The sequence below is a fragment of the Protopterus annectens genome, chromosome 8.part0 (genome assembly GCF_019279795.1).
Source record: "Protopterus annectens isolate FY-2018-M chromosome 8.part0, PAN1.0, whole genome shotgun sequence".
NCBI lineage: Eukaryota > Metazoa > Chordata > Ceratodontiformes > Protopteridae > Protopterus > Protopterus annectens.
Genome location: NC_056741.1, coordinates 1,095,223,990 through 1,095,296,078, shown reverse-complemented (window position 1 = coordinate 1,095,296,078; position 72,089 = coordinate 1,095,223,990). Strand labels below are relative to the sequence as shown.

Here is a 72,089-nt window from a genome sequence, read left to right as displayed (position 1 = left end):
TGTATGTGTTCCTTAGTCCATGACTTGGATGGTGTCTAGGATGTGCACACATCCCACATGCATGTACAGTGACATGTGGAACTGTACCTGAGGTATCTGGCCCATACTGTGAACACAACTTATCATCAGATGTGCCAGTCTTGCCCACGTGTGACAGGGAGTGGTACTGGTCAACAGATTTACCCTGCACTCACATTGATAGCATGCTAACAGCATTTCCTGATGTGAATGTCATCTGTCCATACAAGCCATGTTGTCAGGTATGGTATGTCCATTGTGAGTCACATCTGAAGGCACAGTGGGGTTGCTAACTGTGATTGGTAGGCCTTGATATCACATGTATGGGTATGGCTTTGCACCCCAACCGTTCAGCCATTTACATCTGTTATCCCTGTATGATTGACATTGTGATATATATATATATATATATATATATATATATATATATATATATATATATATATATATATATATATATATATATAGTAGGGCCACCATGAATGAAATTAGCAAAACCCCTCCATATTGCCCACTGGTGTCACAAACTCACAATCACCTCTACACAGGACACCAGTTACAAACACACACACACACACAGACACACACACACACACACACACACACACACACACACACACACACACACACACACACACACACACACACACACATACCTGTCATGTCTGGGAGTAGAACCCCTACCTAGTTTGCTACAGTATAGCACTATGCAGTTATATTATGTGCCACGGGCATTACTGAAGTTCATCTTCCCCAAAGGTGGTATGTCACAATTAATGACATCAGCAGGACTACCAAAGTAGGGCATTTTAATGTACTGCGAGTGAGTAGCCTATAAGCATTGCTCCATACACAGACACTGAGACACACATCACATCCGGAACTGACATGGATGCAGATGGAACACTACCACAGTTCTAAATCACACTACAGCAGTCCACAGTTACTGAATGCACTACGGCAATTACTGGGCTATCAATTTCCCAGAGGTGTACTTCTAGATGAGTGACATTGGCAGCCTTGGCAAAGTAGTGTATTTGTATTGTATGGAGTGTGGGTATCCTAAAAAGCATTGCTCTCTACCCAGTCAGACACACACACACCCCCACTGACAGTTGCCAGAGCTGGGGTTTGAAAACCTCCCTGACTAGTTTATCACACTACAGCAATACGCAGTTACAAGACACACCACAGCGATTACTTGGCTATCATGTTCCCAGAGGTGTACTTCTAGATGAGTGACATCAGCAGCCTTGGCAAAGTAGTGTATTTGTATTGTATGAAGTGTGGGTAGCCTAAAAAGCATTGCTTTCTACCCAGTCAGACACACAGTTGCCAGGGCTGGGGTTCAAACACCTACCTAACTAGTTTATCACACTACAGCAATATGCAGATACAGGATGCACCACAGCAATTACTGGGCTAGCATGTTCCCAGAGGTGTACTTCTAGATGAGTGACATCAGCAGCCTTGGCAAAGTAGTGTATTTGTATTGTATGGAGTGTGGGTAGCCTGAAAAGCATTGCTTTCTATCCAGTCAGACACACACAGAATTGCCAGGGCTGGGCGTTCGAACACCTACCTAACTAGTTTATCATACTACAGCAATACGCAGTTACAGGACATGCCACAGCGATTACAGGACTATCATGTTCCCAAAGGTGTACTTCTAGATGAGTGACATCAGCAGCCTTGGCAAAGTAGTGTATTTGTATTGTATGGAGTGTGGGTAGCCTAAAAAGCATAGCTCTCTGCCTAGTCAGACACACACATACACACACACACACACACACACACACACACACACACACACACACACACACACACACACACACACACACACACACACACACAGTTGCCATGGCTGGGGTAAACACCTATCTCACTAGTTTATCACACTACAGTAATACGCAGGTGCAGGACACGCCATGGCGATTACTGGGCTATCAGGTTCCCAGAGGTGTACTTCTAGATGAGTGACATCAGCAGCCTTGCCAAAGTTTAATATATGTATTGCATGGAGTGTGAGTAGCCTAACAAGCATTTCACTCTACACAGTCGGAGGCAGACAGGCACACACACAAACATACACTCACACAGTTGACAGATCTGGGGTTAGTACTACTACCTAACTACTCTGTCACTACAGCAGTACGCAGTTATGGAATGCGCCATGCATTTTACTGAGCTATAGCTATCCCAAAGGTGTAATTCACTTTGGATGACCTCAGCAGGCTTGTCATACTACTGCTATGGGGAGGGCAATGTGTGCATGGGACATACCCCATTCATGTAGGGGTTGACATGCCACAATCGGGCACACATGGGGGTCATATGTCACAGGTGCATGTATACAGCTACTAGATGGCTGTATCCTTGTACAGTCTTGTTGCACAGCTGGCACATACACCACATCGTCTGTCATGCTGACAGGTATTGGTGGCTAGTATCCGCAGTGGGTTACATCTGCACCTCATATGTTGGGGGCCCTTAGGCTGTGTGCCAGTTGGGACAGGCCCGCATGGCTCCTTGTCACAGTCACCCTCTTCCACACATCTATGCCTGTGTGCCTGTGGCTTATTATAGTATGTTGTCCTTACATATTTGTCTGCATTCCTATCCACTGTGTGTGTAAGGCAGGAGTGGTGCATACTGACATGTGGTCACACTGAGAACTGCAACTTCCAGATATGTCTGGTCCACTGGTATTTGCAGACATGTCCTTCATGTGTTTAAGTGTGTGAGCATGTCCAGTATGACTTCTCAGTATGTTGTTGACTTACATTGCCTTCATTCCTCTAAGTGTGCGAGCATGCCCAGTATGGCCATCTGTGTTGCATGTGTGGACCACGTCCAGGTTGTTTGTACTCTGGTGCTGACCTTTTGTTGTACACCAATGGGTAGCATGCTGTGTCTGCAGGGTATCCATCAGTCATTTGCCATTGACTGTTGCTACATTTCTGCATAGCGAGGGGGGGCACCTGACTGTTTCTACTGTTCTACACAGGAGTGGGGGGAGGCGCACCTGACTGTTACTCTATGTGTATGTTGGATGGGGGGGATGCACCTGACACTTGTACACATTTGCTAGGACTGTACGTCAGGTACTCTATTTCAGTCTGTAGTCTTACCTATCCTGCTGGCTAGGACTTACCAGTGTAGTACAGATCCTAGCTTTGTTTACCTACATATTAGTGTCTGACTTCCTAGCCTTCACAATTACATCTGACTGCCTAGCCTGCTGCTGTCTGTCTGTGTAGGCCTGTGGGAGGGGTAACCATAGGGCACATTTGAGGGCCATAGTACAGCATTTGTTTTTGTTTGTCTTCACCTGTCCTGCTGGCTGAGACTGTTGCTGGGTATGTGATCCCTCCAGACTGGTATGTGTGGCTCTTACAGACACCCCTGTTGCTCAGGCCCTTTCCTGCAGTGGGTTTTGTCACCCTGTGTAGTACTGGCTACTATGGTGACTCCAGTATGTGTTACAGATCTCATGCTGCCACTATGGGTGTCTACTCTCTGCTGCCTTGACATCCGGCCACCCAATTCCCTTGCATGTTCACATCCATACCATAGCTACAGGTAAAAGCACATTCTACTCCATTTGACAATTGGTAGGTTGATTGACTTACCTTGAGTGTGTGCTGGATTTGAGGATGGTGCTGGAGGGCTGCCTATGTCGGATGCACATAGTACACACCCTATACATGGTTAGGCACAGTTAGTGTCATGTTTGGCATCCCTTTTACTGTTTGTGCGAGTCAGATAGAGGTGTCATTCCCTGGGGCCCTACTGTGTCAGTGCATATGCTATGCATTGCCTCTTTGCCAAGGACAGGGCATACTGGGCATGCCCCCCTTCTGCCTACTGGAGCAGGCTCAGGTTGTTCCTCCTCCAAGTCACTCTGTACCTTCACAGGCATTGGCACTGGTGGGGGGCTGTGTGGCCCTGCCCCATGCTGTTCCTGCTGCAGCTGTTTCCGCAGGATCATATTGTGTAGCATAGCAAATACCATTACTATTTGGGTACATGTAGCTGGGGAATACTGCAGGGCTCCACCAGATGTGTCCAGACACTGGAACTGTGACCTGAGCATCCCAAACACACACTCTATTATATGTCTGGCCTGTGCATGTGCATCATTATGGCGTTGTTGTTCAGGTGTGTGTGCATTTCTGATGGGTGTCATCGGCCATGGCTCCAGTGGGTACCCAGCATCCCCCACTAGGTGACCGTAGGGGATGTCCACATCAGGAAATCTGTGGTACAGCTGCATCAGTTGTCATATGTGTGAATCGTCATAGCTTCCAGGGCAGCCAGCACACACATTCAGTATAATGCCCTGGGCATCACATACGACCTGGCAGTTGATGTAGGGGATGCCCCTGTGGTTGATGTAGACCTTACCCTGCTCACCGGGTGGTGCTTTGATGAGTAAGTGTGTGCAGTCTATATGACCCACTACTCCAGGGTAGTTAGCTATTTGGTGGAAGAGACACATATTGCGGGTCAACACCTCACGTGTGTTGAGGAAATATACGTGCTCATGGGCATGTGCTGACATGGCATCCAGGAATTGATGGAATACTCTGGATGCTGATGCCTGTGAGATGCCCATGTTATCCCCAGTTGTAGTTTGGGAGGTACCTGTGGCTAATATACATAGGCCTACACATACCTTGGTATCCAGTGAAATGGGTTCCCCTTGGCCAGTGTGGTGTGTTAGGTGTGGCCTGTACAACTCAACGATTTGTTGTAGGAGGTCTCTGTCCACCCTATAGCGCTCCACTATCTCCAGCTCATGTAGCCCCTAGTAGGTTACCCAGGTCTGTATACTCTTCTCTGTCTCCTCACTGTGGGTTGATCGGCAGCATTGACATCCTCACCACCCTCAGCCTCTTGCACATGTTGTTCTATGTTGCCTGCTGCAGCCCTTCTCATTTTGTAGGTTTGGTTTTAAAATTTCCCGCTTGTATACACCGGTGTTGTAGAGTGTGGAAAAACCAGGGGGCTAGGTGTTTGCTTGGTTTATAGTGGTGTTCTGGGCTGGGTTGGTTTGCTTCCTGTGTGATTAGCTGATTCTGATACATTTCACCTGGCAGCTCAACTAGATCTCATTGATTACCTTCCTACTGCTGTTTTCCCTTCGAATTGCCTACCTGTTTAGGCCCGTGTGCGCGCCGTGCAAATGGAGTGCTCAAGTGTGCATGGAGCTGCTTTTTCCTGGTTTAACTTCCTTTTTCTTCTTGTACAACCTGGTGTGTGGCGTGCACACCCGCTTACACTTTGTAAAGAGTGCTAGGCAGGTTTAGACACACCCCTAGCTTAGCTGTGCTATGCTAGGAGCAATCCCGAGCCACAGGTCTCCAATCCACTTACAGTATGCCTGACACACTCCCATATGATGTCACCTATATTCTAGTCTTGCACCCAGCTATTTATACTCTTATACTCTTGGGACCTGCCTGAAACCCTGGGAAAATCTGGGATTCACTAACCCTTCCCTCATTTGCATAGGATTGCTTACTAATGCATAGTTACATGTCCCACACTGAGCCTCCCCCCTTAGCAACCATTACGCACTGGCCAGGCTGTCTTCTGATTGCCATTGACTAGCATGGCAGAATATTGATTTTTGTTAGAATGCTTATTTTAGGTTTATTTTATTAATTTCCCCCCAATCCCATTTGCACGTCGCTGCCCTATGCTTAACCGGGCGAGATCGGCGATGATCAAATTAAACGTTGTTTAATTTTTTTTTTTTACATTTTGCAATGCCAATAGCCTTCTACTTGGACATTGCCATGCTTCCTCAATGATTTGCAGCCTTTATTTGGAGCTGTCATAGCTCCGTTTTGTAGATTGCTGAACTGTACTCGGTTATTAACCGAGTACATTTCTGCACACTGCACTTGTCCTGCATGGACGGCTGCCAGCTTCCTGGATCACATATTACCCTCATTTGCATGGTTTTCACTTGCAAATGTGGGTAATTTACATACAGGAGCTCGGTCCATGCAGGATTAGCCTAAGAGCTCATGTGCCTGTCCCGCGAGTTCGTTCCTGGATCGCACGTCGGCCATATTGCCGAAAATAGCTCTTAAACTAATCCTGCACGCTACAATGGGCTTCGTAAATCCGGGAGTATATGCTTGAGTTTTAACCACATTATTTTTTAACATATCTCAGATATGCAATTATGCCAGTCAGATATAAAGTTATTAGTATAAGTATGTTTTCTATAAATAATAGGTTTAAAACATTTAACTGATCTATCAAATGTTATGTCCACAGAAAAACATCAAAAATTGAATATCATGTACATCGATCTTACAATGAAACATAAATTGCCATTACTGGAATTTAATATATCTTCAGAATTATAAACAATTTCACTCAGTCCATCAACACTGAAAAAAAGATCATAAATAAAACATGCGTAAAATTTTACATGCTTAAAAAAATACTCCTGGGAATTCAGAAAAAGCCCCATTCCTAGCAGTTAAGATCTGAGGTAAAAACGGGGCAGTTTACTTGATGTGGAGATTTCTGATTCACAGACATGTTAGCCATGATAAGGAAAGACCTCATTATCAGTTAATTTGCATGTCTCTGAATTGTCCTTAATTGTGAGTGCAAATCCATTCTTTCCAGCAGTAATTAACACTGGTGGTGTATGTGTCATACTGGCATAGGTACCCCCTGTTCACTCTTCCTCACACATACGTGCATTCAAACACATTCATACCCACATACACACTCTGATATACATCTTTCCTGTCCTTGAGTTGACAAAATATCTCTAATGTCTCTTTATTTTTGTCCTTGCACATATAATTCACAGATCCTTACAGTCAGTTAATAATAGCAGACTTCAGAGTTTTATTTTTCGTAAAGCTGTTGCTTTATTAATTTTGTCAGTGAGTCAATGTACTAATTTAACATTCTTTCTGGCATTGTCTAGTGTTCTTCTTTATCCTGCAGATTCTCCCCACATAGATACAGAGTTTTATACTACTTATTATGTAGAAAAAAACACTGCTACACTAACTTATCAGTTAGTGCAGAGGTTTAATTCTGCTGCTTTTGATGTCAAGGGTGCAGAGTTTGAAACCTTTTCCCACTTTTAATTTACCTGTTTTATTAATTTTAGGACTTAGGCTAGGTTTTATTTTATTTTATTCCTGGTCCTGGTGTTAGTGGTGACACAGAGAAGTAATATCCTCTGTGTGAAATGTGTAAGTACACTGTTGAATCGTTTAATGCCTTCAGGGCATGCTGTGTCTAGTATCCCTCATGTCTAGTGTTCTCCCATATCTTTTGTACTGCAATATTTTTATTATTTTCTTAAATTCCTTTAAAGCAAGAATGAAAGCGTTACCCCTGGTATTTAATGTTTCCCCCAATCCACATCTTTTGAGCTGTACACTTTTTTATAAAATCTTTTTAAGTACTTTATGGCCTCATGTTTACTGGATTCAATTGCAACAGTAGTACTCAAAATTTCAGATCAACACAATGATGTTGTAAGAGTCTGCATTTAAGTTTAGACCTCGCTTCTTTGTTTATAAACCATGCAAAAAAACCTATCACAAGTGTAAATACTGCAGTAAATACATAACTAAGTAAATGCATGCATAGACATAAATCAATAAGTAAGGCAAGTTAATGAGAAACATAATAAGCATATGTGTTAGGTGAAGAAACGCATCACATAAACATACACAAGTATTAAAGATCTGCATTACAGCATTAAAGATCTGCATTACAGCATTAAAGATCTGCATTACAGCATTAAAGATCTGCATTACAGCATTAACAAGGTGCCTAATATCGCACACATGGTTTCAGGCATCATCGCCTGCAAGTAAAACACAATATTTGACTATTTTGTTCGGATGCAAGTATTTGGATCAAAATAAACATTGCTTTGGTTTGGTTTGAACACATGCTGAAAGGTATAGTACTGCATGGAATGCTGTTTTTACATGGATTTCTCAATTTCATAGGTTCATAGGTTCATAGGTAGGTACTAGGCTATCAGCTCAAGGGCCTATGTAAGACTAGCCAGCAGAGTACCATAGCTTACGTCACCCAAGAAAGTTATTTTCCTGTGCCTCTGTCCAGCAGAGACACAGAAGTGATCCCCGGGGTGTATTTCCTATTTCCCATCCACTCATCAAGATTTTTCTTGAAGAGTGCTAATGAAGAACTTTGCTTGACATAGATGGGTAGCTTGTTCCAGAGTATAGGAAGTCTCTGGGACAGGAATCTATCCCTCCAGCATGTCCTGTTTATTGTGGTGACAAGGTTTAGGTCCCTAGAGCATGTAGCTTGGAGGGATTGGGATTTCTTTAGGTGTAGCATGTCCAACAGCTCTGGGTTTGACATAGCTTTATATGTTAGGCAGAGATCACCTCAGAGTAGGCGATATGCTATGGAGTAAAACGGGAGTTTTTTGAGATGGTCAGTGTAGGGCATTTGTTTGAGGCCAGTAATCCTCTTTGTGAGGTACTTCTGTGGCCTTTCCAGCTGCTGCAGATGTCTTGTGAGGTACATTCCAAAAGGGGCATTGTACTCTATAATGGGCCTAATGAGGGACGAGTAGAGGGGAACAATGACCTCTTTTTTCCTGGATGAGAACCCTTTTATGATGAGGTGTGCCACATAGAAGGATGTCCTGACTACTGTGGCGATGTGACTATCAAAGGAGAGACTACTGTCCACCTGGGTCCCAAGGTCTCTTATCATGCATTTGGTGTTAAGTAGATTGCTGCCTATGTGGTCGTTCATGGGTACAGAGTTTTTACCAAAAGGGATGACACTGCACTTTTTGCATTGAGCTTGAGGCCATGGTTCTGACACCAGGCATCCATCTCAGTGAGGCCCTTCTGTAGGATGTCCACATCATTTGGGGACTTGACTATGGCTCCTAGTTTGCAGTCATCTGTGAACTTCATCAGCCAGAGGCCTTCTGTGTTAGCCTGTACTTCAGAGAAGTAGATACCAAACAGGAGAGGTCCCAGGACGGAACCCTGTGGCACTCCACTTGTCACTGCCTTGAGGTCAGACTTGAAGTCTGCAACCTTTACAGTGTGGGTTCTGTCAGTGAGCCAGTTGGCAACCCATCTTGTGACATAGGGATTTATATCTAGTTTAGTGAGTTTAGCTATAATTCCAGAATAGGGGATGGTGTCGAAAGCCTTGGCGAGGTCAAGATAGGCTGTGTGAACCACCTTACCCTCATCCATAGCTTTGGTGACCGCCTCAAAGAAGTCGATCAGGTTTAGGAGGCATGATCTTCCTTTCACAAACCCCAACTGGGTGGGATCCAGAGTTTGGAGGTTACCAGTGTCTTTGTTTATGAGTTCCATGATGATACGTTCCATGGCCTTGTAGACCAGGCTCATCAGGCTAATAGGTTGATAGTTCCTGGGATCAGTGGTGGCTCCCCCTTTGTGGAGTGGGATAACTGTTGCTGTGCACCATTCAGTGGGCACAAAGCCTAATGCGAGGCTATTATTGAACATGGTGCTTAATTGGGGATCCAGTTTGTTCTGAAGTTCGTGTAAAACGCAGCCTGGGATGTTGTCCGGTCCCATGGATGCTGTGTTTTTGGCATTAGAGAGTGCAGCTTTTACTTGCGTAGTTGTGATTGCAAGGGCTCTGCATTCTTCCTGTATAGATATGGGCTCTTTAGGGGGTGAGGGGGGGGGGTAAAGTTAGCACTGTACCGATCTGCCAGGATGTTGGCAATATCAGTTGGTTCTGTAATTTTCATGCCTATGTGCTGTAACTCAGAGCAGATCTGGGTGTTGCCATCTAGATTCTTGACATAGCTATAGAATGCTTTGTGGTTGTCCTTGTATTTAGTGGCGATTTTGTTTTTGTAGCTAGCTTTGGACGATCTTATAAGGGATCTCAACTTCTTACTGAGGCTGTCCAGGGAGCTCCTCCACTCATGGGATTTTACTCTCTTTTGCAACAGTTTCTTCCTTCTGTTGTACAGTTTGTTTATGGCAAGGGACCACCAGATTGTCTTCCTTTTTTTGGAGGATAGCATCTTGGTTCTGTTTGGGATAGCATGATTCATGCACTCGTGTAAGTGCTTATAAAGTGCATTTATGCAGGATTCAGCAGTTGTAACTGTATTGCCCATCTGCATGGGTGTCATGAAGCTCACCACTTCTGTCTTAAGAAGCATGAAGTCGGCTTTAGAGAAATTTTTTACTGTGGTTTCCTTAATGGGGGTGGGGGGTGGGGGCGGGATGTGTATATCAAGGGCGATAAGCTTTTGGTCGGATCGGACCAACGAGGAGTTGCCTTCAGGTGTGAAACACTGGTCACTCATGTTGGTAATGACTAGGTCTAGGATATTGTTGCCCCTGGTGGGGGTGTGGATAAGTTGATCTAGGGCATCGGAGTTTATGAATTCCAGAAAGCGTTGAGCTAAGGAGTTGGTACACAAGTAATTTTTCCAGTTAATGATGGGGTAGTTGAAGTCGCCCATTATTAGGGTGTTTGGTTGAACCCCAATATTTTCCAGTACATCAAGAAAAGAGGAGTAGGAATCCTGGGGCATGGTGGAGGATCTGTAGCAAGCTACAATTTAGATTGCAGTTTTGCCCAGAGTTAGTTGCACTTGGATAACCTCGGATGCATTATGCTGAACAACTAGCCTGGAGGTGTGGATATCCTTAATGAATATGGACACACCTCCACCTTTGGTGTTTCAGTCCAGGTTACATGTCCGAAAAGTGTGGTATGAGTTATAGCCTGGTAGTGCAGGGGTGCTCTCTGGAGCCTTGAACCAGGTCTCAGTCACTGCACAGATATCGATGTACATGATTGGCCTCTGGGTCAACTGATGTTCTCCATTTTAAGGAGTGCCTCGAGTTAGTGCATTTTGAGATTTATACTTTTAGCATTGAGTAGCATTACCTTCAGTTTTTGTTTGCCTGTTCCTGTTATGGTGGTGAATTTGTTATTTGAACCCTGCCTAAAAATGGCACTATAGGGGCAGCAAGAGCCTTAGCCAGTATCCAGAATCCCAGGGGTGATTTCTTTTCTTCTTGAGGTTGCGTGGGTTTTGTTTCTTTATTTTTTGTTTCTTTATTTTATAGTAAATGTGTAGATATTCTTGTCTTTTATGTTTGTAAATAAACATTGCTTTAGTTCAAGTTGGAATTCAGGGCTGTAAATGAGCAGATGCTCAATATTAATTAGATCACTTAATATTCATGCAGCTGCTGCCTACACCGGGCTGGTGGCGTGTTTCGGGTGGGATTTGCTACTGCGCATCCTGCGAGGTACTGCACTGATAGAATACCGTAAACAGTATAAGCTTGATTTTTTTTTTGCATATTTATATTTATATTCATATTTATATTTATATCACTAACTTTATATGTGTGTGAGTGTGTGTATGTGCATATACATATATAGGGATTAAAGGAGAACTCCTCCAAAAGCCAAGTTTTTCTTTTCAAAAAAATGATTTTCCTTCCCTGCAATCCAACACTAAACACTTCACTTATAGAAAAAACATCATATGTGAAGTTGTTCGGTCTCGACGTTCATTCTTACAGATGGGTTCGGAGCCAATCCTCGGCTCCGAGTCAGCCTACTACAAAGCTCGAGGTCTTCAGATAGCTCAAGGTCAAGTCCCTATCCCATGGTGCACCAGAGTTACCCCAGATCTAGTTTGCTGCTACAATAGCTCGGAGGTTCTCGCTAGCTCAGGCCAGTAAAAACCTTATTTTTCAAATATTTTTCATTATATTGATAATTCCTTCTGATTAGTAGTTTTAGATACTTATATAAGCTCTTACAGCTTTATTGTGTAATTCCCTTTCCCTTGGTGTGCTTTTTCTTAAATTCTATTTGGCCTCGTTTTTCCTAGGCCTAGTTAGATTATTAGTGTGTGTTTATACAGTGACTTTTCTGTCACAGCTATCTTTATTAATAGTTTAGATTTAGTGTGTGCTTAGTGACCTTTTGTCACAGTTTTGAAATAATTAGAGCTAAGGTTTAGTTTTTGGTGTGTGAAATAATAGCATATAGTATTGTTGTGTGCATTTAGACAGTGACTTTCTGTCACAACTTGATACTTTATCATTGTTTAGATAAATACATTTTGTGTGTGTTTGTGACTTTTAGCCCATATTTTTTTCAAAGGGCTTGTTGATTGTTGTTATTGATCAAAATAGTTTGGGTGTGTCCAGTTTTACAGTAACCTTTTTTTGATACTGTGGTTTGTATAATATGGTTGACCAAGAACCACGAATAATACCAAGACAAACACCCTAAATCAGGATTCAAAAAATGCCCTAAATGTGGCCAGAAAATGTCTGTCACTGACAGTCATGTTAACTGTGTTTATTGTTTGGGAGCATTACATCTACAAGATAGCTGCTTCATATGTCATTCTTTCTCTTCTAGGGTTCTCCAGGAGAGAAAGAGAAAATTGATTGATAGAGGTTTGCTGAAACCCTCTTTCCAAGAAGCTTTGAATGACCAAGATGGGTCCAGTAAATCCTCAAAGTCTTCCAAGACTTCTGAGAGTAAGAAATTGAAAAAGTCTTCATCGTCTGCTCCAGAGACCTCAGAGCCGACCGTCTTATTCTTTCAGAGCTGGTCCCTAGTTTTGGAACCGGTATCCGAAGTACCTAAGTCTCCACTGTTACAGTCGGTACCACCTTCTATCCACTCATCTCAGTCTTCGATTAGCCTTTCCAATTCGGATGTGGATTGTGTGGTGCAGAAGCTTTCACAGGCACCAGTCTTTGCTAAATTCTTATCGATTCTGACCCAAGCGGCTTTGGAACCGAAGACCCTCTTACTAGCTACTACTCTTCCTCTTCTGAGCCATACTGGTCCTTTGGAGCTGGAGGAGTCAGACCTGTTGATCCTGGAGCCTTTGGAGCTGATGTCTGCTCCAGTGTCTTCAGCTCCATTTACTCTGATGTCTTTGGTGTCGATCGTGGAATCTAGGACCCGACACTCTCTGGTCAGGTCTAGGGAGGATAGTCGGACCGACTTGTTGGTTCCAACTCTGCCTCTCAGGGCTTCAACTTGGATGAGCTTGGCTCCAACCTCTGGCTCAGAGCCCACTGTCCTGGTGACAGGGGTATCGATGCTTTCTTCAAATTCGTCGGTCCCTCCGAGAGTTCTGTCTCCTAAGACATCTGCGTCTTCAGGTCTGGCTACATCCTCCACTAAAGTGCCTGTGTCTGCTTCTGCTTCACAGATCCTTGCCAAGCGTAGAGATCCAGAGTCTTAGGAAGCTCCTTTGGGTGGCCCCTGCTCTTCTGAGACCTTACCAGAAGCCCCCACTGACGAGGTTCCCAGGAAGAGAATCTATAAGATGAAGCATCTAGACTCCCCTCAGGAGTCCCTGACATCCAATATCAACTTGGATGAATCAGAAGGGTCCCCACGGTCTCCCTCTGAGGATATCTCATTTGCTGAGATATTAGAAATCTTTAGGCAGATGGGTGACTGGCAATCCACCAACCCTACTGAAGATGAGTCGTTTCTCCTGAAGGCTTTTGGGTCTCAACCCTCCGCCTCTTGGGTGTCTCCGCCCTTCGATGAGCATATGCAGCTGGTCTGACAAAGGGCATGAGAGTCTCCGTACACCAAGGAGTCTGTCCCCAGGAGGCCTAATAAATTTATCTCTGTTCCCCAGGACAAATCCTTACTGACCAAAGGTGTGCCAGTTGATGCCATGGCAGTGGCAGCAGGCACCAAAAAGTTAATTTCAGAAACTTTCTCTTCTATCCATCCTCCTAACAGAGATTTCAGGATCATGGATAGATATTGGAAGCACAATTACAGTTCAGCGACTTTTGCACTGCATTCGCTCAACTATCTGACCCATTTCACTAGACTGCAAAGAGATCTTCTTAAAGAGCTTGGAGATACTTTACAGGGTACAGTAGCTGCAGGAGCTTCAGATAAAGTTGCCTTCCAGCTTGCTACCCTCAACTCCATTGTTAACTTGTCCATGCGCCTCATTTCGTATACAGCTGATGGAATGAGCAGGGCAGCAGGTACAGGAATTGCTCTTAGGGGACAGTCCTGGATGCACTGGTGTTCCTTTCTGGAGCCCTTCAAGTCATCCATTGTAAATACCCCTTTTGATGGCTTCTCTCTTTTTGGGTCCAAAGTTAAGGAAACTTTGACCAGATGTGAGCAAGAAGGAAAGATTGTCTGCTGTCAGAGTCTGTTTTTCCATCCGTACCAGACCCTACCCCAAGGGTCAAAGGGGAGGAAAAATTTGGTTCCGAAAAGCCCAAGGAGCCTTTCAGGACACATGTGGTTAACACCCCTCCAGGGGCAGAGGAGGGGGCAATAATGGAAGACATTGTCCTCATGGCAGAGGGGGTCCACAAAACCAGGGTGACAGAGATCACTTCTTTGGGAAGCCCTAAAAGCGCTCCTGAAAGGAGGCCCAACTGTCCTACTCTAGAGGCAGTCAGGGAGCCGCTTATCTTTGTATCTAGATGCCTGGCTCAAAATAACATACGACAACTAGGTACAAAGTATCATTTCCAGAGGATATTTCATTCCTTTCATCACACCCCCTCCACTGACAAGAAAAATCCCGGACATTCCACCCAGTTACAGGGAACAAGCAACAGTAGAGGTCCAAATGTTGCTAAGAAAAAGAGTCATCCAACCAGTCCCAGCAGACCAGACAGGATCCGGAACTTACTCAAGATTCTTTTTAGTTCCAAAAAAGACAGGGGACTGGAGACCTATTTTGGACCTCAGCAGACTAAACATATCTGTCAAGAAGGAGAAGTTCTGGATGGTCACGCTTCAGTCAATACTTCCCTTCTTAGGGAAAGACAATTGTATGTGCTCGATAGATCTCCAGGATGCGTACTACCACATAAAAATGTCCAGACCTTACATGCTGTAATGTTTTGTTTTACTTAGTATTTTTACTTTTACTTTGTATTTTTGGAAAACAATAAAATAAAAAGAATTTTCAAAAAAAAAAAAATGGCCAGACCATCCAGGGATCATCTGCGCTTCTGGCTGGGAGCCAATCATTCCCAGTTTAGAGCCCTGCCCTTTAGTCTCACTACAGCCCTCAGAGTGTTCAAATGTATGGCAGTGGTCATGGCTCACCTGAGACGTTTAGGATTCCAGATGTTTCCATACATAGATGATTGGCTCCTCACCACCACCACCAGGCATCAGCTCATTCAAGCCAGGAACACCACTCTTTCACGTTGCAGTCAGCTGGGCATTACAATAAACTCAGGAAAATCTGCCTTGTCACCATCGCAGCATACCGTTTTTATCGGTGCAGAATTGGACACCACCACCACTCTGAGACTTCCAGCAGAAAGAGTCTTACTACTCCGCCAGCAGGTCCACAATATCATAACCAAAAACAAGGCTCCAGCATCAGAAGTACTAAAATTGTTAGGCATGATGGCATCTGCAATATTAGCCATACCCTTGAGTCACATGCATATGCAGATTCTGCAATGGCTGTTATTCACTCAATGGTCTTACCAAAAGCTCCCAATGTCTCATCTTATAATGATCACGAACACATGCAAAAAGGATTTTTAGTGGTGGTTGACCTCTCTTCATGTCACGATAGGTCATCCTTTTGTTCTACCCCCACCAGCGCCACAGTGACCACTGACGCTTCCCTGATAGGGTGGGGGCACTTTCAGGTAAGAACAGCCCAAGGCACATGGACCGATCAAGAGACACATCTGCATATCTATGTCCTAGAGATGAGAGCGGTACTTTTAGTGTTGCAGTACTTCCAGGACTCTCTTCCTCTGGGTATGATTGCAATTCAGACAGACAACATGTCAGTGGTCTGGTACTTGAACAAACAAGGAGGAACCAGGTCCTGCTCCCTTTGTCGCAAGGCCCTAAGAGTATGGCAGTGGGCTATATCCACCCAGCACTTTCTGTTAGCAACGCACATCCCGGGGAAATCCAACGTGATAGCAGACAAGCTGAGCAGAGCAATTCTGTCGCCGCACAAGTGGTCCTTAAAGAAAGAAATAGTAGACAGAATATTCCACAGGTGGGGCCAGCCTTGCTGCAACCTTTTCGCCAGCCACATGAACATGAAATGCAGAAGCTACTTTGCCCTGATTCCCCCTCTGGGAGAAGCCCCAAGGGATGCACTTGTACACGATTGGCCTCCGGGTCTCCTCTATGCATTCCCCCCAATCCCGTTGATACCCAAGGTACTACAGAAAGCAAAAGCCCTGGGAAGGACCATCATTCTAATAGCCCCTCATTGGCCTCATCAGATTTAGTTCCCCTTCCTTCGACTTCATCTTTTGGTGGGCCCTTGGATTCTGGACCCAGTTCCAGATCTTCTGACGCATTAATCGGGGGAACTTCATCCCTCTCTTCAGTCCCTGAAACTGACAGCTTGGCTGCTCCAATTCCCATCATAGCCAGGTTCCATAACATTTCTCATGAAATGAAACAAATTCTCATATCCTCTCATAAATCCTCTACAAGGAAGCTATACCTTAGCAAATGGGAAAACATTTCTATATGAGCCTCTCAAAACAATATTGATCCAATTGATCAACTTACCAAGCCCCTATGGCCTCCATTTTAGAGTTCTTGACTATGATTTTCAACAAAGGAGCTGCAGCAGCAACAGTTCGTGTTCAACTTGCTGCCATTTCTAATTTTCATCTTGGATTTGAAGGATTGAACATTATGTCACACAAACTATCCAAAGCCTTTCTCAAAGGGACCTTTCATCTCAGACCACCTGTGAAATCTCCCTATTCCCCATAGAATCTAAATTTTATGCTTTCCCACATTATCCTTCCTCCATTTAAAACAGCTTCCTCATGTGACCTCAAATTTTTGTCATGGAAGACTATCTTTTTAGTAGCTATCACTTCTGCCCACAGAGTGTCAGAGCTTCAAGCCATGTCTATTAAGCCTCCTTATTTATTTTCCATGCTGACAGAGGCTCACTTCGAACAAACCCCTCCTTTTTGCCTAAAGTTTGCACTGAAGCTAATCTTAATCAAATTATTGATTTGCCAGTTTTCTTCCCCAATAACTCCAACAATTTAGAATATATCTGAACAGCTTTTTGTTTCCTTTTCAGACTCCAGGAAAGGTATACCAGTGGCTAAAACAACTCTGTCTAAGTGGATATCTGACTGTATCACATTTGCTTATTCAGCTGTCAACATGCCCTTACAAAACAAAATTAAGGCTCACTCCACCAGAGCAGTGTCTACATCCTGTGCCTTTTCTGCCAGACTTCCTATTGATAACAGTTGTGCAGCAGCCACTTGGTCAAGACCTCATACCTTTATCACTCATTACAAAGCTGACAGGGCCTCCTTTAGGTCTACTGTCCTGAAAAACATACTCTCGTAAGCCACCCAAGATAGATGGTGCTTGGGACGCTACCCATCTGTAAGAATGAACAACGAGATAGAACAACTTCACATAAAGAAGTTATGTACTTACCATAACATTCCATGTGAGTTGTTCATCTCGCCTTCATTCTTACTTCCCACCCTCCTACCCCCTCCAGGGTTTTTCGAAGACTGAGATGCTGGATTCTTCCTGGTTGCTCAACCTCCTCTTATGGAGTGATAGAATGACATATGGTATTATTATACGCAGCAAACAAGATCTGAGGTAACTCTAGGCACATCATGGGATAGGGACTTGGCCTCGAGCTGTCTGAAGACCTTGAGCTTTGTAGTAGGCCGACATGTTGCCGAGAACTGGTTCCCAAGACATCTCTAAAAATGAAGGCGAGATGAACAACTCACATGGAACATTATGGTAAGTATATAACTTCTTTTTAAGAATTATGTTTGCCATTCTTTCCTGCATTTGTCTCATCTGTTACATCACAAAGGCTACTAAGAGTGTAGAGTAATTAAGTTAGGTCACTTAGGTTCATAGGTTCATACTAGGCTATCTGCCCTAGGGCATTTATAAGCCTAGCCAGCATGCGTTTGGCTTTCACCACCCATTTTAAATTAATTTTGCTATGCCCTTTTTCGAGGTTAGTATACTGTGCCTCTGTCTAACAGTGACACAGAAGTGATACTCAGGGTAAACCTACGATCTCCCATCCACTCATCAAGATTCCTCTTGAAGAGAGTCAATGAGGGACTCTGCCTAACCTGGACTGGGATTTTATTCCAGAGTGAAGGGAGCCTTTGGGTTATGAATCTGTTCCTCCAGCATGTCCTATTTATTTCAGTGCTGAGGTTCAAGTCTCTCGAGCACGTAGCTTGATGGGATTTGGATTTTCTGAGGTGCAGCATGTCCATTAATTCCGGGTTGGTCATGGCTTTATACGTCAGGCACAGATTGCCTCTGAGCAGGCGGTATGCCACTGAGTAGAGTTAGAGTTTCTTTAACCGGGCAGCATATGGCATCTGTTTGAGCCCTTTGATCCTCTTGGCGAGGTACTTTTGGGGTCTTTCCAGTTGCTGCAGATGTCTGGTAAGGTATATCCCAAAAGGGGCATTATACTCAATTATGGTCCTGATGAGGAATGAGTAAAGAGGCACACTGACCTCCCCTGATCTAGATGTGAATCCCTTCATGATTAGGTGGGCTATATAAAATGTTTTTCTAACCACTTTGGCCACGTGGTTTTCAAATGAGAGATTGCTATCAACTTGGGTTCCCAGGTCCCTAATTACTTCTTCCGTACTTAATGCATTACCACCTATGTGGTAATTTGTGGGCACTTTGTTTTTGCCAAAGGGGATGACTGTACACTTTTTGGTGTTTAGCTTGAGACCATGGCTCTGACACCAGTTGTCTGTTTCTATGAGGCCCTTTTATAGGATGCTTGTATCGGCTGGAGAGTCGATTATGGCGCCTAGTTTGCAGTCATCTGTGACCTTGGTCAGCCACAGTCCTTCTGTGTTGGCCTGAACCTCCGAGAAATATATACCGAACAAGAGAGGTCCCAGGACTGAGCCTTGTGGGATGCCACTTGCAACTGGTTTGGAGTCTGACATGGCTCCAGCAATTCTAACCATGTGGGTTCTGTCCTTGAGCCAGTTTGCAACCCATCTAGTGACATAGGGGTTTATATTTAAGCTGGTGAGCTTATCTATAATGCCTGAGTGGGGTATTGTATCGAAGGCTTTTGCGAGGTTCGGGTAGGCTGTGTGGACCACCTACCCCTCGTCAATGGCCTTGGTGACTGTTTCAAAGAAATTGACCAGGTTTAAGAGGCAGGATCTTCCCTTAACAAAGCCGAACTGGGTAGGATCCAGTGTCTGTAAGTCCCCAATATCTTTATTTATGAGGTCCATGATGATCCTTTCCATAGCTTTGCAGACCAAGCTAGTCAGGCTTATGGAGCGATAGTTTCCAGGATCCGTTGAGGCACCACCTTTGTGGAGTGGGACCACTGTTGCTGTACGCCACTCTTTGGGTACATATTCTGTAGTAAGGCTGAGATTGAACAGTAGTTTTATGTTTGGGTTTAGCTCTTCTTGGAGTCCATGTAAGACGCCGCCCTGGACACCATCTGGTCCCATTGATGCTGTGTTTTTTGCTTTGGAGAGGGTGGCTCTTACCTGAGCATCTGAGATGTCAGGGGGGGCAGCACCCTGCTGGGATAGATATTTGCCCTTTTGGTGGGGAGGGGGGGGGGAGTTTGCGCTGAACCTGTCAGCTAGGATGCTGGCAATGTCTGTGGGTTCGGTGTATTTTTTGTCATTTTGGACTAATTCTGAGCATATCTGGGAATTCCCACCCGGGTTCCTAACATAACTAAAGAAAGCCTTGTGATTATCCTTAGTATCCTGTGCAATTTTTCTCTCGAAGCTGGCCTTAGATGATTTTATGAGTGTCCATAGTTTTTTGCTAATACTGATCAGAGATGCCTTCTCTTTTTGGGATTTTGCTCTATCATGTATTAGCTTCCTCCTTTTATTGTATAGTTTGTTTATGGCTAGGGTCCACCAGACAGGACACCTGCCTTTGGAGGATTGGGTCTTGGTTTTATTTGGGATTGCATTATCCATGCATTCCTGAAGGTGTTCATAGAATGCGTTTATAAAGGATTCTGTGGTCTGGGTCGTATTTTCCACAGGCCTGGGGGCTTTGAAGGATTCCACCTCAGTTTTGAGGAGTGTGAAATTGATTTAGAGAAGTTTTTCACTGTGGTTTTCTGGGCAGGGGGTGGGGTCGGGATGTGAATATCCAGTGAGATTAGTTTATGGTCTGATCTTACCAGTGAGGGATACACTTCTGGTCTGGAGCATAGAGCCCCATGTTGGTGATGATCAGGTCCAGTATGTTTTCCCCTCTTGTGGGAGTGGTAACAAGTTGTTCCATAGCATTTGAGTTTATAAATTCTATGAACCTTTGGGCTAGGGTGTTGGAGCTAGAGTAATGCTCCCAGTCTATGTTTGGGTAGTTGAAGTCACCCAATATAATGGTGTTTGGAGAGACCTTCATATTTTCCAGTGTTCTCAGGAAGGCCGAGTGGGGTTCCTGGGTTTGGGAGGGTGGTCTGTAGCAGGCTATAAACTGGAAGGCAGTTTTAGCCACTGTTAGTTGCACATGGATAGTCTCTGATGCTTTGTGCTGTGCCACCAACCTGGAGGTGTGGGTATCTTTGATGAATATTGATACTCCCCCTCCTTTTGTGGTTCGGTCCAAGTTTTGGGGCCGAAAAGCATGGTATGAGGTATAACCTGGTAGTGCTGGGGTACTCTCGGGAGCCTTGAACCAGGTTTCTGTTACTGCACAAATATTGATGTTCTCCATGCTAAGGAGAGTTTCAAGTGCGTGCATCTTGAGGTTTAGACTTCTAGCGTTGAGTAGCATTACTCTTAGTTTCTTATCCCAACTAAAAAGCCAGGAAGAAAACAATGTTTTTTAAACAATGACATTTAAATGTGCCTTATCACTTATAGATTGCCAGCATTACATTACACCTCAGATAAATAGTGTAACCTGGAGTCTTAATAAAGGCAGGGCTTTCAAACTTAGTTTTCAGATGCAAATGTCTTTCTCCTTTAATAAAACTCAATGCTACAAAGGAAGACAGCAAATATGTTCATTTAACTCTTCTTACTTTTTGATGGTATTTGATTTTGCATTTTTACTACACGGTAATTTCTGTAAAATGCATGTTTCTTCTGGTATTTTGTTACAGCAGTTTTGCATTGCATACAGTGTTTTGTTGAGACAAGTCAGTGAGTAGGGGAAAAAGACATTAATTGCAGGCACAACATTTAAAACTGTGAATGCAGCACAAACCATCTCAGGCCAAGTTAACACCTAGTTATCACAGGGGTCAGATTTCTCCCACTTAAACACTGAACTACAGTTGTTACTTTGAAAAGAACAATTAATTCAGCTACATTTTCAAGCCTGTGTCCGCGGTGGTGGTGCTGCTGTAGCGTCGCCTCACAGTAAGACTCTGTCCGGTTTGATTCTCAGCTAGAGTGTCTTCTGCGTGGAGACATGTGTGAATGGGCATACCTTCGTTGAAGGTTGTGTGTCAGGGCTGGTAACTCGGCATGTAAAAATCAAGTACCAATCATTAGCGGACCGAAGTTCTGCTGTAGTGACCCCTAACCGGGAAAAGCCGAAAGACACAAACAAACAAACATTTTCAAGCCTGTCATTCAAACATCCCTTAAAATGGTATAACAGAGAAAGACACTAATGAAAATCAAAGGAAGCAAAGTAATTACAAATGCAGATTGATGGTGACAGTGAAACGTAGGCAGTCACAGCAACCCTATCAGCTGATGAGAGAGAGAAACCGCAATAAATGATTTTATCATCATAAGGATTTTTTCTGTTCCTGTAACATGACATCAGGAAAGTGAAGCCATTGACTGTAAAATAAAATCCTGCTTGCCATGGCATCATCCTTCAGAACATTTTGGGATATAACAAATTAGAACATAGTAGTAACTATTTACTTTGAGACAGAGGCATTAGCAATGGAGAAAACTGCTGAAAAACATGTTGGTTTTTTTTTTTCATTTTTGGGTGCGGTTCTCCTGCAAATGTCAACTGATTTTGTACAGATCAAAGATTAAGTGAGTCCATAAATTCCTGTAGCTTCACCTGGTCAGTTATGTTGGTAACAATGCACCCAGTCTTGGTGTGGTCTGTATGCTTGCTGACCCAGATGATATTCTTTACAGGAAATGTGGATATAATGAAAACAGTACTGGTCCAAAGATTGAACCCCGAGGAACCTTGACATTAGCAGACCTGACATCAGAAAGAGAATCACCAATCTGTATCCTACAGCTTCTTCCATGTAAAATTAGCCATCCACCTTATAATATATCCATTAACAGTTAATATAAAGTTCTTATAATCACAGAATGATGAATCAAATCAGATGCCTTAGTTAAATCTGAACAGATCACATTAACCGAAAGACTAAGATCAATATAGTCTATACCCTTTATATTAATTGATCAGATTTGTCAAGCAAGACTGTCCTTTAGCAAAATGTTGATACATATCTAATCCTTGTTTAACTGGTCATGGTAGCAGTGAGCATACAATATTTTCAAAGCATTTAGCAATAATAGAGGTTGAAGTGATAGAACAATAATTATCAGCTGCAGTGTCACCTCCACTCTTTGGAATAGGTATCACTAAAGCCCAGACCTCAGTAACATATCCACTACAGATACCAGAAAAGGTAAAATGCACTGCCTTGGAATAATGACACCAAATGTCTAAAAATGATACAAAGTCTGAAATCACTATAACTACAAGTGTTCACTTTCCTCTTAGGTGCAGCAATACTGACTTTGTGTGAACACAAATACTGGGGGGAATGGGGTCTGCAACTTTCATATTGGATGTGTGGGGGGGGGGTTGCCCCCTGAAAAACAACTTTAAAGGACAACAAAGATTACCAACACTTATAGTCTTCTTGCAGTTTCACAGTTTTTTTTTCATATTTCTATATTTAAACGTATGGGTATGGGCCAAGGATCTACAGTAGGGAGCAATTACATTTCTGCCTGTCACAGAGGAAAAAGTCCTGAAAGTTTAAAAAGGGAAAAAAAGAGATATTGTTATCATGAAAAAAAAAACACAGAATTAAACTGAGTCAAGAAACAATCTATTATGTATACTTCATGAGGGCACATGATCCTACTGGGTTTGAATTAAGGAAGTAAATCAAAGACTATGAATTTGGTGAGTCGCATGATTCACTAGTTAAAATCTGAATTGTAGATTGTATCAGAAGTGATTGCAGTTGATTTGTTTATTTATTCTTTTAAAACCAAATAAAATAAAAAAAAGTGATTGCAAAAGGGGCAGCTCATAGACCGAACCAAATAAAATGTTAAGTACAGTGATTGGAATTACCTTGTCACAATTAAAAGAGCTCACAGAAGAATGTGATATTTCTAAAGTTACATGTAAGATGGATAAGATAAAAGTGAGGAAAAATGTAGTAAAATGACTCTTGAGACCTTTATGTATGATGAACATAAGAAAAATGTCATCGATAAATTCTGTGTGAGGGGTGGCTATAAGCTTGATAACTGGTAATGTTCAGTGATCAAATCTGTAGAAGCTGTGAAGATAATTTTGTTAAAATGAAACAAATTTTCAGTCAAAAAGAGTATCTCTGGGATAGAGAGAGAATCCCAGTGCTGGCACTAAAATCTGCAGCCAAACGGTGCTGTTCCAAGGACTGTAGAAAATACAGTTCAGGAACATATTAGCTACAATGAGGAAAGACCTAATTATTAGGTAAGTTGCATGTCTCTGAATCGCATGGTACTCCTGCAAGTGTTAATCCTTTCCTATGGTAATACACTACATTGACACAGGCAACTCCCTCATTTACTCTTCCCCACACATGTACACTTTCAAATGTATGTGCATGCACACACACACACACACACACACACACACACACACACACACACATACACACACAGCCATACCTGTTACCCTTCCATTGGTTTATATTACATCCCTGATGTAGAATCTTAGTTTCCTGCCCCTTGTATATCAAAGACGACCACAGTCAATCAATAATGCCAGACATTAAAGGGCCATTATTCTTATTGCTGCAAAACAGCATCTTGATGAACCTGGTTCTCTATTATTTTTCTAAGCCTAGTTAGGATAGTATTTAAAGAACATTCATAAAGAGCACAAAATTCTAAATGTGTTGATTAATATGGGGCAGGAGAATTGGAAGGTATTTTTTATATGCCACCAAACCAAAGTGAAGTATAGTTTGAAGCATTTGTGATTAATCTAAATAAATTCTTCAGCACTGTTTTTTATGTCGCGGTGGTGCAGTGGTTGCATTGTTGCCTCACAGCAAGAGGTTCTCCTGTTCAATTCTCGGCTGGAGTGCCTTCTGTGTGGAGTCTGCATGTCCTCCCTTTGGTCGAGTGGCATTCGAAAGACATGCGTGAATGGGCGTGCCTTCGCTGAAGGTTGGGCGTCGGGCTGGCAACTCGGCACCATAAAAATCTACTGTCAATCATTAGCGGACCGGAGTTCCGCTGTGGCGACCCCTAACCGGGAAAAGCCAAAAAGACAAACAAAAACTGTTTTTTATGTGATAGATCTTGATTATAATACTCCTGATGTTAACTGGGAGTTAGCAGAATCCAAAAATGATGTCACTGATTCTGTAGTTAGAATTAGTGTTGAACAAGGTTTGTCTCAGATTGTTACTAAACCAACAAGAAGGGATAATATTTTGGATGTGGTTTTCAATCAGTGTTTTCATGATAAAGAGCTTTGATATTGAACTTTATCATAGATGTGTTATCTGGAAGGTGTCTTGTAAAAACACATTTGCCTTTACCTAAGGCTGACCTCCATAGGTAGTAAAATATTTTATCAACCTGACTACCCAACTATCACTAATAAGTTATTGGTTTGTTTGCAGGGACACTTTATAAAAGGTAAAGATATTTGTAGCTGTTGAAAAATATTATACAGTTTCATTCACTGTTCATTCATTCATTACAGTAGAATCCACTACCATTACTTTCTAAACATACTACTCTCTTTAAAAGATGGCGACATCCACCCTAACCCAGGGCCTTTAACTTCTCCTTCTTCATCCCTCAACTCCAAAAAGTATCCTACCCATATATTTTCCAAACAATCTAACTCCCTTACTATTGCTCATCTTAATATACGCAGCATAAACAATAAAATTACCCAATTACAAGCCCTGACTGAAATCTACTCCTTTGATATTCTATGCTTAACAGAAACTTGGTTAAAACCTACAACCAAAGACAATCAGATCATCCCACCGGGATATAATATCCTAAGACTTGACCGAACTTCCAAAAGAGGTGGAGGAGTTGCTATCCTATATAAACCTCACCTACATGTAACCACCTATGACCTCGAACTACCTCTAGACTCCAGTGCAGAGATTCTTATCTCTAAACTCCTTATTAACAATTCCAAATCTATCTATATCATCTGTCTGTACATACCCCCTGGTAACAACATAGCTACTATGGAATCTATTCTCTCCTGGCTATCCCAAAACCTACCTCAAGAAACAATAATCCTAGGTGATACAAATATAGACTGGACCTCCTTCTGCAGTAACCTCCTTCCAACCACATAAACCTATATGGGTATTCCCAAACTATCACCTCCCCTACCAGGACAAATAAATCCAATAAGAAATCTAGCCTTTAGACTGGATTCTGATTAACCGTCTTCCCCATACTTATGAATCAGGAACCCTCCCAGATGATTTAAGTGACCACTCCCTTACCTATATAATCAGACATAAAACTAGCTGTCCCTCTCCCACATCCACAATAAGCATCAGATCCAAAAGAACTTTAACTCTGAACTATTCCAGATGGAAATAAAAGCATGTAACTGGTCACCACTACAAACTTTATCCTTAGATGAAGCCGTTACTTACTTTAACACCAACTTCCTTACCATCCTGAACCACCATGCCCCAACCAGACAAATTAGAACAAAAACCAAACATGCACCATGGCTCTCTAAAGAAACCAAACAAAAATCAAAGATAGAAACAAACAATGGATAATATGGAAAAAGACTCAAAGTCCCATCCACCAACAAACCTTCAAACAACTAAGAAACCAAACCAAAAGCTGTAATATTAGATAAAAAACTACTACCTACTATCCCAACAAGTGAATCACTCCAAACCACAAAAGTTCTGGTCCAGCATCAATCAACTACTCCACCCAGGAAAATCAACCACTCCTAGCCCTCAAAATACTGAACACAAAACTTCAATAAATATAGCTAATGATTTTAACACATTCTTCACTAACACTATACAAACACTAGCTAGCCAGCTCTCACCTCAGAACTTCACTTTACCTACTAAAACAAACTGTTCTCCTCCTTTCAACTTCACCCCGTCCCTACATCATATGTGCTTACCCTCCTTCAGAAATTGAAACCATGCTCTCCTCAGCAGACCAACTACCTGCAGAATTTCTGCAACTAGCTGCTAAAGCCATTGCCCTCCCAATATCAATCCTGATCAACAGAACCATTACTGAAAGCTATATCCCTTCTATATGGAAAATCTCCCATATTATCCCTCCACAAAGGTGGCCAATCTACCGAGCTTCCAATTATCGACCTATTGCCCTCCTCTCACCTCTAGCTAAGATCATGGAAAAATGCATCCACAAACAACTGCTTCAACACTTAACACAAAATAACCTTCTAGCTAACTGCCAGCATGGTTTTAGACCTTCACATAGTACCTCCACTGCCCTTCTCTCCTTCACAGATACTATCAACAAACACCGTAGTCTAAACAAACTCTCTTCTGCCCTATTCATTGACTTATCTAAAGCCTTTGACATGGTGAATCACCAAATTCTTATTACCATAATAAAATCCCTATCACTTGACACATCCTCCATACAGTGGTTCCAGTCCTACCTTGACAATAGACAGCAGGCAGTACTATGGCACAAGTCCCTCTCTACCCACCTACCAGTCAACCTCGGTGTCCCCCAAGGATCCATCCTTGGACCTCTACTCTTTTCCATTTTCATCAATGACCTCCACCTAGCCATCCCTCAAGCCTCATGTATACAATATGCAGACGATTCTACACTTATATGCTCAGCCTCATCCTCTTCAGACCTCCTATACCTTACCCAACAAGTCTTCAACACAGTAGAGAAATGGTTTACTCACAGATGCCTTCTCTTAAACCCCAAAAAGACCAAACTCCTTCTATTCTCTCCCACCAGCAAATACCCCCCATTGGATTTCACAGTCACTTCTATCAACAAGACTATTATATCTCCTGAAGCTACCACTAAACTACTAGGAGTCACCATCGACAATAAACTAAACTTCGATATACATATAAACAATACTATAAAATCAGTTAATAAAAATTGGGCTCCCTGTATCAGATTAAATCTTTTCTCCTACCCTCTGCTCGTACAATAATAGCACACACACATCTAATATCTCCTCTTCTATATGCCTCACCCATCTTTACTAAACTATCTAAACACAACCTCAGCAAACTGGAAAGGTCCTATAATAACATCGCCAGATTTGCCACAGGAAACCCATTTCGAACCCATCATTGCCTCAATTTAAAACAGCTAGGCTGGCTTGAACTACAGAACCTAATCAAATTCCATCAACTAACTATAGCTCACAAAACCCTTTACACACCATCCAAAACACCAGCTCTATCCACACTAATCACTCCCTACAAGAACCTAGATTCCCTTAGGTCATCACATAAACTCTTAGCTAGTTCTACCAAAACAAACAACAAGGCCGGTGACTCTCTTTTTTCAAATACAGTAGGGAAAGCCTGGAATCTTCTACCAAATGACATTTCTACACTTCCCTCACTATCCATTTTCAAAAACAATCTGAAAGTATATCTCAAATCTCACTGGCTATGTTACTGTTCCAAACCTGACTAGCTCTATAGTCACCCTAAACTCTGATCTTCCCTTCTTTTCCTTCAGAAAAAAAAAAAAATATATGTTTTTTGGTTCTGCCATATTAACTGCATCTACTGTTAAGAGTGAATTCTATACTGACAATTTACTTTGAATTGTTAGAATTTATCCTGTAAATCAGTCTGTTTTTGCTTGTATTTTTTGTATTGATTTTGTTTATATGCTTAACTCACAGAAATTTGTTAATTTAGCTGTATTTACCTAGGAGCTTTTCTCCCCGGGCCTCTACTGAAAATGGACATGTATCCAGTTAGACTAGCCCGGTAAACAAATGTAAAATAAAATAAATAAATAAATAAATAAAATAAAATTTAGGAAATGTAATAAACCATGGTGAAAAAAAATAACATTGGTGAATGAAAGAAAAATAAAGATTTCCTTATGGAGAGTATACAAACATCCCAACCCCTGTTAATAATGTACATTATCAGAAAGCAAGGTATTTTTTGTCACAAAGTTAGGTTTTGTGAAATATGAGAAGCAGGTATGAGTTTGAAATTGCAGAACATTCAACAGTTAATAAGAAGTTCTTAAAGGGATATAAGACAGAGACATTTTTTTAATTTCTCCAAGTCTCTTGGGTTTCTAATACCGTGACTGGAATGGACACCATTCCTAAGTCAAAGTCTGATTAAAGTTCATGAAATTAGTATTGTTTCAATCTTTGATGTTAGCTAGAAGTGCTCTCTGCTGCACCAGCAATGTGCCCAGTAATGTCTCCTGCAATTCGTATGGAGTTACATGTATTGGTAACATATTGGTAATATATCTAAATATGATTGTAGATTCTTTTTTGTAAGACCCATTGCTCCTATTACTATTGGAATTGTCTGGGTATCCCCCTTCCACATTACTCTTGTTTCTGCCTGCAAATCCTGGTATTTTATGATTTTGGGTCCCTGTGTAAGATATGTAATCACTGGGTGTAGCAATTTCAATGATCAATGCTAGTTTTGTCTTCTTTTCATGGACCACTGTATCTGGTTATCTATTTTTTTTAACTCTTGGTAATGGGTGATGCCATGTGATATAAACTTCATTATTGTCTATTATGCTTTTTGGCTTTTGTTTCCAATGCTTCTCAGCTACATCAGTATTGCAATGTTTGCACAATCCCCAGTGCAACAGTCTTGCCACATTATTATGCCTTTCAGTATACATGCCCTTTGCCATTAGTGCATCACACCCACCAACAAGATGTGCGACTGTTTCCAGTTCTGTTTTACAGAACTTGCATTTGTCTGTTTCTCTCACATGTCTGATGGACTGAGCAAACCTGTGTGTATGTAGGTCACTATCCTGCACACTGTGGGACAGATCAAGAAATATGGACATAAGAGTGGAAGCCATAGTAGCTCCAATTACAGAAAATATCAAAGAGAACCAATTATGGTGGTTTGGGCACATATGCAGCAAAGCAGAAGACAATATGGTGAAGATGATTTGGGACAGACAAGAAGAAAGTAAGAGGAAATGAGGGAATCCAGCAAAGAGGTTGATAGTTTGTGTGAGAAGATCTGCGACAGTCTGGTATGAGTGTCGAAAAAGGCAGGAGTGTGGCATTGAATCAAGAGAGATGGAGACTGTTAACACAATACCCCGACTCCATGTAGAAAATGGGAAAAAGGAGGTTGATGATGATGAAAGCATGAAGCATTTTTCTTGTTTTCCTGTCCAGCTGATCCAGTACCTTTTGGGGCCAGTCAGTCACCCCAAAACTGTAAGTTAGAATAGGAAGAACTAATTGGTTTGTAGGTTGGACTTTGTTCCTAGATGTCAGAGCTGTTTTCAGTATTAATTTTAGTCTTCTAAAATATTCCTTACTGAGTTCTTCACATTTGTTCATGTTTTATTGTCAATCATCCATCAGTTCCCAAATATTTATATACCCCTTCCTGGTCAAGCTGCTTTATATCACATTCCTATCTCAGACTGATAATTTCTTCATGATGCTGCTTTCTTGCTTTAAATGTCACTTTTGCCCATTTAAATGATATTCTTATATCATTGGAGAAAGTTTTGACCACTTGCAGTTGTGCTTTCAGATCCTGATCTGATGAGCTATATATTTTTAAATCCTCCACAAAAAGATGAGAAGTCTTTACACTTCATTGTTTTCTGGGAGCTAAATTGTAACCATGACCTGGTCCTCCAATAACAGAACACATTTTTTGAGAAGATAAGAATTGGCTTGGAGTCTGTTAAACTGTAGTGTGATGTTGTCATCCTGTACTACAGTAAAAAGGATATAGTTCTCTAAGACTGCCTTCTCAGTCTTTTTTGGGTAAGATTAAGAACTCATGTATTAATGCATTCATATAAAAAGTCATGAAGACAGTATAGTCAGTTATTGAGAGAAATCCAAACAACAGATTGATAAAAAAGTGAAACTCAAGAGGCAGCACCCATAGCACTATTTGTTTATACAGACCTCGCAGTTACAGAAGCAAAAGGAAATGCAGATCACCTGGATTTCAGAGTCCAATATTTTGTTGTTTTTGTGCTGATGTTTCATGTTTATATGTTTCTCCCTTCTTACTTACCTGTCCCCGTGTGCATATGTATTTGTATCTCTACAGTATATCTGTATGTCTGCCTCTATGTGTGTGTGTGTGTGTGTGTGTGTGTGTGTGTGTGTGTGTGTGTGTGTGTGTGTATATATATATATATATATGTTGTTTTTGTGCTGATGTTTCATGTTTATATGTTTCTCCCATCTTACCTGTCCCCGTGTGCATATGTATTTGTATCTCTACAGTATATCTGTGTGTGTGTGTGTGTGTGTGTGTGTGTGTGTGTGTGTGTGTGTGTGTGTGTGTGTGTGTGTATATATATATATATATATATATATATGTTGTTTTTGTGCTGATGTTTCATGTTTATATGTTTCTCCTTTCTTACCTGTCCCCGTGTGCATATGTATTTGTATCTCTACAGTATATCTGTATGTCTGTCTCTATGTGTGTGTGAGTGTGTGTGTGTGTGTGTGTGTGTATATATATATATATATATATATATATATATATATATATATATATATATATATACATTTTTTTTTTTTTGTGGACCTGTTGTGGTTGACATTTGGAAGGTCAATGTTTAGGTATATGTCGTTTGATGTAAAAGATGGAACATCTGAATGCAACTGATTAAACACAACTGATCTAAATACACTTCATTTATCCTAGCTTTACTCAAAAAGTCATATATATAAAATATGTGCACTCCTAGACAGGCTGAGGAGTGTGATCCTGTTATCACTCTGTAACTGGTACATACCCTTCTGCTTCTTTTTGCAAACAGATGCCTCAGTTTACCAGTGCACAAATACTGCCATAACCTTCCATTCAATATTTGGAAAAGGATGTTAAACATGACACCCCAAAAATGTCCAGTGCCTTCAACATTTCTGTTTTTCTTTAATCTGTTTCAAAATGTTTATTACTGAGACCGCATCTATTGAACTGGATGCATTTCTACCATCTCTTTCTGGCACCGCCTCTTCAAAGAAGGAAATGTTCAATAGGTTCAGGAACGTATACATAAGCATCACAGATGAGAAAAGTGCCAACTAAAATATACTAAAAAGCGTGCATTGTAACTTTTACAGAGTATATGCATTTGACAGTTTGAAATCCAGTATATGGGAAGGGATGTGATGGGCCAGATTCCAAAGGAGTTGCTCTCAATGTAAGTTTGCTCTGATTACAAAAGACTTGCTCTCAAAGTAAGTGACTTACTTTGGTGCAAGTCCTATTTATAAACAGGTTTACATTGGGGGCTAAATGTCAAAAGACCATGCTGTCAGTATAAGTGATTACTTACACTGAGAACAAGTCTTTTGGAATTGGGCCCTATGTCTTGGGCACCGGGCACTCTTGCTACCATTCTGTTCAGCAGTATATAGTACTATATTTACTTAGATTGTATTGCACTACTGTATTGGCTTACTCAGAATGTGTAAAATGTCAACTGATTTGAGTCTGATTGTTCATTAAGTGTCTGTGTTGCTTTCTGTTTTATTTAGTCAACTTTTTTTATCATTCCATTGCCAATTTATCATCTGTCAAATTAAGCAGTAATAAATATGTCAGCTTAACCTTAAAACTACTAAATATTAAATTAATCATGTGCTAGTAAGAGTTTTTGAACCCTAATTAAGTTACTATTTTTATAGTGGGATCTGCAGTTGTGATGATATTATGAGCATGAACAGAGTACAATGTGAAAGAATTAAGTACACACCGGAGGCAGTGATAAAAAACAAAACAATGTCATTACCATTGTTTTTGTTAGTTTATTAACAGTTTGCATTTCAATATCTGAACTGTCAATATTTTCATATTTCATGTCTCTGTATTCAAAAGCAAAGAATATTTGAAAATATTATTACAAAACAACAAAAGCAGGAAAAAAAATACATTGAAAGTTAGCAGTCTGTGATCAGCTTGAGTCCAAATGTACATAGCAGTTAACACAGCAGATTATAGAAACTTGCTTCATCTAGAATGACTTCACTGAGCTAATTTACAACTGAACTGGCAGAAAAGGCTGATTCGCTAAAAGTGAAGTTTATGCCCTTTTCCTCCAAGATTTCGATAACCTAAAGTATGCTCTTTTTGTCTGAGATTTGACAATCTTAGAGACGATTGCATTGCTTAGCAGGTGGTCTGCAGTATAGAAGTTTCTTAGAGGTACTGCAGAGAAAAAAATTTATTTGGTAATAACTGACTGAAGCTGCAGATTTCTTCAAAGAATTGAATTTTTTGTTACTGTTAAAAAATACTGCGGCAAAAGAACGTAGTGGAATCTAGGATATCCAAAAACATAGTCCAGCAAACAAAAAGATGCCCAATGCTGAGATTAAGAACACTTAATTACAAAAAACAAATAAAAACAGGTAAGCGCTTTCATGATTGCTCGCTTCTTCGGACCTTAACAAACAGTATGAAAAAACAGGCCTTTAAATACAAAAAACTTCCAGTTAATTAAAACCAATTAAAACTGTTGGGTGTTAACACTCATCAGTGAACTAAGCCTCTCTTCTTTAGGAGAGGCTTTAAAGCAACAGCACTATTCAAACCAGGTGGCACATATGCTTTAAAGTTGACAATCCATTTTAACTCAGCAAATTAGATCTAATGAAGAGGGGCTATAAGGGCAGTGAGATAGATAAGGAAATTACAGAACCAAATACATCGGTTGGTGTCAAAGTAAAACCTTACTTCTCAGACAGCTCCTCAAGTATAGTGAGGGACACAGAGGCTAACAGCAACAAGGGTGTAAATAGGGTATGTTTGACCTATTCAGCAGAGGTAATTAAAGTGTGTGAAGTCATAAAGAAAGATTGGTCTATCCTGTTGACTGATCCCTCTGTCAGTGAACATATAGAACAATTTCCTAAGTTTTGTTTTAAAAATACCAAGAACTTAAAACAGCAACTCTGTTATACACACACTGAACCATATAGGCACCTTACCTCCCAGCGTAAGGGCACTCATGCATGCCGGTCTTGCAAGGGGTGCAGTTATATATGGTCTACACACTTGATTATGCATCCATTAAGTATGGAACCTATGCATCTGTCCTTTTATGCAGATTGTTGTACAAAAAATTTGGTCTATATGGCTAAGTGTAATGTATGTGATTCATATTACATAGGAAAGACAAATCGTATGTTTAAGGACAGGATTCTGCAGCATCAGAGTGATATACGAAATAATAAATTAACAAATGCATTATCGAAACATGTATCTGAAGCTGGTATGAGTCACAGCTTTAAGTTCTTGGTACTACAGAAATTAAATGAAAGTTTAAGGGAAGGGGATTTGAGTAATGAGACTGAATTTGCTGAGTTAAAATGGATTGTCAACTTTAAAGCATATGTGCCACCTGGTTTGAATAGTGCTGTTGCTTTAAAGCCTCTTCTAAAGAAGAGAGGCTTAGTTCACTGATGAGTGTTAACACCCAACAGTTTTAATTGGTTTTAATTAACTGGAAGTTTTTTGTATTTAAAGGCCTGTTTTTTCATACTGTTTGTTAAGGTCTGAAGAAGTGAGCAATTGTGAAAGTGCTTACCTGTTTTTATTTGTTTTTATCTGTTTTTTTTTTTTTTGTAATTAAAAGTGTTCTTACTCTCAGCATTGGGCATCTTTTTGTTTGCTTTTAAAAATACTGGGGAATAATAACACACATTGACATTTTGGACATGGATCAACGTGGTTTTATAAAGGGTAGATCTAAATTGATTAAAGTTTATTAAGTTTTTTTAACCAAACTACTAAGGCCCTGGATCTTGTTCACTCATGTAGAATCATTTTCTTAGACTTAGTCAAGGCCTTTGACTCTGTTCCTCAATGTGTAATTTACCAAGGCCGTATCAAGACTAAGATCAATGTATTCCTTGTAAAATGGATTATGCCATGGTTAACTGACAGATCCCAGTGTGTAACCATGTAGGACATAAGCACAGACTCTATACCTCTCCATCTTAGAGTTCCACAAGGCTCTTTTCTTGGACCACCCTTATTTAATATTGTATTTGCCTCCATTCCCAGATCTAAGACATGTTGATAAATAAGTATGCAGATGACTGTAAGACTGGGTTCATTGCACTAACTGAATCTGATAATACCCTCTTAAAATTTTATATGAGACAGATAGATGAGTGGGCATACAACATGGTTATACATTTTAGTTACAGCAACTGCAGTATAATGTATGTTAGCAGGGCTGCAGTTCATTTACCTGTGTACCTACAAGAACATCCAGTAATGGAGGTAATCCAACTTAAAGACCTGGGAACAGCTATAACCACTAATCTTTACTTTGACACATATGCTGAACTGATAAGTAGTAAAGTTGTGCATTAAATGAGATACATGTTTAAAAATCTTAGCACCAGAAATGTGTCTTACGTTACTGTTTGCCAAGGGGCGGTTGTGGTGGTGGTGCAGCCCCTCCATGTGAGTGTGTGTGGGGCTGTGCACCAAAACTACTGATCTCAAAATATGTGGCCGCAGAGGCCTTATAAGCTCAGAGAAAATGAAATGACTCATCCCTCCACATCAGTTTCAAGGTGGTGGGGGGTGGAGTAAAAAAATGTACAGTAAAAACTGATGTTATTCCTTCTTGTGGTGACATGGAGTGGCAGGAGAATATGGTCAGTAAGTTCAGCAGTGGGCAGGAAAACTTTGTGATATCAGTGCAGACCGAAGTTCATTATGTATGTCCTATGTGGTCCTACATTTTGTTAGAGTTTATAACCCTACCACCTTGTTAGGAGAGATTTGTACCTGTAAAGAAAAAAAAAAAAACCCATAAAAAAACTTATTGCAACACTTTTAAGTTGCTCATCTTGAATTTTCGAATTATACCAACTTGTACTTCTACAGATCTTGTTATGAAAAAGTGTATGTAGCCTGCTGAACTCTATGGATCTACTTTTTGTTGACCTGATTTGAAATGTATCAGTTCCCTTTATATATTTGCAAAGCTGGGGACTCCAGGCCTGTTCACATTGTTCTGTGGTCCTTCATTTGATTATTGAAAGAAATTATACCTTTTTTTCTACTGGTGATGCCTCTTCTTTTTGGATCCTGGTATTTCCTTAATATTTCCTTTTACTCTTTTATCTTACTTGCTTACTTTTAGAGCAAATGATAAACCTGTCCCCAGTATTTTCCCACTTTTATTAGTTCTACCTATTGTCATCCAGCTCTGGATTCATTTACAATATTTCTACATCCTTGATCTATTACTTTGCACCTTTGCATTAATTTAAAGGGTGACATGTTTTTGGCTATTTCTCCATCTCAGCAAGCCCTTTTCTGTGCATTAGCGCAGCTTCAAACCTTTATAGTTTAAACAAAACAGCCTACTTTCCCAGTAAGACCTTTTGCAATGTGGATGGCCATTTACTGACCTCTGGAGTACTCTGGTGGTAATCATTTTTTCATCTGAGTGGACTCTACAAACATTTAAAACCATAGTGGACTCGGTTTACTATTTCCCTTCAGGGTGTTATACTTCATAGGATCATAGGAGGTTACTAGACCAATGGCCCTGGGGCCCTTACAAGCCTAGCCAAGAGTTTATCCCCAAAAAAGAAACCTCAGTCAGCACTTCACCCCTGTCAATGAGGGACAAACGTGGAACCCCTGGGACTAATTTGTGGTTTCCCATCCGCTCATCAAGGTTGCTTTTGAAGAGGGTCAGTGATGTCCTCTGTTTGACATGTATGAGAAGTCTGTTCCTGAGACTGGGCAGCCTCTGGGAGACAAACCTGTCTCTCCAGCAGGATTTGTTGATGTTGCATATTAGATATAGGCCTGTTGAGTGGGAAATACATGAGGAGTTAGACTTACGGATATGGAGCATCTCTAGTAGGGCAGGGTCCGATATTGCCTTGTAGGTGAGACACAGATCACCTCTAAGCAATCTGTAGCATACCGAGTAGAGTGATAGTGATTTAAGCCTGTCCACATAGGATAGGTGTTGGAGGCCATGGATTCTCTTTGTGAGGTGTTTCTTTGGCCTTTCCAGTTGGTGTAGGTGTTTTGAGAGGTACATACTAAATGGGGCATTGTACTCAATTATGGGTCTAAGGGACGAGTATAGAGAGGTAATCACCTCCCTTTTTCTGGATGCAATCCCTTTATTTATAAGATGAACCAAGTAAAAGGCTTTTCTGACCACCACTGCCACATGATGGTCAAATGTGAGATTGTTGTCAACCTGAGTACCCAGGTCTCTCATCACAGGTTGTGGGCTTAGTGGGTTGCCATTGATGTGGTAATCATTAGGGACCTTGTTTTTGCCAAATGGTATGATAATACATTTTTTTGCATTTAACTTAAGGCCATGACTTTGGCACCAGTTATTTGCAGCTGTGAGACCCTCTTGCAGTATGTTAACATCAATTGGGGAGTCAATGACAGCACCCAACTTACAGTCATCCGCAAACTTGGTCAGCCACAGGCCATTTGTCTTTGCCTGGACCTCTGAGAAGTATATGCCAAACAGTAGGGGTCCCAGGACAGATCCATGGCGAGCACCACTAGTGACAGGTCTGCTGTCAGAGGTGGCAGCATCTGTTTTGACCTTGTGGGTCCTATCTGTGAGCCAGCTGGCCACCCATCTGACTAGATAGGGATTAACACCAAGTTGTGTTAGCTTTTTGGTGATGCCCTAGTGGGGGATTGTGTCAAATGCCTTGGCCAGGTCAAGGTAAACTGTATGTACTGACTTTCCCTCACCCAGGGCCTTGGTGACAGTCTCAAAGAAGTCAACTAGGTTCAATAGGCAAGATCCACCCCTGACAAATCCAAACTGGGTGGGGTCAAGTGCTTGGAGATTGCCTATGTCCTTGTTTATGAGATCCATAATAATACACTCCATGACTTTACAGATCAGACTTGTCAAGCTGATGAGGTGATAATTTCCCGGGTCAGTAGTGGCACCACCTTTGTGCAAAGGGATGACAATGACAGTTCTCCACTCTGCTGCAATCAAGCCTGTAGTTAGACTGTGGTTGAATAGGATGTTCAATGGCGTAGCTAGTTCTTGCTGGAGATGGTGCAGAATACAGCCTAGGATACTATCAGGTCCCATGGAAGCAGTGTTCTTTGCCTTGGATAGGGCCTTTAATACTTGATCTAAAGAAATGTGAGGTGTGGGACAAGTATCAGGGATGTCAACTGGGCCTTTGGGGGGGCAATAAGGGGGGTGAAGTTTGCACTGAATCTATCATCCATCAGGTTGGCTAAGTCAGCAGGATCAGTGTAAGTGGTACCATTAAGTACTAGTTCGGAACAAACTTGGGCTTTGCCATGGAGGTTTCTAATGTAACTGAAGAAGGACCTGTGGCCTCCCTTTATTTTGGAGGCTAGTTTCAACTCATAATTGGCTTTGGAGGTTTTCACTAGTGATCTAATTTGCTTGTTGAGGCAGAGGAGGGAGTTTTTTTGATTTGGAATTTGTTCCTTTTTACCCTTGGACAACATCCTCTCCCAATAGGCTTTACAACAAAAGGAAGAAACTGGTGTTTCCTTCAGGAGCAGATTTTAGTTCTGTTGGGTATGGCTGAGTCCATGCAGTTGTACAGGTGCTTGTATACTGCACCGGCATATTGTTCAGCATAGTTGTCTGCATCATCTGAGGTGGCCGGTGGTGTGAAGCTGCAGATACCCTTCCTTAGGAGGTTGTAGTCAGCTTTTGAGAAGTTTTTTAGCCTGGTTATGGCTGGGGAGGGGTTGGGTGGGATAGAAACTTCGAATTAGACAGACCAATGATCTGATCTTACCAGTGAAGAACATACTATGGGAGTGGTGCAACGGTCACCCATATTGGTGATAACCAAGTCCAGTATGTTATCTCCCCTTGTGGGGGATAAGACCAACTGATCTAGTGCATTAGAATTGATGAAGTCAAGGAATCATTGAGTGAGTGCATTAATGCAGGAATAGTTCACCCAGTCTGTGGTGGGGTAGTTGTAGTCACCAAGGATCAGGGTGACCTTGATGAAGTCAAGTAGGTCCAGGTAGGAGGTGTGGGTGTCCTGAGACATGGAGGAGGGTCTATAGCTGGCTCTAACTTGGATGGGTGTCTTGTCAACTGTCAGTTGCACCTGGAGTAATTCTAGTGCGTCATGTTGGTAAACAAGTCTGGAAGTGTGCCTGTTCTTAATGAAGATAGAGACTGCACCACCCTTAGCCTTTTCAACCTCATTTTGGGGTCAGAAAATGTGGAACGGGTTATAGCCTGGTAAGGCAGGGGTGCTCTCTGCAGCCCTGAACCAAGTTTCCATGACTGCAAAGACATCGCCATCTTCCAGTGTGAGGAGAGCCTCCAGCAAGTGCATTTTCAGATTAAGGCTCCTAGCATTGAGCAACATGACCTTCAATTTGCATTTTGATAGAGCTTTGATGCTGGAAGAGCTGTCTTTAGGACATTGCCTAAAAAAAGGCACAATGGGGGAAGCAAGAGTTTGGCCAAGATCCAAAACCCTAGGGATGACAGGTGGAGGTCATCTCTGGCAAAGCACTGTGGCCTGTCAACCATTTCATCCCAGGCAGACAGATACTGGATCCCCCTAGAAAGACACCAGAAACTAAACCAATTGTTGAAGTCAAACATTTTTTGTTGGTCTTCAAGCTGGAAATGTACCCAAGCTTTCACCCTGAGAGTCACTCCAAAGCTGTCTAACATTTGTCTTGATCTTTTTATGGTATGAAAGTACTTTGCTAAGGTCCAGATAAATAAAGGAAATCGGTAGTAAACTTATAACTTATGCCTTATAAGCTTTCACGTTACAAAATGTAATTATGCCCATCTGCAGCCTCTGTCTTATCACTACTGTGGTTAAAAATCGCAACTAAATTTGTGACACATGAGCTTCCAGTTGTAAACGTTTTGATTAACTGTCGTATCATTACTTGTTCATTTACTGTTCTATGTATATACACTTATTTTTTTTTTTATTAACTGTCGTATCATTTCTATTCTGTGCATGCATGTATGTATTATGTTTAGTATGTAAATCTTGTATAACTGCCTTCTATTCATTCTGTAAAATGGAACATTTCTCCCTGGGCCTCCACTGAAGATGGGACATGTGCCCAGTTGTACTTTCCTGGTTAACAAAAGAAATAAATAAAAAAAAAAATCCATGTTGATTTAGGAGTTGTTCTCAATTAGCTTCAAGGTGCTTTAAAATTCTTTTCTTCCAGGGTTATCCCATATTTTTCTACAGCTGACTCATACTAAAAGATAAGTAATTTCCTATCTCTGACCTGGCTTTGCAATGAAGAATATTTTATTCTGGATTTTCCCCAGCCATCCTGGATTTGATTTATGACTCTTGTGTTTGGGGCGCCAGTCAAGCAGGTGCGGAGGTGAGCAGTTCATGCCAGCTTTGACATCCTGGATGGTTGGAGATGGTGACGTCCTGCTACAGGAGCAACCCTCTAGCAGAAAGTTAGCTGTTCCAATTTCAATGAACAGAGAGTCATGAGGGTGCAAGCCTGGCAAGGATTATGCATGCAGTCCAGACAAGAATTGTAAGTGTATGGAAGAGATCACCCACTATGTGCTTTACTTAGTAGGCCCTGCACCATGTTTGCTAGCCAGCTGAGTGAGAGGGGTTAGTCATGTGATAAAAATGCTCTAACCTCAGAAAATGAGAGCTGTGAATGACTTGGCTTTCCCTTCTTTCCATATTGTATGGATGAGAGGGAAATGGGACCGGCTTGGTGATCATGGTGGAGCAGAGGTAACACTATAGTTTACAGACTTGTGAATGAGAATTACATCTGCCTTCCTCAATCTTCAAGAACATTGGTCTTTTTCACTGTATACACCTACAGATTATTGTGCCCTTTCAGGACCCTTTCTTTTGTAAAGGGACTGGAATCATTCCTATCAATCTGTGCCACTTAACTTTCTTTCTTTAACATCCATTTTATTTTGTTTCATTAGTTATCTCAGTCTTTCTGTTTACTATGTTTGTACTGGATATATCTTCCATTTTATCTGAATTGAAAACTCTTTCATGGTCTGAACATTTCCTTTTCTGACTCCTTTTCCTGCTGTATTCTTAGTTAATGTTGTTCTTTATGTTACTGTGAGTTTTCTTAATATGTCCCTAAATGCTGTGTTTCCCTGGTCAGTGACACTGTCTTGTTTGATAGCCTAAGTGATTTACTTTGAGTTGCATATTTGTTTTTATATCTTCTGTGAAGGCATGCCCATTGTTTCCCTCCCACCTTTGTACCTGTTGCTATACTTTTTTGAGGCATTGGTACAGTTTGTCAAAGTCTCTCTCCAAAATTCCAGCATCACCAGATTGTCTTTAATTGCACTAAATTAAGGCTGTATTCCAAATCTCTGATATTCCCATGTCATTATTGTGGTTGACAACTTTATGGTTGACTAAAAATATAAGTCCAAAAATATCAGGTCCAGCAGTCTACCCAGCAAATTATTATTCTCCGTCCTGCACATACTCAGGCTTAAATGCAACCCTCATAATTCAAATCTGATGCACACATAAACCACAATATGTGCAAACTGGGGTATTCAGAATGAGGAATTAGCCATCTGAAGTATTAAGTATACCATTTTCTATATGATATTGGTCAGTGGAGTCAACTCTGAAATTGTTTGAGAGAGCTATCAAATCCATCTTACCTCCTTATCTGAGACTAAAGAGTAAAAAGCTGCTCATTCTAGAGCAGATCTGGAATGGTTATCCAAGGTGATCTTCTGAGTTCAAAATGATTCTGTATTTCAGATAGGTACAGGATCTCAAAATCAGGGGAAAAAAGTAGTAGGTGAACAGACAACTAGAATGAGTTTTCAAGAGTCACTCCATTGCGTGAGGCTCCCTAAGTAAGTTCCACATATTGGATCATTCTAACTCATAAATTGTAGGGTTTCAGTTCATCTTACCTTATACCAGTGGGGTAAGGATGGAGGTGAATGCAAAACCCTTCAGCATGTCAACTTTTATTGCCAACTGCTTGGGACCCTCTAAGTAAGGTTAGTAATTGTGTCATTGTACTTTTTCAAAACTATGAGGTTTCAGTTCATCTCACCTTATACTCGCGGGGCGAATGCAGAACACTTCATTGCAACAGGTTTTATTGCCAGCAGCTTGAACATGAATGCTTATTTTCAAAAGCATGTATCAACTACTTTTGTGAAACTGATGAATATTAAGTGCAATGCATCATGGTATGGTAAAATATGTATGGATGGCTGTTCTATTTATTTCACATTTAAAATTGTAATCATTTTTTTATTGTGATGCTCTACAGCATATATTATCTCTAATGGCAAGCAAGCAATCAATCTTGTATGAAAAATGGCAATACCAAAGAATGATAAAATAAAAAATGAAAGCAAAACAAGAGCAACAATATCCCTTTTTAAATTTTATATTCTTAATTGTTAGCTGTTTGTCAGTCTTGTGCTGCATAAAAGACCTTGGTTCACTTGATTCAGGAATAAGCCAGAGCTGGTGAGGATAAGTGGAGAAGGTATAAGATGAACCTTTAGAGGGAGAGTTTGTTCAGATGAGATGATGATTCACAGTTATTTTTATGTGTCAACCCGCAGAGACTGCTGAAGGTGCAATAGTAAAAGATGAGGACCTCTAGATGGGTTAATGGTAGTCTCATCATTGATGTGAAGATAATCCATTTGAATGTTAAAGTTGTAACAGTACAAGATGAAGAAGGCATGAATATTCAGAGATGTACAACACCTGCATACAGATTTGTGCTTATGCTGTGTGGACATCTTTATATACCAGCACATATTAGGGAAGTAAATCTAAAAAAAATCCCATCCAGCATGATACTAGCAACTCATTATCCCATTATAGGCAAAATCCATGAATAGGACAGACCTCAATAATTTTTGGTAAAGAAGTAGTTCAACAAATACCAAGTAGATGGGATACATTGATTGATCAAGCTTGGTCAGTTAGGAGCAGATGACGGTTATTTTCCACTTTGTATAATTACAGTCTTAAAATTTATCATCCATTTCCAGTCCTCAGAGTAGAAAAAAAGACATGATGCAATCAAGATATATAGCCCTGTGTTATTACATCTGCAAACTTTTCATTTCTGAAGACAGAGAAGGCCCTGTTTTCCTCCGAAAACTATGAAAAAAACTGTCTTCAGTGAAAGCAGACTCACAAATTGCTGTTATGGACTTCCTGAATGTCTCCTTGAATCGTTGACCAATGAATACGTAAAGGATGGGATTCAGAAAGCAGTTTATGCAAGCCAGACTAAAACTCAGGGCAGAAAACACTTTTGAAATAGTGTTGCTTTCTGCATTAATGAGTGAGATATTAATCATGTGATAAGGTAGCCAGCAAAGGAAAAAACTCACAATAACTGCAACCATGACCTTGAATGCTTTACTGGATTTGACATTGTGCCGGTATTTCACTTTCACTGCAAGTACCATGTGGCAGACTGTAATAATCAGCAGTGGAATTATAAATCCTAGCACAAAACGAGTTACGATCATAGCTTTTTGCCTTTGTTTTCCTATTGCTTTTATCAGTGTTGCATTTCTACCAGCGGGATTAAAATTATTTACGCAGTATGTTTTATTATTTTTTACTGCAGCCTCATAGAAAGCAAAGTATGGAGAAATTAAAGCAATACACAGTGCCCACGTTGCTAAACTTACAGTGCATGCAAACTTTACTGTTCTGTGATTCTGATACCAGATTGGAAGCATAGTTAATACAAGTCGGTCAATGCTAAGAGTTGTCAAATGAAAAACACTGGCATACATACACAAAAAGAGACAAGAGTGTGTTATTTTGCAAAATTCTTTTCCAAAAACCCAAGTTTGATTCATCAGTATTTTGATGATAAAGAATGGGAGGAGAATTGAGTAGAAAATATCAGCAATAGCCAAGTTGAGATACCAAATAGTGTTTGTGGACTTTTTCATCTTAAAACCGGTGATCCAGATAACAATCCCATTTCCAACTACACCAGCAAGGAAGCAAATGATGTAGATCATGACAGAAATCACATTTAATATAGGTTCAATCTGTTTCCATACGTTACTGTTTAACGATGTATTGTTATTCATTATTGCTATGCGGTTGTTCCTGTCTTTGCAGATACTGTTACAGCAAACTTTTTCCACTGAAAGAAGCTACTGAAAAATCTGTACAGAGAGGAAAAAAAGAAATATATTATTTAACTCAGATGAAACAGACACAATTATTTCAAACCATTCTTCAGAGTTAAATGCAAGCATAAAAATTAACAGATGGAAGATGGTGAAGGACCCTCTGAGTCTGTTAGCTTGTTACATCTAACACTTTGCAAGTGTGTCACTCCCAGTCACTCCCTCTGATTGCTTCCTATTTGCAGCTCCTTTGAATCCCTGTTGATATGTATGTCACCAGTTCCTCAGGCAGGCTGTTGCAAGACTCTACCACACTTTGCTGTTTGCAAGTTGAAAGTGCTTTCCTAAGTCTACTTTGGATTTTCATGGTTTCACCCATGCCCACTTTCACCCCTCTGTCCTTCTAGCTTAATTATACCTAGTAATTTCTCTGTGTTTTAACTGTATCCTCACATGCTTGCATTTTTTTGCAAACATTACATGCCTATAGTTTTTTTTACATAATCCAGTCTCATTTCCTCATCATACTGTCATGAGTCCATATTGGCACAATATTGTCCCATTTTATGTAATTTACTACATAAAGCATGCATATTATTTTATATGTGACCTTAGCAGCATAATCCATCTACTTCCCTTTAGTCTGTCTTTGCTGTGCAAGCCACAGTCCGACTGGCCTTACAGCTGCCCCTTCACATTCTGCTGCCTGTTGAGCATAGATTTCCATCTCTTATCACAAGCATCATGGACCAAGCCAAATGAATAATGTTGGACAAAAGCCGAAAATTGGGGACAGATTTTAAATAATCGTTATATACCTAGTTGCTCTTATATACTATGATAATAGGTTTTGCATTAGCATGCATTTTCTGAAGGACAGGAAATCTGAAACTCAAATGCCTGTCATTATTTAATAATTGCAGTTCTCAATGATTTGCCAGAAAACTTCACATCTTATGGAGAACAGGTAAAAATATGAGGCAAAATTAGGGGCATTATGTAAAATCAAGGACAGTTGAAAAGTGTGCTGTTGAGTTTAGTGATATGATTATTCCTGAAGAATTTTGCCTCCTTACTCCTCTCTTCACAGTCTAAAAGTCATTACCCCCAAAATGCATACATTTCTATCTCTTTATAATAATCTTAGATGCCATCCATTTTTTTTGCAACCCTAACTTTAACAAGTCCCACTGAAGGTTTAACCCCCCCCCACATACTACTTGACCAATTTTGGAATGTTATTAAATAATCAAATCCACCAGTTATATCAGACATGTGTGCCAATCAGGACTATCACCAGTATCAGGCTTTATAGCATTCTGTTGTTTACTAGATTTTCATTGGACAACTCCCCATGAAACTCTGCCCTGAATTCCTGAACTCATAAATTCCCCACTAGACTCTCTCCTCAATTTATTATCTATCTCCCCATTAAACTTTGTCCTCAGTTACTGACCTATCATATCTGTCATCTAGTTTCCTATGCATGCTGTTGTATCTTTCGGCTTATCCCGGTTAGGGGTCGCCACAACGGAACTCCGGTCCACTAATGCTTGGTAGTGGATTTTTACGTGCCGAGTTACCAGCCCTGACGCACAACCTTCAACGAAGGCACGCTCATTCACGCATGCCTCCACACAGAAGACGCTCTAGCTGAGAATCGAACAGGACAACATCTTGCTGTGAGGCGACAACGCTACTGCAGCACCACTACTGCGGTAACAGTTTCCTATGCATGTTAAAGACTGCATTTCAGTGCTGTGTTGCTCCCTTTCCTTTGAAGGTCTCTGTTTAACACTGTATTAAAGGCATTATCAGGGACTAAATATACACCTTTCACTGTGTTCTGCTAATATCTGGAGTATTGATATGTTATAGGTTTATAGGTAGGTACTAGGCTATCGTCCCTAGGGCCTATACAAGCCTAGCCAAAAAGGTACCCTGGCTTTCGCCACCCAAGAAAATTATTTTCCTGTGCCCCTGTCGAGCAGAGCCACAGAGGTGATCCACGGGTTGAATTTCCTATTTCCCATCCAATCATCAAGATTTTTCTTGAAGAGTGCTAATGAGGAGCTTTGTTTGATACAGATAGGTAGCTTGTTCCAGAGTATGGGAAGTCTCTGGGACAGGAATCTATCCTTCCAGCATGTTCTGGTTATTGTGGTGACAAGGTTTAGGTCCCTAGAGTGTGTACCTTGGAGGAATTGGGATTTCTTTAAGTGGAGCATGTCCAGCAACTCTGGGTTTGACATAGCTTTGTATGTTAGGCAGAGATCACCTCTGAGTAGGCGATATGCGACGGAGTAAAGCTGAAGTTTTTTAAGACGGTCTGTGTAGGGCATCTGTTTGAGGCCAGTAATTCTCTTTGTGAGGTATTTCTGCAGCCTTTCTAGTTGTTGTAGATGTCTTGTGAGGTACATACAAAAAGGGGCGTTGTACTCTATAATGGGTCTAATGAGTGATGAACAGAGGGGAACAATGACCTCTTTTTTCCAGGATGATAAACCTTTTGTGATGAGGTGTGCCACGTAGAAGGATTTCCTGACTACTGTGGCAATGTGATTATCAAAGAAGAGACTACTGTCCACCTGTGTCCCAAGGTCTCTTATCACACTTTTGGTGTTAAGTAGACTACTACCTATGTGGTAGCTCATGGGTACAGAGTTTTTACCAAAGGGGATGACAATACACTTTTTGGCATTGAGCTTGAGGCCATGGCTTTGACACCAGGCATCTGTCTCAATGAGGCCTTTTTGTAGAATGTCCACATCATTAAGAGTTTCAATTATGGCTCCTAGTTTGCAGTCATCTGTGAACTTCATTAGCCAAAGACCTTCTGTGTTATCCTGTACTTCAGAAAAGTAGATACCAAACAAGAGAGGACCCAGGACTGAACCCTGTGGTACTCCACTTGTCACTGGTCTGAAGTCAGATTTGGAGTCTACTTCTTTCACAGTGTGGGTTCTGTCAGTGAGCCAGTTGGCAACCCATCTTGTGACATAGGGATTTATGCCTAGTGTAGTGAGTGTATCTACAATTCCAGAGTGGGGGATGGTGTCAAAAGCCTTGGTGAGATCTAGATAGGCTGTGTGAACCACCTTACCCTCATCTACGGCTTTGGTGACTGCTTCAAAGAAGTCAATCAGGTTTAGGAGACATGAGCTGCCTTTTACAAACCCAAACTGGGTGGAGTTTATATCTAACTTGTACATTATGTTCAGAGCAATAATTTAAGCCATTTCTTTCCTTCTACATGGTAGAACATATAGATCCAACTTTAACAGAAAATGTAACATGGTTTAACATTGGGAGGCTCATTCTAATGTTTAACCCTTTTAAAGACTATTCTACATGTGTCTTATGTTTGTATACTGCAATGTCATTGGCACAACAGGTAGTACTAGCACAATTGTCTTTTGTGAAGAAGGCTGTGGGTTTTACTCCCACACCAGGTAGATGGATTACTGACATTGTAGTGCAGCATGTGGGGAGGTGCACTTGTCATAGGTTCACACTTAAGTACTAAGTTAGCTGCCCTTGTGGACCATTTTATGCCTAGACAATTTCCCTTCTGGTGCTTGAATTAACCTACACCATTTGATGTTTGACTGGCCAAGGTAATCCCATGATCAATAATTATATATTACCCCTAGTGAGAATAACTGGGATCATACCACAGATAATTTGAAAGGACCCATGTATGGGATAAAACATTCATTAGATGCCTCTGTCCATTTGTAGTACAGGGGGCAGTACTGGGGTACATTTTCTGTTTCTAATCCATAGATCTAAGTATCCTTAATGTGTTGTCCTTCAGATGAGAAGCTAAACTGAGGTCCCATCTGCTTGTCAGTTGTAGCTCAGGTGGATGTAAAAGATCCCACTGCACCTATCGAAAATAGTATGGGAAGTTCCCGGATGCCCTGGGCAAATATCTTATACTAGTATAAATACCATCTTAGGTCTCCCCCAAAAAGAGGCCACTAGCCTAGTGGGACTAACCCAGTCAACAAAGGATAGATAAATAAATATATAAATGTACACAATGCCTATTTTCCACTTTCTAAGACACCATCTTACAATTACAAATTCCCTTCATGTTGTTATGCATGTGGGAATCATACAAATGACAATTTTCACATTCTCTGGTTTTGTTCCTTTTCTCAAATAATTTGGGCTTATATCTGCCAGAAACCTAAAACAATTAATACCATTACCCAATACTTATCTTGGTAAAAAACAATTTTAGATATAGCTTTACATAAACTTGACAGGAAAATTAAAAGCTAGTTAGTACATTCTCTTCTCTTGTTAAATGCTGCATAACAGTTCAGTGGACCACCTTGCAGTTCCCCTCCTCAAAGATATCGTATGCAATATCATCCACCAGATTAACCAACAAAGGTACCTGGACTCTTCATGAAACAGACTTTGTCAACTACACTTCATACTAAAATTTAATATGTAATTGTATTTTGCTTGGGTGATTTTTTTCTCATAGAAGTTAATTTAGATGCTCTTTGAATTCCGTGGTAACTGATTTGATTATTATTTTCTTTTAGAATTCTTTATTCTTTTGCAGATGAATATGGATTCCTTAAATGAGTATGCCATTAACGATTTGCTAAAGCACAAATATCTTGTACAGTGTACTAAATGCTATGTATATTTGAAGGTGACACCTGATAACTTTGGTGATCTGTGTTCCTCATATCAAAAGTTGGATGATTTGCTTATTATTGTTAATAGTAAATCTAGACTTACTGATGATGATTGTACTTGTGCAACTGGCACAACTCTGAGAACTATTGTTACATATATTAATGACTGGAGTGATGAGATACATAATGTTAGGAACAGAAAAAATCATGTGATCACAGTCAGCCAATCTCATAAAACACAATTAAATATAATACATTCCTAAAGTAAAGTAATTAAGACAATTATCCAAATCATTAAAATCATTTTTAAAAAAATATTACTAAAAGCATATCTATATATATATATATATATATATATATATATATATATATATATATATATAAAATGTAAACTTCTATCTAATCTCTTTATTGCATTTGTAGTTGTTTCCTAATCAGCACAGGTTGTATACTGACAGTGTTATTCAGGCCAGGTTTAGAATCTGCCTGTAGCCTAACTATCCAATCACACTCCTTGTTCTCCAATATTTTGTTAATATCATCACCTCTGACTTATTCAAGCACTATGTCCATGACCCTGAATCTAAAATGATGATCAAGATCAGTATCTATAATATGTTTATCAATGCATTAATTTTAATTTTTCTGCGCATGTCTGACTTATGTTCAACTATTTGCTCTTTTAACTTCCTAGTGGTTTTACCCACATAGAAAGATGGGCATTTAACACACATAGCCAAATATACCACATGTGTGGTGTTACAGGTGGCTGTACAGTGAAAAATATACTCTTTATTTGTTATAGGGTGGATAAATATTTTATTATTTACAAAAATATCATTACAACATCTACAGTTCATACATTGGACTCATTTATTTGCAGTAAAGCCTTTTTCAGTAGTTCTGAAGTCATTATAGCAGAGCCTTCTTTTTATATTATTAAGATTTCTATAAGCAAAGCTTGGTTTATCATCCAAAATCTTTGCAATTCTGGCATAGCTAACAGTATGCCCCAATTTTTTTTTTTAGGCTTACTGATGTTAGACCTGTTGTCATAAATTACTTTACAAAGTTTCTCTATAGCTGCCAAATCATAACCACTATCATAAAATTCCATGGCTATTTCCCTTATCTGCTCCTCACATTTTCTATCATTGGTGTTCAGCCGACTAACTCTAGTCAATTGTGCTTTCACTATGCCACTGAAAATGTGGGGTGCATGCATGCTTTGTCTATAAGTGTAACGATTCATGTGCATATCTCTTTTGTGAACAGTAGTTTCTATCAAGTCATCCTTCTTCTATAATTCTACATCTAAAAACACTATCTTGTTGTAAGAGCTTGTCATCTTGAACTTCAAAAACCTTGTAGCGCTATTCAAATATGAAACATAGTCATTCAACTTTTCTTCAGTTTCATCCCAAATCAAAAAACATTCATCAGTGAATCATTGATAAACATACGGTTTCATTTAGAATGTTACTCTTACTATAAATAAACTCCTTCTCTCATTGCTGTAAAACCAATTTGGCATATGTGTACCCATGGCCACACCTGCCAATTGCAAGAATGGTTCATCGGTGAAAAGAAAGATGTTTTTCGTCAGTACTATATCCAACAACATACAAATATTTTCAATTTCATTAGCTGACAGACCTATTTCAGTATTGAGAAAATCACGAATGGCTTCAATGCCATATTCATTTAGTATAACAGTGAAGAGTGAAGCTATGTCTAATGTAACAAGTAAGTAGTTATCCACATAATTTGCAGTTGCCCACCCCTACTGTAAATTTGATCTGGGACACTCCTCCCAGTCTAGTGTCATTAGCTCATTCTACCTACTACAGAGAGAACATTTGAGAAGGCCAACCACTTAGTTTCTTAACCTTGAATTATCTTCTGCTCCTCCTTTCTCCCTTTCCACTTTACTAAAAAAAACAAAAAAAAACTTTGCTAGAATCTCCCTGTGTTCTGACTGAGTGTGCTTCTCAACTGATAAGTATATTGTTCAGAGTTGAATAAAACAATAATTAAATTCAGTTCAGAATACATTTTGATTGATTAGAGTTAGTCGGTTGAACATCAATGTGAAGAGCAGGTGAGGGAAATGGCCATTGAATTTTATGATAGTGGTTATGATATGGCAGCTATAGAGAAACTTTGTTAAGAAATTTATGACAACAGGTCTAACATCAGTAAGCCTGCTTTTCTTGCAGGTCAGATTAATAAAGTATTGATTGAACAAGTTAATAAGATAAGATATATCACCACGTTTAATGTGAGAACCAGAGAAGTAAGGAAAATAATCCCATAAATTGGGGCATACTGTTAGCTATGCCAGAATTGCAAAAGATTTTGGACAATAAACCAAGCTTTGCTTATAGAAATCTTAATAATATAAAAAGAAGGCTCTGCTATAAGGACTTCAGCTCTATTGATAAGGCTTTACTGCAAATAAATCTGGTACAGTTCAATGTATGAACTGTAGATGTTGTAATGATATTTTTGTAGATAGCAATATATTTGCTTACCCTATAACAAATATGGAGTATATTTTTCACTGAACGGCTACCTGGGACATCACACATGTGGTATATTTGGCTACATGTGTTAAATGCACATCTTTCTATGTGGGTAATACCACTAGGAAGTTAAAAGAGTGAATAGTTGAACACAAGTCAGACATATGCAAAAAAATTCAAACGAATGCATTGATAAACATATTATGGATTCTGATCCTGATCGTCATTTTAGATTCAGGGTCATGGACATAGTGTTTAAGTAAGTCAGAGGTGGTGATATTAACAATATATTGGAGAACAAGGAGTATGATTGGATAGTTAGGCTACAGGCAGACTCTAAACCTGGCCTGAATAACACTGTCAGTATAAAACCTGTGCTGATTAGAAACAATGACAAATGCAATAAAGAAACTATATAGAAGTTTACATTATATATATATATATATATATATATATATATATATATATATATATAAATAATTTTAGTAATTAAAAATGATTTTTATGATTATTTGTATAATTGTCTTAATTAGTTTATAAATAGGAATGCATTATATTTAATTGTGTTTTATGAGATTGGCTGACTGTGATCACATGATTTTGTCTGTTCCTATATGAAGCGAGCATTCACAATGTGAAGTATTAGCACAGAAGAAGAGTGTTTTACCCGAAAGCTTTGCCTGTTGCAATAAACTTGTGTTTTTTTGGCATTGGACTTGTTGCTTTTGTAGTATCCTGAACCTCCAGTTACCACTGTATTGGCTTTTTATTTTTATACATAATGTTAGGCAAAGAGCAAATAGAACACATTAAGGAAGAAGTTTACAACAAATAACAGCAAAGAAAAAGAAACCAATAAATGTCTGCAAAGCAAAGAGAATACATACTAAAAAGGACATTATTATGTAACACACAGATTGCAATGAATAATAACATTGTTCTATCAAAAACGTTCACAAAAAAGTCATATTTTTTTTTTCAAAAGAGAAGGTAGAAAAAAGAGGCGGGGGGGGCAAGTGTAAAGGAAGAAATCAAAACTGAACATGGAAGGATCAAAGAACATTACTGAAAGAAACAACAGGAGAAAGACATACATTAACAACATGTCTCAAGTTCTGGATGTACAAAGCCAGCTGGTTGAGAATTGTATGTTTGTAAATATGATAATCAATATAAACAGTAGGGTTAGTAAGACTAATGGTGATGAACATTATTCCTTTGTAATAGCTGAGAGAGAGCAGATATTACTGAATACAGAATTGAAGATTTTTCAGCTCTGGTCATAAAAGATTTTCTTGTAACTGGAGATTCATTTATTAGAGGAACTGATACTTACATTTGCAGAGAATATAATGCACATTGAATAGTGTTATGCTTGCTAGGAGAAAAAATAGACAGAATGTAAGACAAGAATTAGATCACCTTAATGTAAGGAAGTACAGATTTGTTTTTATTCAGGTCAGTACAAATTATGTCATCTGCAAGGACTTGACATATAAATATTTACAAATATAACCGCTTCACCATTTAAAATTTTCACATCAATACATAAAAAGGGAACTTATAGCCCTCTTAGATAGCATAGCTTGTAAAGGTGTTAGAATATATTTTTCAAAAATCACATTTAGAAAGGAGAGTCAGGTTATGATGAGTGAAAAGATTTTTGGGATAAATACCTACATGAAAAAATGTCCCATTTAAAAAAAAGGGAGGGGGTTTGCAGAGCATCCAAGCCTAATTTTGAGCATATGTTAATACAGGATGGCATGCAAGATAAGGGAAGAGAATTTTTGCGGAAGATATTTTGCAATATTTGACAAACACAAGGCAGGATTTTTGAAAGGCTGAAAATTTAACAGTTCACAGATAGCAGCATATGATGCATAAACAAACCAGGAAACTACTGGACAAGCAAGACAAACAGAAAACAAAAAGAACACTTAACTTAGTTTAAACAGCAAAACACGCCTTAAAACACTCCTTTAATAAATAAAAAAGATAAACACTTTCATCTTATTCCAATATGCAAGATTTTATCAGGTAAAAGACATTTTATAAAAAACACTCCATTGTATAACTTAAATGAATCACATGATTGCCAAGCCCCCTCAAACTGAGTTTGAATCTTGAAAGACACACAAAAGTTACATAAACTTCATCAAAAACACTTGACATATAAATATTTACAAATATAACCGCTTCACCATTTAAATTTTTCACATCAATAAATAAAAATAACTGCTTCAATCTAAAAGCTACTTAAAGTGTGAGATTGTAATGGTTAAGGTGTTTACCTTACAGACACAAGGTTCAGGGTTTGATTCTCACATGGGGTTACTGGCTAGGTTTAAAATGGCCTGAAAAGGCAAGTAGCATAGTATGAACCTATATTTATTCTCATCTGGAATAAGCTTTTAATTTTGAAAGGGAAATGTGACTAACACTCTTATAAACATATACAAGAAAATCCAGGACATAATTTTAAATTCTCAGTCCTTGAAAAAGTGACACCGAACATGAGGGTAGGACGGTTGACATTTATTTTGGAAAAAAGGGAATTATATTGGCAGCTATGCTTAAATGCAGAGAGTTTCCCAGGATTAAATGAAGTAACATCTATTGCTTGTCTTTTAAAATGTGTTGAAAATGGATGTATTACCACCTGTAACATGATGTTCTACAACAATATAATAGCTATGAATGAAAACATGTGCTGTGATGTAATTTATATAGATTTAACTTCAGCATTTGACAGGGTCACACACAAAACACTGATCAATAAATGAGAACAACTAGGTATTGATGTACTCTTCCTAAAATGGATAGCTGTAAGGCTTACATAAAGGACATGGCAAATATCATGCAGTAAATGGACAGGTGAATATCAAGGTTACAGTGAAGGTGTCCCACAAGGTTTTGTCCTAAGCCCATACTTGTTTAGATTGTATCTTTTAAATCTATATTTTCCATCTGAGATATTCTACAGTCTGTATGCAGATGACTTGAAATGGGGTAAACTGATTACATATGCTAAAGATAGGGCATGTCTGCAAAAGAAGTTGACTAAACTGACCATTTTTGTAAAGGAGAATATGCTGATAAATACATCAAAACTAAGCAGATGAAATTTGGGAGGCATAAATTGAAAGGTGAATATTTAATACAGCACACACTGTCTGAAACAGTAGATTCATTTAGGGACCTGGGTATATGGGTAGATCCAGCTATGAGTTTTTCCAGTGATATCAGTCAATTGGTTAATGATAGTAATAGAATTATAGATTGTATCAAAAGATTTATGAAATCTAGGAAATCATAAATGATGAAGTCATTGTTAGTTATGGAATAACAATATAGAAACTTTGTAAGAAAACAAGCATGAGTAAACTGGAAAGATTACAGTGGAAATATACCAAGGGCACCATGAATGTGAAAATGTAAGTTATTACGAACAACTAAAATATCTGAACTTGCACATTGTCTCATATAGATATTTAAGAAGAGACCTTATTGAGGTATATAAAGGGCATTTAGAGACAACAATCTCTGAGAATGTTTCAGGTTATCAAGAAGTAATAGAGAATCATCAGACCACCCCCGTAGAAGGTGCTATAGGAATGTGAAGTGCACAAATTGGTTCTCTGATAGAGACGCTGATGAATGGAATACACTACCAAATTATAGTAAAGCAAGCGCTAGCGTAGATATTTTTATGAACAGCCTTCACACTTATTATGAGAACAACTGTTTTAGTATATTAACAGGCTAGAAGGGCGTTAATGCCCATGCTTAAAATATTTGTATGTATATATGTATGTGAAATAGTAGTAAAAAAGTCCCTATCCTAACTAAGGCTTTGCTACAGGCTGTTACATCTACTCTCACCTATAGTAAGAAATGAATTAGCCAAGAGTGTATTACTGTCTGATTTGGAATTCAGCCTCCCCATCATAGCCCTTCACCCTACTACCAACTTCCTTCTTCTCTGTTCTCTAAACAACAGCTAGTCAGATATCTAGAGTCATCATTTTGTCATACTTTGTTACCCGTTACTGCTTGCAACTACAAATGTCTCTCTTACACACCCAGAACTTCACTTCTGCTGGACACATTTATGTTAAAGGTAATCAGGTGAAGTCACCACCCACCATTAGCTTCAAAGCTATCATTTGGAAAGCCAGTTAACTCCATTAGAGCTAGCAATATGTCATCATTAAACACAGCCATTTGGTTTGCCAGTTGGTTTGGCAATGAATGAGACATTATTCACAAAATTAGTCCATCATGCTGTAGTCAACTGCCAGATGAGATACATACTCAACAAGTGTTAGGAGTCTCAAAACTATATTGAAAGACTACCCATTGACTGAAAGTGAATGCAACTATTTTCAGATGGCGGACATTCTGTGGCATATATTAATTCATATATACCTTTACTGCCAAATTCTTTTTATAAATAATACACTAGTTACTGTTGACATGTTTTGCTACTACCAAAATAATTTAAAACGAATCACTCTTGCTATCCATTGCTATCTTTTACATCATGCAGTTACATTATTGTTCTGTCCGTGGTTGAAACAAGTCTGACAATCAGTCTGTCTACCTGGTAATCAAATATAAGTATAAATGCATAAATAAATAAATAAATAAATAAATAAATAAATAAATAAATAAATAAATAAGCAAGTGCATACATAAATAAACAAGAGAAGCCTTAAGGTTTCATTATAGTTCCATATGGAAAATAAGATTGATATGCTATACTGAAAATGTTGCATTGTTTATTTTCTAAAGGATGACCAGATTAGACATACAGTGGCCTAACCTGAATCAGGTTGTAGAAAGAAAGTTATGATGTAGGATGAATTTAATTGAAATGTAATTCACCATTAAATGTACCTTTTCTCCCATACAGGTGGCTTGAGGATTAATGGACATTCATGGCCACGTCCATAGGCAATACTTGTAGACTTAATAGATGTTCACTCTGAGTAGATGGATGTAAATGCTATGAATTTGTTACTTTGAAACCACAGAAAAACAATGAATAAAAAATTTTAGTTGTACTATATCCTTTAAATGCTAGTGTATGATAACGATTTGTTTCACGGGTGGAGTTTTGGTAACTTTATGATGAGAAACATGAGCCCTTATGTAACTACTTTGCTATTTTATACCTTCTGTAATGGATCTCCAGAAAATGCTAGACTATGAAGGAAAGCAGAAACTATGGAAGTGAAGTTGTAATGTTTTATTTTTAGCTGCGTAATCAGATGACAATAGGTGAGTCTCTTGCAGAAATTATTATATCATGAAGACTGAGATTCTCATTTATCTTACTGTTACCAGGTGTGAAAGCAAAGTTGTGAAGAAAACAGTGGTTTCAGAAGCACGTTTTTGACAAAAGCACTAGGATTTGATGTTTTGCACCATGAGATGAAGTATGTCTATGAAAATACAGTTGTAGACCTAAACAGATTTCCAGAATCGAGAGTTGTCTGTCAGCTATGTCTTGCACTGTGGTCACTGCAATGGTTTATCTGGGAGTATACCTGCCGATCAAAGCTAAAGTCAGAGAAATGGTCAGAAACAGTACAGAACAATACAAGTCTGTGAGATGTAAAGAACAATGGATAATTCCATGAGCAGTATAGAAGGTCCAACTTTTGTTACTTTCCACACCTGATATATCAATGGAAGTTCCAGATGATAAATCTTCAACTGCATCTATTGTGACTGAAGACTGTGAAGAACCTTAACCTGATCTTCTCGCACCAAAAGAGAGAGACCTTCTTGATGATCATCAGATTTGTTTACTACCATTCCACCTGTATGCTCTACTCATGAAGGGCATACACAAATGTAACTAACAGACTATATTAGATAGTTGTATCACATTTTACTTGGAAAGAGAAAGGATGCATTCTAATTTCAGTGAAGGACAAGTAGTTTGCTCTGATGTTTTAGTTAGAAAATGGCATTTACACAGTTTAAGATTTTTAGAACTCAAGGAGTTGGAACAAATATTTTGCTGAATTTAGAACCATAGTTTATACAGGAAATCAATGCCATAAGACAGAGGACTATAGTAGCTTGTACATTCAAGTGTTATGCCCAGCTGGTAATGTTTTCAGTTGGTATATTCCACAAAAATAGTATTCACTTTAAATTTCATGTTTGTGTAGTGAGCTTTCTAGATGCTTCTAAGCTATGAAGCTATATACATTCATACTGCCTTTCTGTAGAGTTTGGATTACTTATTAAACCTTTTGAATTGTTTAATGTGTTGAACTTTTCTGTTAGGATGTAACAGTTCCCCTAGTCTATTTATTGTGACTCAGTAGTTGAAATAGATGAATCAGCTAAGACTTTGGTTTTATAAAGCCATACTGTTTTTCATTGGTAAGGCCATTAGCTTCTTAGAATTTAATCAAACTATGTCGGAGATATCATTTACTCTTTGTGAGTCCCTGATGATTGGGTTAGATTTATTGCCTACATTTTAAGAGGTAGTAATGCTAGAGTTTCCCAGACAAATTATACTGTAAGTTGTTGTATTGAGGATAAAGCAATTATTAACACATCCAGCCTGTGTTTGGTCTTGTTCTCGTTGAAGAATATGGGTATGGGAGTGGGAATGGTACAGGGTCTGAGTCCCTCAGCTCTAATTTGCCTACTGTATGACTTTGAGCAAGTCACTTAATCAGACATTGCTCTTGGGTTCTCCCTGAAATGAGGCTATGAGTCCATTCAGCCTATTTGGTTTAACAAATGGGTATTATTATTTGATAATCACCTCTATTTTGCAGTCAACAGTGAACTTGGTTAGCTATAGTCCATGGATATCAGCTTGCTTTCATGCACAAGTAGTGTATACCAAAGAAGAGGATGCTCTGGACAAAGCTCTATGGGACTTCACTGGTGATGCTTTTTTGTCTAGAGGAAACAGTCCTGACCATAATTATATGGGTACTTTAAATAGCCATTTATGTATCCAGTGAACTATTTATGAGTTTAATGTTGCATTTGGAGAGTTTTTTAATAATCCCATCATGGAGGATAATGTTGAAGGCATGATAATGTCCAGTTAGGCAGTGTAGATTGTATTGCCCCTTACATATGGTCTCAGTAACCCTTTCAAGGAACTCAGGTTGAGCAAACATGGTCTGCCTTTCACCAAAAAAACTGGTGTGCAACCAGATATATAAGGTCACCCACATCATTGTTTATTAATTCAGCTATAATATGTTCCATATTATTGAACATAATGCTAAAGAATATCAGGCCTGTAATTCCTTGGGTCAGTAGGGGCACTATAAGAGCACCACAATAACTGTCCACACCTTGGGATTGTAATCAGATGAGAGATTCATATCCAAGATTTGATGGAGGGGTTTTGCTGGATGGAACTTGGCACTTCTCAGCAAACAACCAGAGATATTGTCAGAACTCATAGAACTAGTATTTTTAATTTTGTGAAGTGCCAAAAGGATTTGGTTCTATGTGATTTGGAAGGGCAGGTGTGTATAAAGGTGGGGGTGGGATGTCAGATGGAAGGGTGGACAGTGTGAGATTCATAAGATCATAGGATGTACAAGGCAATTGAGTCACAAGGCAATTTGCTCCTTGCAATACCCACCCTCAGGCTGTACTCCCTTTCTGAAGAGGGCAATGTAGGTAAGTCCTGGAGTAACGTTATAGGTACCCATCCACTCATCCAGATTTAATTTAAAAGATGTTAGGGTGTAACTTTGTTTAACTTGCAGGAGAAGTCTGTTGCAGAGGTGGAGTAGATATAGGGTGATGAATTTGTCTGTTCAGCATGTTTTATTCATGTGCTGGTAGAGATTTAAATCCCTTGTTCTAGTATTAATATAGCTGATTGACTTGTGAAGATATTGAAGATAGAACAGGATCCCTAATGACACAGAATGTAAGGCATAGATGACAGTGCAAGACCCTACAGGAAACTGAGTAAAGTGATAATACTTCAGTTCTTTCCTGGTAGCGCAAGGACATTAGGCTAACAATCACCTTGGTTAGGGAACTCTGGGGCCTTTCCAGTTACTTGATATGTCTAAAAGTGACATCTCAGAGGGGATGCTCTACTCAATAATTGGTCTAATTAGAGTTGCATACAGACCAGTGATAACTCCTTTTGACCCAGACGATATGCCTTTAGATACTAATTTTGCTAAAACCGGAAGAGAATTGGCCTACAAAATATTAGCAATGATTTCCGTGTCAGAAAAGGAGATACCATTAAAGATATGCTCACTACAGAATTGTTTGTTACTTCTAAGTTTCTTAGCATAGCTGAAGAAGGCCTTAGTGTTGTCTTTTGAATTAGTTGCCTCCCTAAGATCACAGCTGTCCTAGCTTTCCTAATGATAGATTTGAGGGACTTATAAATCCAAGGCAAAAAACTTTATAAAACACAGAAGGACCAAATGGCTGTAGAGTCTGCACACTGAATTTATTTACGAACAAAATAAAAGTCAACAAGAATAAAACTTTAAGCGCTTTTTGTCTGCACACAGGCAAACTTCTTCAGAAGTAAAAAATGGAATCGATTAAGCATACTTAAATAAGATCACTATTAAAAAGTGCGGGAAACTGTCATGTTAATTGATTAATAAATCAATCACACCTTGAACCCAAATCACAATTGTTAAGTGAAAATTAAACTACATACACAAATTTATGTAACAGTTAGGTAAATAGTATATAAACTTTTGTAAACAAAATAAAAGTATTCTATATAATACCTTACTAAATTCTACTTCTAATACCGAAACACACAATAATTTATAAAATATATTTACCAGGAAAAATCTATCTTTGTAAACTTTAAGCTTTAAAATGCTCATAATGGAACATGATTCGTTTAAACCAGGATAATTAAACGCATGCCATAATAATTCCAATTCTTCCAATTTAAAGGATGCCGGACCACCCCTGATATCATTTGTGAAATGATCAATAACCAAAAATTTAAACTGATGCTGTACATTTGAATGAACATGTTTCGCTAAAGCATTATCGGTTTTATTTGTGACCAATAGCATAAAGGTGTTCGTATATTCTTTCACGGAACCTCTGTTCCGTTTTACCCACATAAAATGTGGGACAGACTACACAATGAATTTAGTGTTACAATTATTTTATCTGAAACACCTAAATGTTATATGAAATAGTATAAGCAACTCAAATGCTACAAGAATAAGCTTTTATTTTAGCAAAAAAGTGAAGTTCTATCCTTTGTACTGGTAATAGGTATGTTTTGTCCTGCAAAATCTGACATTTCTACAAAAAATGTCCCACTTTGGGCATTTGAAAAGGTGGCAACCCTAACAGGAACAGGGAGAGGGCCTGTGAAATATTTTCAAATTCCTGTGGCTCACCAAGAGAAACGGGTTTGTTTTCTCTCCTAGGCACATATTTTAATATGCAGGTGAAAGAATTTAACTACTATGGTAAAAAGTATGCACTGTAACCAAAAAAGAAAACAATATAAGGAATACTGCCTTTCCCACATGGCAATCTTATCCTATGGCAGTTTGTTTGTGTAGGTTTTTGCTTATACATGTTTGACCTGTATAGTAGGATGCACAAGGCCTAATGAGTACCAGCCACAGTACAAAGTTGTTGATATGATTTTCAGCAGTACTGGATGAACCCCACAGATTTTGACTAAATAGATGATTTGACTCAAACTACAAGAAGTCCACAGCCCCTGTCCTTTGACGATTGAGTGGTACAATCCAAATCTGACAAAACAAATCTAGATGGTTTAGGTGAATGAATAAGCAAAATCCTGCCCATAATGTTAATGAATTTGCTCTTTGTTCTATAGTAAAAGCTATAAATACTTATTTCTAAATTCTGTAGTTGGCTGAAAGAAGTTTCAGATACTGGTCAACCACATAAACACCTTCTTTATGACCTGTGCCCCCCAGAGAGTAATTTTCTTATGAAATAAATAAAATAATATGGCCTGCCTTCAGTTTTGTACCTTTCCCAGTCACAAACGACTGCCTCATGTTATCACAATGCTTAGCCACCGTTTTCTCCTTTGCATCTTCTTTGACCTTTGAATGAGTTAAAAAAAAATAATCATTTGAGGCTACTGCTTGCTGGGAGAGTGAAAAGTCACTATCACATCTTATGTGATACCATTGAACCTTGGTATAGTCAGCGTCTCAGAATAATTGGATGGTACATGTATAATGTGCATTTACTCAATTTCCCAGATTTCAGTCTGATGGACTCTGTGGGGTACTGACCATTTATAGAAATATACAGAAATGGTTAAGCATTGTTTTAATGTTTTGTCCCCCTTTATTCACATCATCTTGATTATCTAGCACCAACACATCCTCGCTGCCCTCACTCCAAGCACCTTCTGCTTAGCTGCATAGCTCTGACAATAGTTTTTCTATGCTTGCCTAAAACTATGGCAAACTCTGCCACACAGTCTCACTGATATCATTAACTGTGTAGATATGAGGCCTATATTTAAACAGTATCTAATAGATCACTATAAATACAAACGCAGTAATACAGGTTATATTACTTAACCACCTCATAAACAAGACCCAACCAATCTGCCCCTGCTGATCATCTCTGTCTCTGCTGATCACATTTGAATGGCCTCCTTTATATGTGTACATAATTTGTCTCCTGGCGATCACTGTCTGTCAGTATCACTGTTTAACTCTGTAAGTATAACCTAGTAAATATATACTTATTCAGTATCTTTCCATCACACTGTTCAATGTTACTGTTTATTCCCTTTTCAACCACTCAAGACACATTCTTTTTGAGCACTGACAGGCCTCCTTTTTAACACTATAACCTGTATGCAACCACTCAATGAAATTATGCTAGTTCTTTCTTTCACTTGTAACTATCTATGTATTGGAACTAAGTTTGTTTGATTATTATTTTGCTACATTAAAACTCATTACAGCCAAGTGCGCCTCCAAGTGTTTTTGCAGTTACCTTCTACTGCGCCTCTAGGCGTCAGCTATTGTTTGTTCATATTTTCATTTATAATTCCAAAACCATGCTACATACATGATGGCAAACACAACTGTATTGATATTTGACCTTTGTCAATAACATCTGTTAGAAATGTACGGTGATGATTTCATTTTTTAAGGCTCAAGCCACACCCACTGGTAGTTAAAGGTACACACTCAAAAGAGCTGTACTGGAGGGAATGAGTTAATATTTCCATACTGTAAATCATTCTTGTAATTTTGTATGTCTGCATATGTTTTTTGTAGAGGTACTATGCTATAGTCATTGTTTTTGTAACTTGGCTGAGCCTGTAATTCCTTTCTGTTATCTCATAACCTGGTGAAGCCTTGTCAATCTGTTTTAGATCAAGAAATAGTACAGAGTAGACGTTCAAGTGGACAATGACATTTTCACAACAAGGGGCAAGGAATCAAAGTGCTTTACTCTGGTCAACAAAATATAAATAAATGAAGGAAGGAAGTAAATTGTTCTGGCAATAGAGAAATCCAAGATGGAGAGGCATGAGGAGGTTCACACAGCCTATCTTGACCTCGCCAAGGCTTTCAACCCTTTGTTTTTTGCAATAAAGTACTGTGACTGATTTCCAGTGTGTAACTTTGGTGCCTTAATTTTACTTTTGCTTTCAACACCATCCCCCATTTCTGGAATTACAGCTAAACTCACTAACCTAGGTATAAATCCCCACATCACAAGATGGGTTGCCAACTGGCTCACTGACACAACCCACACTATAAAAGTTGCTGACTCCAAATCTGACTTCAAACCAGTGGCAAGTGGAGTACCACAGGGTTCAGTCCTGAGACCTCTCCTGTTTGGTATCTACTTCTCTGAAGTACAGGCTAACACAGAAGGCCTTTGGCTAAAGAAGTTCACAGATAACTGCAAACTAGGAGCCGTGGTCGAGTCCACAAATGATGTGGACATCCTACAGAAGGGCCTCACTGCAATAGATGCCTGGTGTCAGAGCCATGGCCACAAGCTCAATGCCAAAAAGTGCATTGTTATCCCCTTTGGTAAAAACTCTGTACCCATAGGCGGCAGTATACTTAACGCCAAATGTGTGATAAGAAACCTTGGCACCCAGGTGAACAGTAGTCTCTTCTTTGATAATCACATCGCTACAGTAATCAGGAAATCCTGCTACGTGGCACACCTCATCACAAAAAGGTTCTCATCCAGGAAAAAAGAGGTCATTGTTCCCCTCTACTCAACACATTAGACCCATTATAGAGTACTACGCCCCTTTTGGAATGTACCTCACAAGACATCTGCAGCAGCTGGAAAGGCCACAGAAGTTCCTCACAAAGAGGATTACTGGCCTCAAACAGATGGCCTACACTGACCATCTCAAAAACTCCAGCTTTACTCTGTAGCATATCGCCTACTCCGAGGTGATCTCTGCCTAACATAAAGCTATGTCAAACCCAGAGCTGTTGGACATGCTACAGCTAAAGAAATCCCAATCCATCCAAGCTACATGCTCTAGGGACCTAAACCTTGACACCACAATAAACAGGACATGCTGGAGGGATAGATTCCTGTCCCAGAGACTTCCCATACTCTGGAACAGACTACCTATCTATATCAAGCAAAGTTCCTCATTAGCACTCTTCAAGAAAAATCTTGATGAGTGGATGGGAAATAGGAAACATACCCCAGGGATCACTTCTGTGGCTCTGCTCGACAGTGGCACAGGAAAATAACTTTCTTGGATGGCGTAAGCCAGGGAACCTTGTTGGCTAGGCTTACTTAGGCCCTTGGGCCGATAGCCTAATACCTACCTATGAACCTATGAGTCTGATTCAGTGAAGGGAGGCAGAGAAAAGGATCCTTCCTCGTTGGCCAGCAAACATAGTACACTGTCAACTATGTTGATCCCAAGCAGGATGAATGCTTCTGCATACTTATGTGATGCAAGTGGTATTTTTGTTGGACACATGCTGACAAGTCTTTTTGTGTGGACCACACTTGTAAGCCACCCTCAGAAGGCACTCTTGTGGTGTGATTGAAACACCTCCATCCCACTAGGATGGGTGAACTAGCAATGGTGACTCCTTTCCGATGACCCCTTCAACCACTAATCAAGCATGGTCTTTAGGATGCAGTCAGGCTTTATGACTGTGTCAGAGATATGAAATTGTCAGGGTGTATGATGCTGGTGCTGATGACTGTGCTACTAAGTATGTAATCATTCTGAGAAGACAAAGGTGCTAGGATGCAGTTCTTGTGCCTCATTCCACTTAGTCTATATGAAAGGAGTTGCAAGAAGAGGGATAGGTACCCATATTTATTTGTTTATTTATTTCAGAGTTTAACACTTACAGCTAAGTATTTAAAATGATAATAAGAATAATATACTAAAAATATTCATTGGTATTAAAATAACAAAAAGAATAACTGTCTAAGTTTTAGAGCAGAAAATCCAAATAATATGGCTGCAGTTAGTCACTGGTATTAAAATAACAAGAGTAATGACAGTGAATACATTTCACTGTAGAAAATCAAAAAACAAGGCTACTTTAAATTTAAGATTATCATTAATTTGACCCCTAACCGGGAAAAGCCAAAAGAAGAAGAAAATTAATTTATTAACTAAATCTTTCAAATGAACCTAGTCAGAATTTGAGAAACCTACATAATGTAGATATACCTACTGGTGGAATGTAAGGGATCTTCTTAAGGAAGACTCCATCTTAAACACTCAGACCCAGGATGGTAGCTGATTCCAGAGGAGCAAGGAACAAAAAAAAAAACTCCTAATTGAAGGATGTTATTGATCCTCTGGAGCAACCAGCAACCCCACACTGGATGACCTGAGCTTTGACATAAGACCTCAAAATTTCCATGAGAAATAACATAATTCCAGATCATATAGGACTTGATAGGTGAGAGTTAGTATTTTAAACATACTTATAGTAACAAGTCATTGCAGATCCTGTGACACTGGTGTAATATGGTGAATTCTAGTTATAATAAACACCAGCCTAGCCAGGAGTTTTGCACCTGTTGCATGTGTGACAAGTCATCATCTGACAGCCCTAAGATATCACTGCAGAAGCTGAAATAGGACAGCACTACTGCATTTACCATCACTGCCAGCTCTGAGCTTGGTAAACAGTGCCTAATCTGGGATATATTCTTAAAATGGAAATAAGATGTCTTGACAACAGCAGACACCTTGTCCCAAAGCAGCAGCTTTTCATAAAAATTAACACCCAGATCATGCATTTATGAAACAAATTCCAACTGATTGTCTCTTTAGATTATTAAAGGAAAAAGCACTAGAAGATGAGATGGCCAGACTGCAGAATGTCCCAGCATTGCCTCTGTCTTAGCTGAGTTCAGTTTCAGACGGTTAGCATTAATCAGTCAAGGATGGAATCCAAGCAGTCTGCTAATGTTTAAAATATTGGATCCTGTACCTATAGAGGAGAAAAGACAAAGTTGAGCATTATTAATGTATGATTGATAGGAAACATCCTTCCTTAAACTCACCTCACTCAGTGGCAGCATATACGTGGTGAATAAAAATGAACCAAAATGGTGACCTCTGGCATATCACATTCCAGTGAGGAAGAATCTAAAGAGTTGAAGACTGACATCACCCAGTGAACATGGCCAGAAAGGTATGGTGCAAGCCACTCCAGGACAGTACAGATTAACCTACAGTGGACCCTTAGATGCTGAATTAGGACCCTATAATCCACATGTCAAATGTTGCAGAGAAATGAAAAAAACAAGATCAAATACTTCCTTTGATCACTTGCTATGAGAATGTCACTGTCCACTTGAACATCTAGTCTGTACTATTTTTTTAACTCTCTACTATTTCTTAATGTAAAACAGATTGACAAGGCTCCAGAAGGTCATGAGATAACATAAACAAATATACCTTCTTAGTAACCTTCCTCATGAAAGGAAGAATAGAAACATATCAATAAATTTCTAGCATGTTTGAACCAAGGATGGTTTCTTGATAATCAGGGTAACCAAATCCTCTGTTAAGGAGATGGGAAATTTCCCATTTTTCAAGGAGGATCAAGCAAAGTGAAGAATAACTGATCTAAGGGACTGAAGACAGGTCTTGAGATCAATCTTGTAAGACTAGGGTCCAGTACTTAATATGTCAAATGCACACCTGAAACTGTGTCCATGAATCAGTCATAACTGACAAATAGAAACTCTGCCCAGCACACATCTGAATTTCCCAACTCTGATGACCGGTCCTGTCCATCAAGCAAAATGGTGTAGAAGGAGATTCTAATGCCAGTCTTGTCCACATAGAACCATGCAGCTTCCCCACATTCCACAGCAGAAAAACAATTAAGGGTGTCCAAGCCAGCTGGGCTACTCTGCCTTTTGGCAGCCAAAAAGAGTACAGTTAGACATGTCAGACCAAAAGAGTACAGTTAGACATGTCAGACCAATAGAGATCTTGTTGGCAACAAAGGTAACACTTCTAAAGTAGATTTTAGTCTGGTATAAAACATAATGTTCAGCTAGAACAAGCTTGTCTCTGAGTAGCTGCAGCCAACTCCACCTTTGCTTAAGCCTGTGCTCCATCCTGTGCACTGACCACAGATCCTGGTCATGTCACACATAAAGGCAACTGCACAGCTTGGTGTCTGGCATAGATAGTTACCAGTAGGTACAAAACTGTATGATACCCTTCACACCATAAGGCGTACAACCAAAGAAACAGTGTGAGGCTTTCTTCCTAATGGCATTCATGATAAACATGTGGTCCATGAAGTTAATGGTGAATGAAATAATAGGCTTGCATTCTGGCCAGCTGAAGGTAGATGACACTAGCCATAGCAAGAACAGCTGTGTAAAGCAGTCAAGCCTTAAGTCTCTAAGTAAGGCTATATAGGAAATTATCTAATATGTTCTGTAGTGGGAGTGAAAGTAGCTACAAAGTACAATTTAAAGAAAAACATGCTAGGATTCAGATTATGTCATCAGATCTGAACTGAGGGCATTTGATATAGCAGTATGATGAATTGGTCAAAGCCCAGATTGAGAATAAACACATATAGGCAGTCTCAGGACAACTTCAAGCTAAAATTAACTCTGTCAGTAATTATAAGCTTAACTCAAACTCTAAAGCATGTAGCCCTGTATCCATTACTTATTGTTATTGCAACTCTAGCTATAAAGTAAGCCTAAAGCTAAATCTATCTGAAAGTCCAGTTTATAATTTATCTCAAACTGACGCTGAGTCTCTAACTGTTACCATAACACTAAAGCTCTCTCAGGCAGTGGACATAACCAAAAGTCTAGATCTAATTCTCATACTAGCTCTAACTGTAAACTAAGCTTCATTATAAGAATAAATCCAGCCCTGTCTTTTTATATAGTTATACCTCTACCCATTGCATCCCTCTCAAGCCTTATATGGGAATATTATTATAGTCATAATTTTTCTCTGAATTATGCTAAGGACAGGTTATTCTTAGGCTTTGAGTTAAGGCCGCAGATATAGAAAAATGAGGTTACAAATAGCATTAGATGTTTTTTTATGCATGGAATCAGAGTAACCATAATGTTGCAGTGGGGACACAGTTTTGACTGGAAGATGTAATTACACTAAATTTGACAGTGTTGCAGTTAAGCTTCAATCTTTAAGTTAAGAATACCTTTACATTTATGGCTATTGTTACTGTTTACTTTGTCAATTAAAGGTTTGTGGTTGCCCTCATTTTATATCTTCATGAGAGAGGACATTTAGAGCTAAGGTACAAGTAAAACTGACTTTTGGTGGTAAAACCTTAGTTCTAACTGGTATATTAATATTGCATCTAAGTGTGTTAGTGCAGGGTCTAGATCTCAGAGTATAAAATGTAACTGTAGTATAACTTTAACTTTCAAGACATATGAGAAACCGTATGTCATAAATGTCCACCAGTGCAGTGCCTGTAGTAATATTAACTGACATTATAGTAGTGACATATTCCCTATGGATATTAACTAAATGAATTCTCAGGAGCTTTTTAACTGTCTTTGCCTTATAGATTGATGATCTCAAAGACTGCACACATACATTATGTGGAAAAGAGAATAAGAGTGCTGCAAATTAAGAGGGAATCATTTGATTAAAAAATACAATTTCATGTGTAAACATGGCAGCAATAATACAGTTACTCGAGGAAAATCAGTGTGTCCTGGACAATAAGAGCTGAAAATAGCTCTTAACTGATCTGATATTTCCTTGCAAAGCTATAAAATCTGCACTAGTTAAAGGAGCATGTGGTTTTCAACAGGATTGCTGCTCCATGAAATTTAGTAAAATATCAGTTTATTTAACCAGATTTGAAATAATTTTGATGGAATTCAGTGTAGCGTTATTTCATACATTTCTTGTCCTTCTTTTTTTAATACTGTTCAAAGTTTATCCAGGAGCATAAATTCTTTGTTGTAGATGAAAAAATTTCTCTAAAAATCGCCTGACTAGCAATGAAGCAAATGATAGCGAAATAACATGGAAATAAAAGAGTGAAAGGATGAGTATAGTAATCTCATAGGTCTGGATTCAGAGACATAGCTCTCACCTTGGAAGTGACTGCGCACAGAAGAGGGATTTAGCAGCCAAGAACCCTCTCTGAACTGTTGTGATACATTGTACAGGACACGGTCTGCAGGGTCTCCAACTGTGTGCCCCCAAAAATATTTTATTTGATTTTTAAGTCATGCCAACTTATTTTATTTAAAATTACTATGATTTTATTGACATTACTTGCACAACATGCAGTGACCTGCTGACTTACAGCATATCAAGTCATGTTTGTTTATGAAGATTCAGGCTGAGCTTGTGTGGGAAAACACGAAAGAGACAGAAAAAGTATGCACATTTTTGTTGTTGGCTGGGTTGTCTGTAAACCTAGAAACCATGATGATCCTCCTTTTCACGTTAAGGTTGTTATGTCTGATGTAATCCTCACCCAACATAACTCTTTACCTTTACTACATCAATTGCTAGGAACAGATGGGGTGCAATGCATAGCATCCAGACACAGAATGAGTATAGTCTTTTTAGCATGCCAGAAAGTTAGCACTCCCTGTTCACTTACTGCTATGATTTTAATTAGAGTTAGGATCACAACTGCATGTGGCAATGATTTTTGTTGTCAGTTGTTGATACAAAAGTAGAATTTTGAATTAATAAGGACTTGAAAGCAAATGACCATTTGATACATTATCAACATAAGGATTCAAATCAGATTATTCTAGCACTTTTATGTGACACTTGAACAGATGCTGACTGCAAGTGCTGCTAGGATATTCTCTCATGGTATTACCCAAATAGGTAATATAATTGATCAGCTGGAGATATGGAGAGAGTAGACTTTTATTGATTTGTTTGTTTTTTACCTATTTATTTTTCTTGTTAATTGAAAAATAAAGTGCTTTAACTTTTTATTGCCTTGGGTGCTGATTACATTAAGATCATAGCAATGATAAACAGAGATGTATGGCAGAAGGTTTAGGTCTGAGTATGTATTTAGGTGTCTCAGTTATAACATATAATTACAACATTAATACCAGGGCATATGCTGTGCCGTCTATATAGACAGAGTGAGGTTGCCATTACATATCCATTTTCAGTGCAGTCTTCATACACACACACAGCCACCTTTGGTGTTTGCTTGCTAATACATAAATTTAGTGGAAAATATTGAGATTCCTGCAGATTTCAGATGATTAATGCTTTTCTGCATGGGATGGGAACTATGCTGATAAATATGTATTGCAGAAGAGCTATTGACGGTGGTGACAGTGTGTCATCGGTTCTGTTATACAGTTCGGTTCAGAATGGTGGCTGAGGCTGTGTTGTACAATTAGCACAGTGAAGTGAAACAACCTTCCACTTTTGAGGCATGAGTGCTTTATGTTTGTCCTGTTCTAGATAAAGGGTTCATTTATCATTTGGAAGCCTGTTATATATTTAGCACGATCATTTCATGTACAGTCAGTCTGCAATACTGAGGCCCATTAATGTGTTTCTGCAAGGTCTTCTGATGCTATCTTTTTAAAAAAATTGTGTTATCTCACAGTTAGTTGAAATGTCTTTTTCTAAGTCTCTGTTTATGCTGCAGTGTAAGACAACATATCCTCTGTAAGTAAGCATTTAGGAGTAATTGCGTGACATCCAAACAGGCACACATTTTGGGGTACAACACTATTGTACCTTTTATACACTCACAGGACTTTCTTACAGGAAAAAATACTTCTGCTCATCACATCCCAATTAATGTTAATCTGAAGTTTTGTAACAACAGATGCAATGCAATTTAAAACATTTTAAATATGTGTTTTACATTCAGTTTAAATTTTTGATCGTTTCAGATGTTTTATTCACTTGACTCTCATTTTGTTGAAGAAAGTTTAAAAAACATGATTATGCAATTTAAGTACATGTTAACGTGCTTTTGATTTAAAAAAATAACTAAGTATATGATCATATATTAAATAATGGCACATTGAGTATCTAGTTTGAGTTTCCTACTGCTCATTGAGTGCGAACTGCATGAAGGCGTACCTGGCTGAATTCAGCTTGGTGAAGATGAACTCCATGATTCCAGTTGTTCAAAGGAAATCAATGCCAGTGGGGAGTCTAAGTGTATACAGGCCACGATTAATTTCTTTGGGAGATTTCTCCCTTCTTCATGTTTGTGCAACTATGATGATATATATATATATATATATCTACATCTACATATATGTATGTATATATTTATGCATATATTTATGGTTACCGCTGCAAAAAATGCCTATATTTAATTTTTTTATTGTGTTGAATTCAAATGCATTTGTTTTTGGTGAGTTGGTTCCTTGATGAGTTCAACTCGAATAGTTATAGCAGATGTTCTGTTGATTGACAAGTTGACTGCATAGCTGCCGCCTGAATACTTCTGTGTGGTACTTTTTGTGAAACTGCCTATTTGTTTATAGTGTCATAGATTTGCATTGTCACTGGGCAGTGTAGTAGATTTTAGCTTCAATACTCATGCATGTGTGTGTGTGTGTGTGTGTGTGTGTGTGTGTGTGTGTGTGTGTGTGTGTGTGTGTGTATGTGTGTGTGTGTGTGTGTATATATATATATATATATATATATATATATATATATATATATATATATACTCAAAAATAGACTCCAAAAATAGCTGAGTACAAACAATGCTCACTGTTTTATTAAGCCTCTGTAGCAGACCCAGTGTTTTGCAAAAACAGCTTTGCAAGTTAATAGTCTCTTCTTCTTTATTTTTTTTTTGGTTTAACCTAACTGATCTCCTTTTTAACTGATCTCCTTTTTTAATCAGTTTACTGATTGTAGGAAATAACAATTCCACATTAAATGTATCTCTTTTGAGTTGTGTGTGTGCAATCAATGCTAATATAATCATATATGTATATATATATATATATATATATATATATATATATATATATATATGTGTGTGTGTGTGTGTGTATAAATATATATATATATATATATATATATATATATATATATATATATATATATTTATATATATATAATTAAAGCACCACCTGTCTTTGATTCAAAGTTTCTGTATCTCCAATTGTTAGCTCAATTTGTTTCTAGTTTTTTTACCTAACCCATTGTTCTGTTTTGGTGGCTTTTTTTTCTTAAACCTGATTGGTTAGAACTGCCTATTTATTGCAACCACAGAAGCAGCACTTGTTATTTTCTCATGAAGTTCTAAATAATAAAGGAATGAAGGCACTCAAAAATTCAACTAATCAGCGTGTTTTGTCTTGTGACTTCATGGGACCCCTTTCTATTTCTACAGTTTTTAACCTTCCTTCGAGAATTCTTCATATATATATATATATATATATATATATATATATATATATATATATATGTATATATAAAATATATTACCTGTGTGGTAGTCAACAAGCCATCCTATGGCAGGACAAACTATCAACCCGTCTACCTGTCACCCTAGGTGTCCCTCAGGGCTCCATACTAGGACCCCTTCTTTTCTCTCTCTCTATTAATGATGTTCCCACTGTCATCCCAAATGCTACCTGTATCCAATATGCGGATGACTCCACCTTAACTTGTACAGCCACCTCCCCAACAGATCTAATGACATTAACCCAGAATACTTTCAATATATTTGAAATCTGGCTCTTTA

At 39.2% G+C, this 72,089-nt stretch overlaps 1 protein-coding gene across 1 annotated transcript; it reads right to left on the bottom strand.

Annotated features, from left to right (window-relative positions):
- Positions 1-41,631: 41,631 nt before the first annotated feature.
- On the bottom strand, positions 41,632-43,654 carry LOC122808069 (C3a anaphylatoxin chemotactic receptor-like). Its single transcript, XM_044079047.1, has one exon. The coding sequence runs from the start codon at positions 43,641-43,643 to the stop codon at positions 42,630-42,632; it is 1,014 nt and encodes a 337-aa protein (XP_043934982.1). The 5' UTR covers positions 43,644-43,654; the 3' UTR covers positions 41,632-42,629.
- Positions 43,655-72,089: the final 28,435 nt, after the last annotated feature.

Excerpts from the sequence above, each read along its gene's own strand:
- LOC122808069 (XM_044079047.1), bottom strand. The coding sequence starts at position 43,643 with ATGAATAACAATACATCGTTAAACAGTAACGTATGGAAACAGATTGAA.